General features: G+C 32.0%; 2 protein-coding genes across 4 annotated transcripts; one reads left to right on the top strand and one right to left on the bottom strand.

Annotated features, from left to right (window-relative positions):
- The first annotated feature begins 40,503 nt into the window (after positions 1 to 40,503).
- Positions 40,504 to 42,968, top strand: LOC139854964 (uncharacterized). Its single transcript, XM_071844233.1, has 4 exons — positions 40,504 to 40,760; positions 42,105 to 42,201; positions 42,496 to 42,550; positions 42,665 to 42,968. The coding sequence occupies exons 1-4, from the start codon at positions 40,611 to 40,613 to the stop codon at positions 42,861 to 42,863; spliced, it is 501 nt and encodes a 166-aa protein (XP_071700334.1). The 5' UTR covers positions 40,504 to 40,610; the 3' UTR covers positions 42,864 to 42,968.
- Positions 42,969 to 46,456: 3,488 nt separating this feature from the next.
- Positions 46,457 to 51,937, bottom strand: LOC139851870 (3-hydroxyisobutyryl-CoA hydrolase 1-like). 3 transcript variants are annotated; one of them, XM_071841052.1, is made up of 14 exons: positions 51,854 to 51,937; positions 51,477 to 51,557; positions 50,822 to 50,890; positions 50,628 to 50,691; positions 50,410 to 50,489; positions 50,196 to 50,279; positions 49,520 to 49,604; positions 48,654 to 48,739; positions 48,217 to 48,338; positions 48,037 to 48,097; positions 47,784 to 47,882; positions 47,433 to 47,534; positions 47,125 to 47,166; positions 46,457 to 46,720 (listed from the first exon to the last, which is right to left on the bottom strand). In XM_071841052.1, the coding sequence occupies exons 1-14, from the start codon at positions 51,869 to 51,871 to the stop codon at positions 46,583 to 46,585; spliced, it is 1,131 nt and encodes a 376-aa protein (XP_071697153.1). In that variant the 5' UTR covers positions 51,872 to 51,937; the 3' UTR covers positions 46,457 to 46,582. The 3 variants fall into 3 exon arrangements, with proteins under 3 accessions (XP_071697153.1, XP_071697151.1, XP_071697152.1); XM_071841051.1 differs by lacking the exon at positions 46,457 to 46,720 and adding an exon at positions 51,694 to 51,786 and having other exon boundaries at positions 46,850 to 47,166; positions 51,854 to 51,907; XM_071841050.1 differs by lacking the exon at positions 46,457 to 46,720 and having other exon boundaries at positions 46,847 to 47,166; positions 48,217 to 48,335.
- Positions 51,938 to 72,089: the final 20,152 nt, after the last annotated feature.

Genomic DNA, 72,089 nt, shown 5'->3' with positions numbered 1-72,089 from the left:
CACTGGAATGATTGGTGGTTCGAACGAGCGGATGAACGAGATCCAGAATTTGAGATAATATGTAGTCGTGATGAGATACTCTGGAAATGAGAGAGAAAATAGTGTCTCGAACAGGTTCGTCGGTAAGTGCTTCAGGTTCTTCGCCAAGAGGGCAATGTGGTGGTTGGAAAGGATCACCTTCTTCTTGTCTCCAACGATTGAGAAGGCTACGAACCCATCCCCAATCATGCAGAATAGATGATGGCTAATTGGTTGATTCATTCCGGTCACACTGCTTTCGGAGCTCGAGTGAAACTCCATATCGGAATCCGAGAGACTTGAACTAGTGGCGAATTCCATTTCGTACGATTGAATAAAGGGTTTTTCGATATGATATGATTTTCGGCTATCGGATGGTATTCTAATTACCTATAATATCTCTATATATATATATAGAACAAAAGATTTCGTAGATTACGGAGGAATTTATAGAATATGTCAGGTAAAGTTTACAGTAACATATACGCTAAGATATGAATTAGCAGATACGCTAAGATATGAGTTTTGTATATACACTATTTATGCAATCAATGCAGTAAGATATGTCTAGACTAAGAATGATAAGCAGTTAATTTTTGACAAGAAATGATAAGCAAAACTTTTTGACATGCAGCTAAGGTCGAAGTCGAGACTCACTAATGCATCCTAACAACTATCAGTTAGACACACTAATGCAAGACTCGATTCGCTAAGAACACCGCTCTGATATCACATGAGACGACCCGTCCTAATCCATAAGGACGAACACAATAACATATGGTTACATTGCGAGGTATTTGACCTCTATATGATACATTTTACAAACATTGCATTCGTTTTTAAAAGACAAACTTTCATTACATCGAAAGTTAACAGGTATGCATACCAACTCATAATATATCCAAACTATAATGACTTAATCTGTCATTTATTTAATAATAATCTTTATGACTTCAACGACTCGAATGCAACGTCTTTTGAAATATGCCATGAATGACTTCAAGTAATATTTTTAAAATGAGCAAATGCACAGCGAAAGATTTCTTTAATACCTGAGAATAAACATGCTTTAAAGTGTCAACCAAAAGGTTGGTGAGTTCATTAGTTTATCATCAATAATCTTTCCATCATTTTTAATAGACCACAAGATTCTCATTTTCCATAAACATCAATACACTCGCAACTGCATAAAAATCATTCATATGTTGGACACCTGGTAACCGAACTAACAAGGATGCATATAGAATATCCCCCGCATACTCGCAAGTATGCTATATAACGGCAATTGCAATCACCTTTTTAAAATTGAAGTACTAAAGCATTCCAAATTCCAGAATGGGGTTTGTTAGGCCCATAGATCTATCTTTAGGATTCGCGTCAATTAGGGGTCATTTTCCTAATTCTTAGGTTACCAGACTTTAAGGGGCGATATTCGATTTCGATAATCCAACCATATAATGTAGTTTCAAGTACTTGTGTCTATTTCGTCAAACATTTATAAAATAGTGCATGTATTCTCAGTCCCAAAAATATATATTGAAAAAGCATTTAAAAAGGGAGCAAATGAAACTCACAATACTTTATCTTGTAGTAAAAATACATATGACGTCATTGAACAAGTGTAGGGTTGGCCTCGGATTCACGAACCTATATTAAGTATATTTATATAATGGTCAACATCTGTCTAACAATTTAGGTCAAGTCATAGTGTATCACAATCCTAATGCTCGAGATTATCATGCAAACGTCAACAAAAGTCATATAATCCAAAAATGATTTTTAGAATCTATACATGTTTATAATATAACTTAAATATAGTCATTTATATATATTTAAATATATTTATCAGATTTTATTAGAGTAAATATTACAAGTCATTTATTAATAAATAAAAATTTATATTAAAATTTATATATGATTAAAATATATTTTTATATATCTTACGTAATAAAGTTTATAAAGTTCACTTAATATCATAAAAATATAGTGGTATGTATTATTATATTACGTGTGATAAAAAAATATCTTTGTATCACATATTTATTCGATAAAATAATATTGATAATAATAATAATGAGTAAAAGTTGTATTATTTTGTAATAATAATAATAATAACGATAAAAATAGTAAAATGATAGTTTTGATAAAAAATATTAATTATTTTAATAATAATAATAATAATAATAATAATAATAATAATAATAATAATAATAATATTGATTATTAGATAATAATAATAATGACGATAATAACGATGTTAACAATAACGATAACGATAACGACGATAGTAATAATAATAATCATTTTAACAATAATACATAAAATTATAGATAATTCAATTGACTATATCTTTTAATCCATTCAACGAAACCATACGCTTTCTAAATGAAAAGTTATTAATTTATCGCCAGCTTTCCAACGACATGCATATCATCTACCTTATCTCAGTAGCATATGTACCAAATTCATAATTCATCAAAACTATCTAATGACAAAAATTAAACATACAAGCATGCATGCTCATATATACTCGAGCACTAGTCAGGGATACACTATTAATATATAAAAGTTAAGTTATGAGTGCTCACGTATCAATATTGTGATTCAATATTGCAGGAAAGTACGTAGACGCAACGGAGATAATAAACACTAGATTGACCTCACGAGCATACCCCCGGACATTACCCATAACCTCCATAGCTATAATCCATAATTTCCTTAGCTCTATCCAACTCGCAAAAACCATTTTGAAATAATTTGGACATAACCTCGTCGTAGTATTTTATGTATAATAATACTAATAATAATATCGCTACTTGATAATACTAATATCAAAAGAAATGAGATTAATATTAATAATAATAATAACATTAATATTAATAATATATATATATATATATATATATATATATATATATATATATATATATATATATATATATATATGTATATATATATATATATGTTCTTACGGAGTAATATGAAGTAGTATGAAGAATGAATCACAAACTGAATTTCGTTCGAATATATAGGATGTTTTGCCCACCTACTCCTCATGCGATTGCATGAGGATTGTGTGTAGAGCTCATGCGATCGCATGAGCCACCATTCCAGCTCAAAATCGCACAAATTATCCTGCCGACACCTTTGGTACATGTAATTAATATATATATATATATATATATATATATATATATATATATATATATATATATATATATATATATATATATATTATTTAATATATAATTTATTTAATCTTTAGAATTAATTAAATATTATATTATATTCTCGTGTATAGTTGATTTGTAATTTTAGCACCGATGAATTTTACGTTGACGCTCGACTTACGTACCGGTTCCGGTTTTTCGAACGTCCTTTCGTACGCTTAGAAAACTTGTACTTTACATTTCGCGACACGTACCTTTATCAATAATTAGACTTAAATCAATGAAAAACTATCCCACTCAAAGTGTAACTTTTTTATTTGAGTGTTTTGGTTATTTTCTTCTTTAAATCAACTTTTTACTATATATATATATATATATATATATATATATATATATATATATATATATATATATATATATATATATATACGATAGTATTATTTTGAATCAAAACATTTTATATAGAAGTTATATTTTATTATTTGGAATATATATATATATATATATATATATATATATATATATATATATATATATATATATATATATATATATATATATATATATATATATATATATATATATATATATATATATATATATATATATATATATATATATATATATATATATATATATATATATATATATATATTCATTTAAAAATATAAGTTTATATATATTAGAAATATTTATTTAATAATATAATATTTAGTTATTCAAATACTAATTATATTTCAAAGTATAATTTAAGATCGTTTTCATAAAAGGAATTATTATATCATATAACGTTTTCATTTTAAAACTTAACTAAGTATAGTTCATTTATGTACTAGCGTTTATTTTAACTTCTAAACGTACTAATCCAAATATCAATAGAATCAATAAGCGAGTGCTATAATCGTTTACTTAATAAATTTGAAATCAAATATATCTAATATATATAAACACGTTTTAAATACACGTTGCAAGTTATTTATATATTTAACAACCAATATTCCAACTCACGTTAAATAATCAAAGACATTTTAAATAATCAAGTTCTATTATATCGAGAAACGTTTTTGTACATTTGAAACTAAATCAATTGATTATTATGTAATCTAGCCTTCCACTAACTTTTGTCTAATTCTCGATATTTGGCACTTTATTCCTTTTTGTAAACCACTTTACCAATTATTCGGAATACCGTTAAAAAGGAAAGGTTTTCTAAATCAAAGTTGACCTCTCAACAGAGACTCGTAATCATACAATATATCTGATAAATCAATCATTTGATATTATCTTCTAATTCCATCGATAAATATAATGAAACAAATACGTTCATGTAAAGTATTATACATTTAATACTTTGTTAATATTCTTAAGTTATAATATATATATATATATATATATATATATATATATATATATATATATATATATATATATATATATATATATATATAATCCTATCCATTTATATAGTGGTTCGTGAATCGTCGAAATTTGGTCGAGGTTAAATGAATTTATGAACACAGTTTAAAATTATTGAGATTTATCTTAACAAACTTTGCTTTTCATGTCGGAATAATATAAAGATAAAGTTTAAATTTGGTCGGAAATTTCCGGGTTGTCACAGCTTGTAAATTGGATCTCCAACGGATTTGGAGAAATATGCTTAGTGAAGCAAAACTCCTGATTAGTGAATCAGGGAGTGGATTAAGATTGATTTGTTTACATCCACCCGAACCACTATAAATCCTTGTGTTTATGTTCTTTATTTTACATTCCGGATTACTACAAACATAAAAACTACACACATTGGATTTGAGTTGATTAAGTTGATCAAGGATTGTTCAAATCTTTTTGATCATTGAAAAAGTTTTAAAAATCGTATTAAGTAACTATTCACCCCCTCTAGTTACTTACAATTGGCATCAAAGCGGTTGCTCGAAAATTTTCTCTATAAACATTTTTGATTGTGTAAAAAACCATTTTGTGCAAAAACCCGAGTCAAATGTTCTTGGGATCAACTCAAACAATGACATACCTTGAAGGATTGGCTAGAGAAGCACCAATCTTTGATAGAGAGGATGTCTATGTGTGGAAAATAAGATTCAAAATCTATGTCAAATCAAAGAATTATGACATGTGGAGGATCATCAAGGGAGGAAACCTTGTTCCTCAAGAATCTTTAAATATGGTGAACTCAACATTCCAAAATGTTGAAATAGTAAAAAAAAAGTGCTAAAGCAATTTGATGCTATATCACTACTTCATAGAGTTCTTCCAATTGAAGAAAGGATTAAAATACTTTCTAGTGAAAATGCAAAGGAATATTGTGATACACTATGTCCTCAAGTTGAAGAAACCTCAAGTTGCTTGAAGAAGAATGGGTTCAAGGAAGAGTTAACAAGACTTGAATGTCTTCGTGGGATTTAGTTAGACACTCAAGATGGAGATGAAGATGAAGACTTTTGTCTCATGACTTCAAGATACTCTCCAAGTCAAGATGCTCGTATTGAAAATGAGGTTGAATCTTGCTTCCAAGAAGAAGAAGCCGAGAACTCAAGCGTTTAAAGCAATGAGGTACATGTATTCTATCCTTCTAATTATGAAGAATTGCTAGATGAGTACAAAGTGGTAAAATTTTTGTATACTAGAAGTTGTGACATAGTAAAATTGTTGGAAAAAGAATTACAAAAGGTAAATCAACTCAACAAAGTTTTAATTGATGAAAACAATTATTTGAAAAGGTCTTTAAATGAAAAAAAATTGTTTTAAAGACATAATTGTTTTGAAATCTCGTCGCAACTCCAGTAGGCACAAACAAGGTACTCTAAGTCCAATGTCAATCATTAGGAAGGTTGAAAACTTAGCAAGGTTAAACAAATCTAGCAATTCAATTGGAGGGATAAGTCAAGGGTTGGGTAACCAAAGGATCAATGAGAATCAATGATCAAACAATAAGAAAAGAGGATTGTGCATTTAAAACTTAATGTCTCTTAAGAACATTAGTCAATATGTCATAATTTCAAATTGCACATTTTCATGGTGATTATAAAGGATAGTCAATGTGATTATGCTTAGCTTAAGAATGAATGCTTGCTTGAAAAGATTGCATGCTAGATGCAGGTCAAAGTGCCTTATGTGTATAGTATAGTATGTGTGTGTGTGTGTGTATATATATATATATAAACGTGCCTACATACGTGTCATTGATGATGAAGCATCGGTTGGATGTGATCATACAATGTTTAGGGAAAGAAAACGTGTCCTCAAGTATTCTATAGAACGAGAAAAAATTGCTAAAACACGCTCGACTTGAAGAAACCTCCATCAGAAGCTGCACGGTTGAACCACGACCGTCCGTATGCTCAATCGTAGAGCATCCCTCCTCCACGGTCGAACCCATGGTCGATCGCAGATCGACCGCACGGGTCCAGACGTCTTTTTATTCTAATTTCTAGCCCTCATTTCTCATTCTATTCAAAATCAATTTCACTCATTCTCTCCCGCGGCTCAAGATCTCAAACTGCACACTGAAGAATTTGCTCTCACTCACTCTTAATCTTCACTCTTTGTAAGATTAATCTATAAATCCTTTTCATTCAATTGTGTCGGTATGATGAAATCTTCAAACATTGTTTAACGAAATCCTAATTAGAAAAATTCGACTTTAAATTGATGCTAACAATCAAATGTTTTCATGAAAACTTCTAAAACCTTTGAAATCATGATTAACAATGCATCAATTCAAGTTATGAATTCTAGGGTTCATCAGACAACAAAATTAGGTTTTCATAAGTTAATTGTTCACATGGTTCAAGCACATTGTCACTAATGAAGAGTAATAATGTAGAAAATGGTAACATCAAAACACTTGTGTATTGATGAAAATCAAGCTTGCAAAACACTAACACATGTGAACATTATGAAAATCACTATTAATCTAAAGTGCAAATGAATTGTCACCAAAAGAGGGTGAGAATGTGAAGAACGTTAACATCAAAACACTATGTATTAATGTTAACCAAGTTTGCAAATCATTGTCATGTATGAACATTATGTAAATAAGCATTCATACAATTACAAGCGCATTTTCATCAAAAGAGGGTGAGAATATAAAGAAAGTTAACATCAAGACACTCTTGTGTCTTTGATCAACTAAGTTTGCAAAACATTGATTATACAATTGAGTCATTTATATGTTCACTTTGAATTGAATTAAAGTGTTAATGTATAGGAAATGACAAAGACCAAGGATGCGAAACCAAGAGGAAAGAAAGTGTACAATGAAAGGACCCGTTCATATACATTATAAACGATTCACAATAGTTGATTACATCGCGAGATATTTGACCTCTATATGATACATTTTACAAACATTGCATTTGTTTTTAAAAGACAAACTTTCTTTACATCGAAAATTGACAGGCATGCATACCATTTCATAATATCCACTATCCAACTATAAATTGACTTAATAATAATAATCTTTAATGAACTCAATGACTTGAATGCAACGTTCTTCGAAATATGCCATGAAAGACTCCAATTAATATCTTTAAAATGAGCAAATGTGCAGCGAAAGATTTCTTTAATACCTGAGAATAAACATGCTTTAAAGTGTCAACCAAAAGGTTGGTGAGTTCATTAGTTTATCATAATCATTCATTTTCATCATTTTAATAGACCACAAGAATTTCATTTCCAGTTCTCATAAATATACGTCCCATGCATAGAGACAAAAATCATTCATATGGATTGAACACCTGGTAACCGACATTAACAAGATGCATATAAGAATATCCCCATCATTTCGGGATCCTCCTTCGGACATGATATAAATTTTGAAGTACTAAAGCATCCGGTAATTTGGATGGGGTTCGTTAGGCCCAATAGATCTATCTTTAGGATTCGCGTCAATTAGGGTGTCTGTTCCCTAATTCTTAGATTACCAGACTTAATAAAAAGGGGCATATTCGATTTCGATAATTCAACCATAGAATATAGTTTCAATTACTTGTGTCTATTTCGTCAAACATTTATAAAAGCGCATGCATTCTCAGTCCCAAAATATATATTTCAAAAGCATTTAAAAGGGGATTAATGAAACTCACCATACTGTATTTCGTAGTGAAAATACATATAACGTCATTGAACAAGTGCAAGGTTGGCCTCGGATTCACGAACCTAAATTAATTATATATAATTATATGTTGGTCAATATTTGTCTAACAATTAGGTCAGGTCATAGTGTACCACAATCCTAATGCTCGAGACTAATATGCAAAAGTCAACAAAAGTCAATTTGACTCAAAATGATTTCCAAAATTTATACATGATTAATATATTTTAAATATCGTCGTTTTATTTTTTTTAAATATTTTTAAAAGATTTATTAGAGTAAATAATATAATTCATTTATTAATAAATAAAATTTTATATTAAAATTTATATAATAAAATATACTTTTATATATATTAAGTAATAAAATTTATAGGGTTCATTTAATATCATAAAGATAATATGATAGGTATTATTAAAGTAATTTATTACACGTAGTAAAATATGTTTGTATTACATATTTATTTGATAAAATAATATCTATAATGTTAGTAAGTAAAAGTTGTATTATTTTGTAATAATAATTATTATTATAAAAATATCAATATTTATAATTACTAAGATGATATTATGATAAAACGATAATTCTAATTATGATAACTTTAATATTTACGATAATTTTTAATATTATCTTTAAAATAATAATTCTATTTAAAATGATAATAAAAATGATATTTTATAGTAACAATGACATTTCTATTAAAATAATAATTTTTGTTAAAATGATAATTTTTGTTAAAATGATAGTTTTAATACTAACGATACTTTTAATAATAATAGTAATGATAAAAATAATAAGAAAGATAATTTTATCTAAATCAATATCTTATAATATTTTAATTTCATCATGATACTCTTACTCATTATTTCCTAATCGTTTCGTTTAATAGCTTTTAATCGTCTTTTATATCGTGTTCATAATAATGATAATAATAGTAATCAAAATAATTAGGTGTTACTAATATTAGTTTTAATTAAAATAATACTAATAATGATAATTACTATGACATTATTAACGATAATGATAATATAATAATAATAATAACAATAACCATTTTTAAATAATGATATATATATATTAATAGTGATAATAATAATAATGATAATAATAATAATAATAATAATAATAATAATAATAATAATAATAATAATAATAATAATAATTAGATAATAATAATAATAATAATACTAATTATAACTTTAATGATAATAACGATAGTAATAATAATAAAAATAACAATTTTTCATGAAAATCCTTTTATTGATAAAGATAATAATAATAATAATTATAATAATAATAATAATAATAATAATAATAATAATAATAATAATAATAATAATAATAATAATAATAATAATAATAATAATAATAATAATAAGATAAAACTAGAACGACGATAATAATAATCATTTTTAATAATAATACAAAAATTCGATGGACTATAACTTCAAATCCGTTCATCGAAATCATTCGATATCTAAATGAAAAGTTCTTAATTTTTCGCTAGCTTTCCAACGACATGCATATCTTATACCTTATCTCAGTCGCATATATAACTAATTCAGGATTCAACATAACCTAACTAAAGGCAATATCAAAAGTACAAACATGCATAATCCTATACACTCGAGCACTAGTCAGGGATACACTATTAGTATGTAAAAGTTAAATTATGAGTACTTACGTATCAATATTGAGATTCAATATTGCAGGAAAGGTACGTAGACGCAACGGAGATGATAAACACTATATTGACCTCACGAGCATACCCATGAACCATACCTAATCACCTCCATAGCTATAACTCATAATTTTCTTAATCCAATCCCACTCGAAAAACAATTTCAAAATCACTCGGACAGCACTCCGACGTAATATTTTATGTATACTAATAATATCTTGAAATAATATGGAGTAAATATATATATGTAAATCGATTGAGAGAGTTTAGAGAAAAATATTTTCAAGTTTCTATAAAATAATGAAACCTATTGAATTCTATTTATAATAGATTTTTGAATTATTAAAGTAAATTATTAAAGTATGAATTATTAAAGTGAATTATTAAACTATTAATTATTAAAGTGAATTATTAAAGTATGAATTATTAAAGTGAATTATTAAAGTATGAATTATTAAAGTTAAAGTAAAGTAAAAATAAAGTAAAGGTAAAGTTTAAGTATAGTAAAAGTATAAAACTATGTACGTATAATACGCGTATAAATATATATAATATTAATTTAAATCATTATATATATTTAATAAAATAAAATATAAATATCGTTATCTTTATCATACTGGTTAAGTAATGAGTTGTCAAAAGTGGTTCTCGATATTTATAAAAGTTATATACGTTTTAATAATAAAGTTCTTTTTAAACTGAAAACATTTTCGTACGTTTGAAACTAAATCAAATAAATATAATAATTTTGTTTTCCAAAACCAAATATATTTTTAATAATCATTTTGTTTAAAAGTTAAAATAATGGAAATCGTTATATCATAAAACGTTTTAGAAAAGTAGAATCATATATATTCATAATAGGTTTCAAGTTTTTAAATTACAGTCTATTGGTGAAGCATGGGATAAAGTTCAAAGGTTAAATAAACTTATGAAATCATCTTAATAAAAAAATGTCGAGTTACTTAACTTGTCGATATCCAACATCTAAGTTATTTACACTTAACGTTCTTACTTATAAATCACTTTACCATTTTCCGAATGTTGTCAAAAAGAATACATTTCTTAAATCACAGTGGACCTCATAACATAGACCCGTAATCATATCACAATGTATCTGATAAATCAATCATTTGATATTATCTTCTAATTCCATCGATAAACATATTGAAGCAAATACGTTCATGTAAAGTATTATACGTTTAATACTTTATTAATATTCTCAAGTTATAATATATATATATACACATATATATACATATTTATTTATATATAACGGTTCGTGAATCGTCGGAATTTGGTCGAGGTTATAATGAATGTATGAACACATTTTAAAATTCTTGAGATTTAACTTAACAAACTTTGGTTATCGTGTCGGAATAATATAAAGATAATGTTTAAATTTGGTTGGAAATTTCCGGGTTGTCACATACAATCCTCCAAAAACTCTAAATCCAAGAATCAACTACAACATACAATTCCTCAGCGATAGGAAGATTGCTGAAGGAAGAAGGGTTGCTTACACTCAGTTGCCCGATCTCATGGCTGCTTTACCGCACTCATGTGGGAGGCTTTTCTTACTCCAGATGGACCAATCTATCCAACCCTCATTCGGGAATTCTATGCTACTTTTACCTTTGAGAATGGGGAAATCTCCTTTGTTCTTCTTAACAAACACTACTCCCTCTCGCTCAAGGATTTCGGTGAAATAATGAAAGTTCCATCTGTGGGTCATGAATTCTACAGTAGACATCATGACAAAGTCAATCTACCAAGTTTTCTCTCGAATGTAAATGATGTGATTGATGCGTTATGTGAATTTGAAGCCCCACGTGAAGAAATACTTGAAAAGGGAGTGTTAGGAGGACATCTGCTTCTGAAGTACAATCTATGGAGTCGTGTGATCAGCTACAACGTCTATTGTAACTTTGGAAACAACGCCAACATTCATGCCACTCAGCTTGCATTACTATGGTGTTTGGAAAAGAAGCAACCCGTCAACATCACTTATCTCATGGCTTCGTGAATGAGGAATCTCCTCACCGAGATAACTTGAGCACTTCCATATGGAATGCACCTCAACAAGTTGTTCTGGAATTTTGAAATCACTCATCCTAATTCTCATCCGCCCACTCTCGATCTCATCAAGGTGCAGGGAATCTCGAGAGCACCATCTTCGAAAAAGAGGAAAACTGCCGAGGAAGCAGGGACAAGCGGATCAACTAAAAAGATGATTGAAATCTCGGATAGTGATGAAGAAGCAACAACTGATTCCATCAATACTTTGGATATCGACAAAAAGATTTATCACATTTACAAAAATCAGATCAAGAACACGAAGAAATAGTTCAAAATGAAGAAGTTGTTAAAGGGAGTGTTGAGGTCACTTTCATGTGGGTCAAGTGGAAATGTTGATGAAGAGGGTGATTGAGAGGGTTGAATTGTGTCAAAAACATATTATAGTTTGTTGGTAATTTGTATTGACTTAATTTGAATATTTCCTTGTATGCAAGTTATAACACTATCTTGAAAATTGCAACAGACCAAGCACGGTCGACCCACGGTCGATCGTGGAGTCAGCCACAGACTATCTGACAAATTTCTTGGTCTCATTAAATTTGGAACAACCACAAATTAATGTCATTTCTATGCATCCAATGACTATATACAATCATAATCAATTATGATTGGAAAATCTTGAATGCATCAATTACCCAAAGTGATGAAAAGTCATTCAAATCTCTATCTTACTAAACTCTTTTTAAAGGAAGGTTACTAAGGAACATATTGCACCCCAAATCAATGAGCTCCTCTAAATCATTCCTATTCTCTAACTCTAAGCATCATTCAAATCTGAAAGTATCTAGAGTTTTCAACAAAACATCAAATGACATGAAGAAAACATTTCATAATGACTCAAGACACATACACGAAGTATGTAAAGTATTCTTCTATGACTATCCTACTCTTCAAAAGGAATTTTATAATGTAGGGTGTGAGTCATTTCTCATGCATGAGACTCATTTCTTTCCCTCACCTGTCAAAGAATTCTACTCAAACTTTGAATTCACCTCTAATCGCAAAGTGAAATTCAAAATGGTTGACCAAGAATATCTCTTGACACTTCAACAATTCGAGAAAATGCTCAAAGTTCCATCTAAAGGAGCTAAATTCTATACTACTCAAAATCGTAATCAACTCCTACCTCGGTTCATTCCACGAAGGGCACTTACTTCTCTCCTTCTCAATCCAAATCTCAAACTAAGTACACTTTGTCAAGAGGGTCTTCTTGACAGTGATGTTCGGATTGAATATGAGACATGAAAGACAATCATTCGCTGCAACATCTTCTTCTGCAAAAAAGATGATGACCGTTTATCGGTGACTAAACTAGGACTAATGTGGTGCCTGAACCAGTCAATGTCGGTCAACAATGCCTTCCTAATGGCTTCCAGAATGGATGATGTAAATCAAGATCCAACATAACCACTTCCCTATGGTGCTCGTCTTACCTGCATCTTCAAGCATCTCAATCTTCTTGCCAACTATTCTTCCTCTCCATGTGTTGCTCCTAGTGACTCACACAAGGCGATGTTTCTGACAACCAGGAATCATGCAAATGAAGTACATGGTGTGTAAAAAGATCATGATTCCTTGTTATCATCTTGCTTTCCATATTATCTTCATACATATTTCATGAGAGATACTATGCATGTTCCTATCTTATGTTGTCTTGTTTTCTTAGGAATGAATACAACATATGTGCTTGGTGTTTTATGTGTTGTGGTTGTTATTTTCCACCATGTACGATTCAAAGGGGAGCATTTTTCTTAGGGCGAGCTTATTTCCAGGGGGAGCTAACCTTTTTGCTTCGACAAAAGAGGAAGAAAGTTGGGTGTAAGTGATGTTAAAACTTGTGCATATTTATAGATAAATGTCCACCATCACTTATGTTTTTGTCATCATCAAAAAGAGGGAAAATATTGGGGGAGAATGTGGGTTTATACTTCACGATTATATTAATAATAACCCATAACAATAAGTGTTTGATGATGACACATGCACATAACTAGAGGTGATGGTATACATATTGACATAAATATACAAGTTTACTAATCCACACTTACTCTAGCAAAAGACCAAAACCAAATAAAGCTTAAAATGAAAAACTAAGTTACACGATTTGGTCCACGATCAACTGCAGGTCACACCGTGGAACCTTGCACCCTGGTTTATGAAACCGGGAGTGCACGGTCGACTCCATGGTCAATCGTGGGTCGACCGTGAAAGGTTTTTTCCGAATTTTCTACAAATTTAGTTTGAACACTTCGGGGCATCTATAATTTATGAAACTTGTTTAAACATGCTCAGAATAGTTGCCTCATTCATATCCAAAAGAGTTTTGATCACTAGAACGCTAATCTTGGTTATTCACACCTAATGACACTTTAATAACGATTTAGCCTTGATTAAGCATAACACATAAGTGTTACAGGGAAAACATGTGCATCTAAATGTATTTAGACATACCTAGGATGGTCATCAAGTCCCAACCAAGAGTTGCTCCTTCCTTTTACATGTGTTGGACATTAATGTATACTTATACATTAATCTTGCAAATGCTACTTTGCAAGTAAAACTTACATAGCCTTGGTACAATGCTATGTCATCACTATATGTTTAATTCGAGATTAATTAGTGATCTCTTTCTAGTCATTACATAAATGTTACTTGACTACTTGCTATTAATACATGAGTATTATTTGACTATGTGCTAAAATCCAGCTTGCTAGTAGTTAACTAATATATATGTATGAACTTTGTCATGCAATGTGTTACAAGTTGGAAAACCATAAACTTGTATTTGGACTACTTCAATATATGCTACTTGGATAACAATTAAAGAGTCATAATCTAGTGATCTTAAAAGGATGAAAATCATTAAGAATGAAAAATCATTAACACACATAGGATTTGCTTAAGTCTAGAAACAAGTTTTAGAATGATTTAGACTTGATTAACTTGATGTCTTATAACATGCTTAATTGATATTACTTGTTTAAATTGTTAAGACATCATGAACACACTTAATTAATTCACAAATAAGCTTAAAGATGAATATTAATGTGCTTTGTTATTAAGTGGGTTATTATCATTAATGGGATGTTGACCAACCAATAGGACTTTAGCAAATGTGTTGATTACAAAGAAAAGATTATGACAAACCTGAGATTGCCCCAAATGATTATCATGAATTGTGTCAAAGAATGTTAGACTTACCACTTTGAACATGACAAGGCACTATCAAGGCAATACATCCAAGGTAAATGAAGACTTAATGCATATAGTACTTGTATAAGATGTTGGGTATCATTTACAGGTATTAAATGAATTAAGAGTCCAAAGATTTGAGTTCAAAACTGATTCAAACGGCTATACAACGGATAAGTGTTTTAGACTGTACCGCATGGGCTAAGCCGCATCAACGACTATTTTTTATCTCTCCATATAAATAGCAAGACTTGGAGAACTTTGAAGGCTTGATCCTCTTGCATGCATCAACTCAAAATCATCAGAGAATCACAAGATTATAACTCATATACATGTGTTTGTGATTAGCAAGAGAAGTTCTATAATCTCATAGATTGTAGAAGGGGGTTGTAAACTTACTATCAAATTACTATCTTTGTGAGTTTACTTAGTGTTGTATTAATCGTTTAAATTGTCTTAGGATTGTCATCACTAGAAAGGGTGAGTCTTGTACTTTGTAATTAGAAGCATAAAGTAGCTTAGTTGTCTTCTTCCTTAAAGGGAACTATGAAGTTGATTAATTCCATTGGAGATTAATACTTGTCCAAGGTGAAGACAAATTGATCTAAGTTAGAGGTAATCATTCGACGAGATAGAAGGATTAGGTTTGTTGTCTACAAAAGAGTATAAGGCTTGTAAATTAGATCTCCGCCGAATTTGGAGAAAGAGGCTTAGTGAAGCAAAATTCCCGATTAGTGAATCGGAGAGTGGATTAGTTAACATCCACCCGAACCACTATAAATCATTGTGTTTATGTTCTTTATTTTACATTCCGCATTACTACGAAAATTAACACTACACACATTGGGTTTGAGTTGATTATGTTGATCAAGGATTGTTTAAATCTTGTTGATCATCGAAAAAGTTTTAAAAATCGTATTAATTAAATATTCACCCCCTCTAGTTACTTACGAGGTTTAATTTAAAAAAAAATATTTTCTTATCCCTTATCTTCACTATCAAGAGGTAATGTATGGGTAGTATAGATAAATACAAGTATATATATAAACATGTACTTCAAGAGGTAAGGAAATTAACTAATATTCGTAAGAACAAAGCTTACATCTGTACGACGAAGCAGTTGGGGTGAAAAAAATTCACTTGGAGAAAAGATGTCTACATAAATCTAATGAATGACCTCCTACGTTCATTGAATATACACAATAGTGAATGTATGAACACATGAGTGTATTTGAGAAGTTACCGTGGGGTAATCAGGAGCATATGATTATAATGGTCGACGAAGTTATATTATATATTCCTCACTTTGTTGATTCCGATTTTTTAAGGGAATTAGGTTTTCACTTTTTTGATCCTGCTTCGTGAAAGGAATCTGAATTTGTTTTCGATTATTGATACATAATCACAAAATCCTGATATGTGATTATCGATGAGTCTGAATGCTTGTTGATTTGTTTGTAATTGTTAAATGTGGAGTGGAAGCCTCTATCTTTTTCCTAATATAGTTTTAAGTCATGAAGACAATATGAGTTACAACTTTATAGGATTGATATCGGGCAAAAAGTCATATTTTTACCCCTGATATTGATTTTACCCCTTATATTGATTTTACCCCTGATATTGAGCTCTAAAATCACTATGTTGGGGAAGGATGTTGTTTATGCTTAACGGTAATATTAATCTTAGCCAATGTCAATAAGTGTTTTGATGAGGACACATGCACATAACTAAAAGGTGATTGTAGACATCTTGACATAAATATACAATTTCATTAATCCACACTTACTCTAGCAAAAGACCAAAACCAAATAAATCTTAAAATGAAAACATAAGCCACACGATTTGGTCCATGGTCGACCGCAGGTCAGACCGTGGAAGCCCTGCATCCTGATTTATGAAACCGGGTATGCACGATCGACCTCACGGCTGACCGTGGGTCGACCGCAGAGGGTTCTGTCCAAACTTTTGATCAAATAAAGTTTGACCACCTCAGGGCATCTAAAATGTATGAAACTTGTTTAAACATGCTTAGAATAGTTGCCCCCTTCATATCCAAAAGAGTTTTGGTCACTAGAATGCTAATCTTGGTTAATCACACCTAATGACACCTTAATGATGATTTAGCTATTATTAAGGATAACACATAAGTGTTACAGGAAAACTTATGTTCCTAAAATGTATTTAGACATACTTAGGATGTCATCAAGTCCCAACCAAGAGTTGCTCCTTCCTTGTACATGTGATGGACATTAATGTATACTTATACATTAATCTTGCAAAATGCCACATTTGCAAGTAAACTTACATAGCCTTGATACAATGCTATGTCATCACTATATGTTTAATCCTAGATCAATTAGTGATCTCTTGCTAGTCATTACATAAGTATTACTTGACTACTTGCTATTAATATATTAGTATTACTTGACTATGTGTTATTTGTCAACTTGCTTATACTCATTCAAATACATATATGAATGATATTACTTGTCTTGACATGTGCTACAAGTTAGAAAACCATCAACTTGTATTTGGACTACTTCAATATACTTATGCAACTTGGATTACAATTGAATAGTCATAATCTAGTGGTCTTAAAAGGATAAAGAATTATTAACTTGAATAGAATTTGCTTAAGTCTAGAAACAAGTTTAAGAATGGTCTAGTCTTGATTAACTTAATGTCTTAAAACATACTTAATTGATATTACTTGTTTCACTTGTTAAGACATTATGAACACACTAAATTAATCAACAAACAAGCTTAAAGATGAATATTAATGTGATTTGTGATTAGGTGGGTTATTGTCATCAATGACATGTTCACCAACCAATAGGACTTTAACAAGTGTGTTAATTACAAAAAAAAAGATTATAACAAAACTGAGATGGCCTCAAATGACTATCATGACATGTACCCAAGAATGTTAGACTTAACACTTTGAACATGACAAGTCACTATCAAAGCAATACATCTAAGATAAATGAACACTTAATGCATATAGTACTTGTATAGGATGTTGGGTATCTTTTGCAGGTACTAAATTAAGTAAAGAGTCTAAAGATTTGAGTTCAAAACTGATTCAAACGGCTATACAATGAATATATGTTTTGGACTGGACCGCGTACGGTCGACCCACGGTCGACCGTGCTCAGCCACAGCAACCGCTAAAATTTTCTTCTCTCCCTATAAATAGCAAGACTTGGAGAGCTTTGAAGATTTGACCCTTTTGCATGCTTCAACTCAAAATTCATTAGAGAATCACAACATCATAAATTATATATAATTTTGTGATTAGCAAGAGAATTCTATGATCTCATAGATTGTAGAAGGATTGTAAACTTACTATCAAATGACTATCTTTGTAAGTTTACTTAGTGTTGTATTATCCTTTGAATTGTCTTAGGATTTTCATCACTTTGTACTTTGTAACTAGAAGCATAATCCAGCTTAGTTATCTTCTTCCTTAAAGGAATCTAGGAAGTTGATTAATTCCATTGGGGATTAATACTTGTCCAAGGTAAAGACAAGTTGATCTAAGTTAGAATTAATCTTTCAAAGGGATAGAAAGATTAGGTTTTTTGTCTACAAAGGAGTACAAGACTTGTAAATCGGATCTCCACCAGATTTGAAGAAAAGGCTTAGTGAAGCAAAACCCCATATTAGTGAATCGAAGAGTGGATTAGTTAACATCCACCTGAACCATTATAAATTCGTGTGTTTATGTTCTTTACTTTACTTTCCACATTTCTTCAAATATAAACACTACACACATTGAGTTTGAGTTGATTAAGTCTGTTGGTTGAATGTGGGTTAATGCACTAAACGATAAACTTAAGTATGATTAACCAAAGTGTGATTAACTAAAGAACATATTTTGATGATGACACATACATATGCATAAGTGATGACTGACATCTTAACATAAAACACGCAAGGTCACTAATCCATACTTTATCTTGCAAATGACCAAGTCAAACATAGGTTAAAGAATGAAATTAAAACTTCAGCTAAACACATGGTTGAGGTACGGTCGACTGCATAGTCAACCATGAAAACTCAAACTGAATTTCAACGCAGTTTTGTGAAAACAAGTTGCACGGTCGTCACCACGGTCAACCGCAGTGCGACCGCAGTTCTCTCTGTTACCATTTTCGACCAAATAAAGTTTGACTAGTTCCCAATATCTATAATTCATGAAACCTTTCTCAACATGCTTAGAATAGATGCCTTCTTCATACTCAACCGAGTTTTGGTCATAAAAACACTAATTGTGATTAATTACGCCTAATGACATCTTAATGACAAATTAACCAAGATTAGGCATAACACATAAGTGTTAATCAACAACTTGTGATCTTAATTCTTATCTAGATATCCTTAGTCTAATCATCAAGTACCAACACACTTAAGCCAATGTCACTAGAACAATTATTGCTATTAGAAATGACTTAGTGATTAATTAAGGCTAAATAAGGAACAATGCTCTCAAGGTTAACTACTAATGACTTGTAATCCTAAAACATACTTAGATACATTTAGGATGGTTACCAAGTCCCAACTAGAGATTGCTCTTCCCTTGTGCATGTGTTGGACATTAATGTGTGCTTACACATTAATCATGTAATGTGTTATATTGCACATTAAACTTATTAAGTGCTTGAATTATAAGTTGTGCAAGTATCTATATGATTGATCCTAGAATAACTATCTCTTGCTATGTGAGTACTACTTTCTACTTGCCAATATGCTTAATACTCATAAACTTGTCAACTTGATTAATATGTTTGTTATGTGCTCATTAGTTAGGATTCAAGTAACTAACCTACTCCAATAGATTAAGTGTAAAATGGTTCACAATGAAAGTATAGTTAATTGTCTATTTGATCTAGTCTAAGTAACTAAGGGTGATTGCTTATGACTTAACTTTGATGTCTCTACATGCTTTATGATTATCTTATAGAGACATCTATAGGTTCTATTATATTCCTAAAATGATGACATCATAATTAGCCTAATTCCTTTATTAAAAAAAATTAAAAAGAAAAAGAAAAAAATCTAAGCCTCAAGCTGATGTCATAAATCTATTTATTTTACAATTAGAATAAATAAATATTAATAATTGTATTATACGGAGTATCTTATAAATAAAATAGCAAACCCTAGGGAAAAAAACACGCCCCCCTCTTCCTCTTCACCTCTGCTTTCAATCCAGTCGATTGAAGCTTCATTCAATCTAAAAAATCATCATCTGCACGTCTGATTGTTTTATTTGCTTGATTTTTTTGGGTTTTGTTTGTTAGGTTGCAAAAGATTTTGACCGGGATATTTTGATTTAATCGACCATTACGGAAAAGAGCTTGACTGGGATATTGCGATTTCAATCGACTATTATGGGAAAGAGTTTGACGATATGTTGTAAGTTGAATTTTATCAAAATCTAAATTGAATTTGTTTCAAATTGTTTTCTATTTCAATCTGATAAATTTTATTAGTCTATGTCATTTTTCAATGTCGGTGAATTTGGCATCACTTATAAGAAAATGAGGTTTCTGTGTAATTGGTTTAACTTATAAGAATACGAGGTTACCTCTTAATATATTTCATTTTAACTGCAATTTCATCTGATAGTTTCAAATTTACTGAAATGCTTTTGGAGAATAACGATTTTGATTTAAACTTTGAAGCACAATTCACATGACATCTGTGAACTAATGCATATATAACGAATTAATAAAAAATTATCTTGATTTTAGTCTACCTTATATATACAAAATGTGGCATTGCAGATAATTGTATCAGTTTCAAGAAAGGTAATTCTCAAATACTAAAGAACTTCCCTCTTTGTGGGTTGAATTTTTATGAGCATTTGATTGATAGTGGAGGTGGCAAACTGTACAGGATGGTTATACTTAAAATGGGTTCCCTTCAAGGTGGGTATTATGGGGTAAATCGATTTTACATGCGTGAGAAACTCATTTTTAACACCAACAAGGTTTGTGAACCTAACTCTTTAAGGTAAGATTTCACATCAATACGTTATAGCTTCCAAATATACATTGAACAGGTTGTCAGTGCAGTTCACCGACTTTTAACTTTTAATGGTGAATGCCGCTAGGTTGAAAGGTTAGTAGAATGGTTATTGTTTAACATAGTTTTCTTATCCGTTTTTCTGGATTTACAAAATAATGTTTTGCATTTTTCTTATTAACATAGGTGGCTAAATGGGCTGACACAGCACCTTCAGTAACTGGGCTAATTAGGCGGTCATTAATATTAGACCAAACGTGTCAAATGAGCTTCTGTGGTTTGATTTTTAAGATAACCGAGTCAACTCAAAAAAATAGCTTATTTGAAAACGGCTACAAATGTAAGTATCTATATGTAAAGACATATAGTTTAGACACTCATACTTATGTATAATCTAACTCAAATGCTGAACACATCTTCTTATATATAGTATAGATTTGTTACCATTCAGCCTTATTTTGTAGAAAATGTGATTCAACTCATTTGCTTATAACTTGGTCAATTTGGGTCATACGTGCCAAATAAAATAAATTTTATAAAGGAAATTATACCAAAGGAAATTGAAACAAGTAAAAATGCGTTGACTGGGTGATATCAAATGAAAGTTGACCAATGTCAATTTCAATACATACAACCAAATACACCGCATTATCAAAAAGTAATGTCTTTAGTTGTCTTGATGTAGCATTTGTTATTAAGTGTGTAAGTCAATAATATTTTATAATACAACTACTATTCTGCAGGTCGGTACCCATGAGGCTAAGAAATAATGTAGCAGCATGGGTCATTGAAGTAACATCACTTGACAACCTTAAAGGTCGAGATGTGTGCATTTACGTGTATGTGTACTGTCTGTTTATTTTATTATTAGTTCTACAACTTATTTAAACTTTAGTTCGTTAGCGTCACAAAATGACCAGACCAAGTTTTTTGGTTTGCTCTTAAACTGTCAATTCATTATTAGATTTTTTGATAATCGAGCCTTATGTAATTCAAGTTGGTTTGTAAGTACTTGAATACACTTTAGAAAAATACAGGCTCATGACCGAGACCAAGAACATTAGAGATACTGATATATTATATATAAATTCAAGTTTATATGTTGAACCGTCCTTGAGGGCTTACGTGGTTGTGGATTGTTTGTTGTGTGAAACAGAATAAATTGCTAATAAACTCATAGTGCATCATATTTATTACTAGTATCTACTAATTTATTGTCAATGTTTATTCAGGATGCTCTAGAGCCATATATGAGGAAGGAACTTTTGAGGTTAATTGGGTAGAGCATTAACTTTTATATCCTTGGATCATTGAATCTCTTCAGTTAAAGGATTCCAAATTAAGAGAAGTTCTTAAAATCAGGTGAGCATGTATATAAGTTATATGTATATATAGAATTTAAAGACATGAGTTACATTTAAGATAAAATAAATTATTAGATCCAAAATTCGATCACAAGTTATAATCATAGTTTAGTAATAATTCTCTTTCTGGAGTATGATTACAGAATGCTAATTGTAATACTACATCATATTTCTAATTGAGAAAATAAATGTGATTAATGGATTAGTACTAATAATATATATGGTTATTGGATTTGTATCTCAAGTACGTATTCTAAGCCTGTATCCATGTTTATAGTACAAGTTCTCAATGAGTATTATATTATATTTGCATATATAACATACACTGTATTTAGAAATACGGATGGTGGTAACGTTCGTACTTGATCACATTTAAATCTATTATTTATATTAATAGTTGCAGTGATTCAATGATCTTTAGTTTTTATCTAGGATTACTTGATATGATTAAATAATTTGTTGAACGATAACTTGGTATGTTCATCTGGCAGAATGTGTTTGTTAATATGTGTTATGCCTTGACATGAGCATAAAGTTAGACTTACAAACTACAGCTATTGATGGCTTTCTCTTTTAAACCATATGTTGTATCACTAAACTCTAATGGTGTTTACTACTTTTTATGAACTCACCATGTTGTTGATTTTTTTTCATAATGTACCTGAAATTTCTTATTGTTGTGCAGATGTTTATGGCGTGGAAAACCTACATTGAGAGTCGTTCAAGTGCAAATATATTGCTATGAGGGAAGCAAAGTTCATGTTTAACCCAAAAGTGGTAAGATACTTATTATGGATCAAATGGCTAATCTTGAGTTACATATCTATAGTTTCTATTAAAATACTATAATGATGATGTCATTATTAGGCTAATTTTTTTGTTTAAATAAATTAAAAAATTAAAGAAAAAAATCTAAGCATGGTGGTTGATGTCATTAATTTAAATAATTTTGAATTAAAATGAAATCTTATTAATTAATTATTATTATTAAATCTTATTAATAATTATTTTAATTATTAAAATTAAATAATTTTGAATTATTTTAATTAATTATTTTGAATTGGGTACAACTAGATAAAAAGAAACCAATTCTAAATTTATATTTTAATTTATACTTTTAAAAATATAATGACAACCAATATTATCTCTTATGGTTGGACGTGGATTGTTTAATATGCATTTTAGGTGTGTGATGAAATGTTCAGCTGACGAGTTTCTTAGTTGGATTCTTTGGTTCCACGGGTCATTAAACTAAATGACTTTAGCATTTACGTTCACTTAATACCTAAAACATATCATTAAACTGTTTCGTTTAAACCAACCCGTGATTTCACGGGTCATTTCACTAATTGTTCAATTAATCTCTAACTAAACTTAAAAAAGATCATGACTTGTGATTAATTAAAACTAGGAAGTTAATGACATAGTGACTAGTCTTTAGAATTGAACCAAAGACATTAATGTGACTAACTAAGTCTTGACCAAACTGAAATTTCCCTAAATATCAATCAAGACACTTCTCCAAGAATGTTGGGTTTACCACTTTTAGAATGATTAGTCACTTTCATGTATTAAGACCAAATCTCACACACTTAATGCATATAGTATGATGTTTAGTTTCTTTTGCAGGTGCTAGAAGGAGTAAAGGTACCAAAATGTGGTGTTCAAATTTGAGTCAAACGGCTATACAACGGAGACCTAATTTGGACTGGAGCACGCACGGTCGCACCACGGTCGACCGTGCAGGCAACCGTGTGTCAACGGCTATTTTTTGAATCTCACTATAAAAGGCAAACATTTAAGAACATTTGAAGCTGACCCTCTTGCATATTTCAAAGGCTTATCTCCAGTGATCACAAGTGCATCAATTACTACTCAAATGTGATCAAGCAAGAGAAGATTCTATGATCTTATAGATATAGAATTGGGTTGTTGTAAACTTACTAATCAAAATCATTTATCTTGTGAGTTTACTTAATGTAATGTATGTCCTAGTATTGTGTTAGGATCATCATTGAAAAGTGTATAAGTCTTGTGACTTCAATTAGTAGAAGCATAGGCTAGCTTAGTGATCTACTTCCTTAAAGGGACTTAGGAAGTTGATTAATCTTATTTGGAGATTAATACTTGTCCAAGGTGAAGATAATTTGATCTAGGTTGAAGTTGATCGTTCAAAGGGAAAGAAAGATTAGGTTTGTTGTCTACCAAAGAAGTTGAAGACTTGTAAATCGGATCTTCACCGGATTGGGAGAAAAGTGCTTAGTGAAGCAACAAATCCCGATTAGTGTAATCGGGGAGTGGATTAAGGTGGATTAGTTAACATCCACCTGAACCACTATAAATTCTTATGTCTGTGTTCTTTACATTACTTCATTTATCATTTTGAACATATACACTATACACATCAAGTTTGAGTTGAGTTGGTTGATCAAAGTTAAATCGAATTTGGTGATCAATCGAAAAAGTGTTAAAAACGTATTAAGTAACTATTCACCCCCCCTCTCTAGTTACTTACAATTGGTATCAGAGCGGTTGCTCAAATCATTACGCTACAAACGATCGCGAAAGCGTCAAAATTCGTTTTGTGCAAAAACTTGAGTCAACAATTCTCGGATCAACTCAAACTATGGGATACTTGGAAGAATTGATGAAAGAAGCACCAATCTTTGATAAGATGAATATTGATGTGTGGAAATTAAGATTTGAGTCTTATCTCAAATCCAAGGATTACTACTTGTGGAGAATAATCAAAGTAGGAGACTTTGTACGCTAGTTCAAGGCTAGTGAAGTCAACATTTCAAAACAATGATGTTTTGAAACAATTTGATGCAATTTCACTACTTCATGGAATTCTTCCTAGTGAATAAAGGTTAAAGATAATTTCATGTGAAAGTGCTAAAGAATGTTTGGATTCACTATGTTCTCAAGAAGATTTAAACTCTAGAAGTTTAAAGGGTAAAAGAATTGGGAAGGATTTGGAAAAGGTTGGTGATTCTCAAGCAAAAGGGTTGGATGAAAATGAAGACTTTTGCCTCATGAGTTCTTTGAATGATTTGGATCAAGATGGTCAAAATGAAGAAGAGGTTGAATCTCCATTCAAAGAAGATGACATCTCAAGCAAGGATTGCAATGAGGTACATGTATTCTATCCTTCTAATTATGAAGAATTGTTAGATGATTACAAGACCATTAAATTTGTGTATGATAGTAGTCGTGACAAAGTAAAACTTTTGTAGAAAGAATTACACAAAGTTAGACAACTTAACAAGGTTTTAATTGATGAAAATAACACCTTGAAAAGAAAACTTGAAAGGATAACTATTTGTGATTCATCAAGAGATAAACATGAAATGAATATATGTCACGACTCTAGCAAACACAAATCTTGTAATCAAAGTCCATTGTCCATTATTAGGAAAATTGAGAATATTGGAAAAATGGACCAAGCTAGCAATTCCATGGTAGGGATAAGTCAAGGATTGGGTAATCTTAAAATCAATAAAAAAAAAATGATCAAAATGCTAATGAGAATAACCTTCTCAAAAAGACTTTGTATTAATGAAAGGTTTTTCTTACAAATGCAAAATTGTTTTTGAAAAATGATTTCAAAAGATTAGTGTAGGAAGCTTACTTGTCTTATGATTGTGTGTTTATGTGAAAATATGTATTGCATGACAAATACTAGATTAATGCGTTTTGTGTGTACTATATGAATGATTAAATATGAATGTATATATATATATATATATATATATATATATATATATATATATATATATATATATATATATATATATATATATATATGTATGATATAGTATATTACGTGTCATTGATGATTAAACATTGGGAGGATGTAATCATTCAATGTTAGGAAAAGAAAACTTGTCCTCAAGTATTTCTATAGAACCTAAGAATCGTTAAAACGCGTTCGAAGAAAGAAGAAGTGAAGAAACAAGTGATCAAAAGGATCCACGGCAGAACCACGGCTGACCGTATACACGACCGCAGACTCCTGTCCTGTACGTGTGAAAATATCTGCACGGCTAACAGCACGGTCGACCGTGCTTCGACCATGCTTGGTCTGATTCTGTTTTAAAATTAAACTAAACCCACACTTTTATTTCTTTTCAACCCACTTCAAAACACACACGGCTGAGGAGATCGACCGCACGGAGAAGAACGCTTATTCCTTCAATTTCAATTCCTACTTTCTGTATGATTCATCCTTGCTTTCCTAACATTCAATTGTGTTTGTATGATGAATTAGGGTTATGAAGAAACCCTAACTAGAATGAATCAAAACCTAAATTGATGCAAACAATTGAAATTGTTCTTGAAAAACAATTTAGAAACGATTGTAGTAATGATTATTGTGTATCTATGCATTGATTTAACTTTGGATAATTCTAGGGTTCATTATACATCTAGGTTAGATTTTCATAGAAGCATTGGTCATATGATATGAATGACATTGTTGCAAATTGAGTGTAATAATGTTGAATGTCAAAACATGTGTTGATGATTTCAAAAGTCTAGAACACATATGAACTTTGTGAAAATCTTAATCTAGTTGCAAACTCATTGACACTAATGAAGAGTAAAAATGTGAAGAACATTAACATCAAAATGTCTAAGTATTGATGATGATTAAAGTTTGCAAAACTTGTTGCCTACAATTGAATTATACACCTTGAATTAATTTGAAGTATCATCGTGTAGATAATGGCAAGAACAAGGTATGCTCAGTCAAGAGGCAGTGAGAAAAGGTATGATCCTCCAGCTGATGCAAGACAACGTACACTTTACAACAAGAAATGGCTCAAAACAAGAACAATAACAGAAGGAAGAATCATAAGTCTTGAAGCATTCCCAGAAGTAATTGACAAGCTGTTTCAGAGGGATCTAGGTTCGTTCGTTCTAATCAATGGACCTATATATCCTGAGTTAATAAGAGAATTCTACGCCAACTATAGCTTCAACACAGAAACTAAGATGGTAAGATTTCATCTTAACAAAAAGTGGTGGGAATTTCCTCTCAGCACTTTTGGTGAAATTCTGGGAGTTCCTACTAAAGGAATGGAGTTCTACAGTAGACGACACAAACTAGAGCATCTTCCTGGGTTTATTCAAGCTACCGATGTATTAACCCTGCTTTACAAACCTAACGCCAATCACTCAGAAATCCTATCCAAGGGAATAACCGGAAAGGATCTCCGATTAGATCTAGATATTCTGAACAAAATCATTGACCACAACATCTACTGTCGACTGGGAAACCACTCTCACATTCATGTCACCCAAAATTTTGTCATGTGGGCAATTGAATTAAATATGGGGATTAATGTGGCATTTTTGATGGCATCACGAATGAGCAATCTGATGACTGAATCAACTAGATCTCTTCCGTATGGAATGTATCTAAACAGTCTGTTCAGCTACCTCAAAGTAACACACGCTATTGTTCAACAACTTTCATTCGAGCCACTGGATAAGTCAGCTATCATTCAAAGCGGTCATCGAGCATAATCCTCTAGTGGAAGAAGATCGAATCTTCAAGAGGATCTCGATGAGATTGAGAACTATCAACCATAGGAAGAATCGAATGAAGAGGAAATAGAAGATGAAGAAGAAAACTTACGGGAACACCAAGAATTTGTGAATTCGAATTTCGAAACCAAGATCGACAGGATTCTGAAGCGAGAGGAAGAGATCAGTGAAAATCACTCTAGGTTCAAGAAAGCGTTGAAAGGATTTGTCAAAATAATTTCTTGTAATAGGTCATAACTTGTGTGTTTGGGATAATAATCTTTAGTTGTGTACTATGTGAAGTGCTTAAATGTTGGCACTAAAACAATTATGTGTAAGATAACTAGTATTGTGATGTTTATTATGTGCTTAAATTGGTTTTACTTGCAAATATATAAATCCGTCACTGTACGGCTTCTCCCACGGTCGACCGTGATTCGACCGCAGAACACCTGACAAAATTGACTTGTCCTAACACCTTACACAAATTCAAAGATCAATAGATTGCAAGAGGATAAATTGATATCTCTGTCAAAGTACTCTCAATCTAGCTACCTACCCCGTTAAAGTTTACTAGACAACATTCATCATTTGTCTATTAAAGCAAACACATTCAACAAATTCACTTCAACTACTCTAAACATCTCTTTGCAAAGCAAAAGTTTTCTTTACAATGAGATCTATTGTTGAAGGGAGAGAAGTTCTTACACATCATCTTACTACCTACTCTCTTGAAAGCTTCTCAAACATCAAGTGGGATGCCTTTCTTAATCTAAAAGGTTCACTCTATCCACTTCACATCAATGAATTCTATGAGAATTTTCAATTATCTCATTTTCTCTTTATGGAAGAAGTTATTCATTAACGCTTAAAGGATGGGTAAAGAAAGACAATGCACTAGATATTATGTGCAATGGAACTCTTAGACCCGAATTCATCAAAAAGGATGGATTCATTTGTCAACATCTTGCATCGACATATGATCTCTGGCAACAGATCATCACTGCAAATGTTTATGGAAAGGGGGAACTACTGGATCGACTGGATGCAAATGAAGTCACCTTCATATGGTGTCTTCTGAACTCCACGAAAGTGAATGTTACACACTTCATGGCATCAAGAATGCAACATGCAAGTCAACATTCCCACATGTCACTTCCGTATGGTCTCCATCTAACCAAGCTTTTTGCATATGTTGGAATGACATATCTGTTTCATCATTCCATTCAAGTCTCTTCATATCCAATATGTAAAGCTTCAACCAAGCATATCCAAGAACCTCCTCTTGAAAATCCACCCAACTTTTATTCTCTTTCGACACAGGGACAAAACAGTGTAATTCATGAAAACATTCTAAAACATGGTCGAAGATTATCACGACTTGAGGACAAGGACAAGGGTCACTCCTTTCATCATGAAAAGTGAGCTTCTTTTGATTATCATGTATTATCTATGTATGAACTATCTGTGCTTAGTACGTGCTTTGAATAAAATATGTGCTTGTTGTGTTTTAATATATATGCTTTTCCAATATGCACAATTTAAGAGGGAGTTTTGTTCTAAGGGCGAGCTTAGTTCTAGGGAGAGCTAACCTTTTTGCTTCGACAAAAGGGGGAGAAACATGGATACAAGTGATTATTAACACTTACGTATTTATAGCAAAATGTCCCTCATTACTTGTATGTTTGTCAACATCAAAAAAGGGGAGAATGTTGGTTGAATGTGGGTTAATGCACTAAACGATAAACTTAAGTATGATTAACCAAAGTGTGATTAACCAAAGAATATGTTTTGATGATGACACGTACATATGCATAAGTGATGACTGACATCTTAACATAAAACACACAGTCACTAATCCATACTTTATCTTGCAAATGACCAAGTCAAACATAGGTTAAAGAATGAAATTAAAACTTTAGCTAAACACACGGTTGAGGTACGATCGACCGCATAGTTAACCGTAAAAACCCAAACTGAATTGCAACGCAGTTTTGTGAAAACAAGTTGCACGGTCATCACCACGGTCAATCGCAGTGCGACCGCAATTCTCTCTATTACCATTTTCGACCAAATAAAGTTTGACTAGTTCCCGACATCTATAATTCATGAAACCTTTCTCAACATGCTTAGAATAGATGCCTTCTTCATACTCAATCGAGTTTTTGGTAATAAAAATACTAATTGTGATTAATTACGCCTAATGACATCTTAATGACAAATTAACCAAGATTAGGCAAAACACATAAGTGTTAATCAACAACTTGTGATCTTAATTCTTATCTAGATATCCTTAGTCTGATCATCAAGTACCAACACACTTAAGCCAATGTTACTAGAACAATGATTGCTATTAGAAATGACTTAGTGATTAATTAAGGCTAAATAAGGAATAATGCTCTTAAGGTTAACTAGTAATGACTTGTAATCCTAAAACATACTTAGATACATTTAGGATGGCCACCAAGTCCCAACTAGAGATTGCTCTTCCCTTGTGCATGTGTTAGACATTAATGTGTGCTTACACATTAATCATGTAATGTGTTATATGCACATTAAACTTATTAAGTGCTTGAATTATAAGTTGTGCAAGTATCTATATGATTGATCCTAGAATAACTATCTCTTGCTATGTGAGTACTACTTGCTACTTGCCAATATGCTTAATACTCATAAACTTGTCAACTTGATTAATATGTTTGCTATGTGCTCATTAGTTAGGATTCAAGTAACTAACCTACTCCAATAGATTAAGTGTAAAATGGTTCACAATAAAAGTATAGTCAATTGTCTATTTGATCTAGTCTAAGTAACTAAGGGTGATTGCTTATGACTTAACTTTGATGTCTCTACACGCTTCATGATTATCTTATAGAGACATTGTTCAATTAATCTCTAACTAAACTTAAAAAAGATCATGACTTGTGATTAATTGAAACTAGGAAGTTAATGACATAGTGACTAGTCTTTAGAATTGAACCAAAGACATTAATGTGACTAACTAAGTCTTGACCAAACTGAAATTTCCCTAAATATCAATCAAGACACTTCTCCAAGAATGTTGGATTTACCACTTTTGAAATGATTAGTCACTTTCATGTATTAAGACCAAATCTCACACACTTAATGCGTATAGTACTTGTATAGGATGTTTGGTTTCTTTTACTGGTGCTAGAAGGAGTAAAGGTGCCAAAATGTGGTGTTCATATTTGAGTCAAACGGCTATACAACGGATACCTAATTTGGACTGGAGCACGCACGGTCGCACCACGGTTGACCGTGCAGGCAACCGTGTGTCAACGGCTATTTTTTGAATCCACTATAAAAGGCAAATATTTAAGAGTATTTGAAGCTGACCCTCTTGCATATTTCAAAGGCTTATCTCCAGTGATCACAAGTGCATCAATTACTACTCAAATGTGATCAAGCAAGAGAATATTCTATGATCTTATAGATATAGAATTGGGTTGTTGTAAACTTACTAATCAAAATCATTTGTCTTGTGAGTTTACTTAATGTAATGTATGTCCTAGTATTGTGTTAGGATCATCATTGCAAAGTGTATAAGTCTTGTAACTTCAATTAGTAGAAGCATAGGCTAGCTTAGTGATCTACTTCCTTAAAGGGACTTAGGAAGTTGATTAATCTTATTTGGAGATTAATACTTGTCCAAGGTGAAGACAAGTTGATCTAGGTTGGAGTTGATCGTTTAAAGGGAAAGAAAGATTAGGTTTGTTGTCTACCAAAGAAGTTGAAGAATTGCAAATCGGATCTCCATCGGGTTTGGAGAAAAGTGCTTAGTGAAGCAACAAATCCCGATTAGTGTAATCGGGGAGTGGATTAAGGTGGATTAGTTAACATTCACCTGAACCACTATAAATCCTTGTGTCTATGTTCTTTACATTACTTCACTTATCATTTTGAACATATACACTATACACATCAAGTTTGAGTTGAGTTGGTTGATCAAAGTTAAATCGAATTTGGTGATCAATCGAAAAAGTGTTAAAAACGTATTAAGTAACTATTCACCCCCCTCTAGTTACTTACAAAGTTAATCAAAGATTGTTTTAATCTTGTTGATCATCAAAAAAGTTTTAAAAATCGTATTAAGTAACCATTCACCCCCTCTAGTTACTTACAATTGGTATCAGAGCAGTTGCTCGAACTTTTGCCCTAGAAACATTTTTAATTGTGTCAAAAATCATTTTGTGCAAAAACCCGAGTCAAAAGTTCTTAGGATCAACTCAAACAATGGCATACCTTGAAGGATTGGCTATAGAAGCACCAATATTTGATAGAGAGGATGCTTATGTGTGGAAAATAAGATTCGAGATCTATGTCAAATCTAAGGATTATGACATGTGGAGGATCATCAAGGGAAGAAACCTTGTTCCTCAAGAATCTTTAAGTAATGAACAAAGTACTAAAGCAATTTGATGCTATATCACAAAGAAAGGATTAAAATGCTCTCTTATGAAAGTGCAAAGGAATGTTGTGATACACTATGCCCTCAAATTGAAGAAACCTCAAGTTTCTTGAAGAAGAATGGATTTAAAGAAGAATTAACAAGACTTGAACGTCTTGGAGGGAAGTGGATAGATAGTCATGATGAAGATGAAGATGAAGACTTTTGTGTCATGGCTTCAAGATACTCTCCAAGACAAGATGATCATAGTGAAGATGAAGTTGAAACTTGCTTCCAAGGAAAAGAAGGTGAGAACTCAAGGATTCAAAACAATGAGGTATATGTATTCTATCCTTCTAATTATGAAGAATTGCTATACGAGTACAAAGCGGTAAAATTTGTGTATACTAGAAGTGGTGACAAAGTAAAATTGTTGGAAAAGATTTACAAAAGGTTAATCAATTCAACAAAGTTTTAATTGATGAAAACAATTATTTGAAAAGGTCTTTAAATGACAAAAATTGTTGTAAAGACAAAATTATTTCGAAACCTCGTCACAACTCTAGTATGCACAAACAAAGTACTCTAAGTCCAATGTCAATCATTAGGAAAGTTGAAAACTTGGGAAGGATACACCAATCTAGCAATTCAATGGAAGGGATAAGTCGAGGGTTGGGCAACCTAAAGATCAATTAAAATCAATGATCAAACAAGAAGGAAAGAGAATAGTGTATCTAAAACTTAATGTTTCTTAAGAACATTAGTCAACGTGTCACTAATTTGAATAGCACATCCTCAAAGTGATTATTAAGGATACTCAATGTGATTATGCCTAGTTTAGGAATGAATGCTTAACATGAAAAGATAATGAAATCTTATTGCATGCTAGATGTAGGTTAAAGTGCCTTATGTGTATAATATAATACATGTGTGTGTATATATATATATATATATATATATATATATATATATATATATACGTACCTACATACATGTCATTGATGATGAAATATTGGTTGGATATGATCATACAATGTTAAGCAAAGAACTTGTCCTCAAGTATTCTATAGAACGCGAAAATCGCCAAAACGCGCTCGACTTGAAGACACGAACGAAATCCTCCATCAGGAGCTGCACGGTCGAACCACGGTCGACCGCACACTCAATCGTAAAGTGATTACCCTCCACAGCCGAACCCACGATCGACCGCTGATCGACCGTGTGACGACCCGGAAATTTCCGACCAAATTTAAACTTTAATCTTTATATGAATTCGACACGATAAGCAAAGTATGTAATATTGAGTCTAGAAAATTTTGAAACGATGTTCATATATTCAATTGACCTTTGACTACTCCCGACGATTCACGAGCAATTGTGTGTAAATAAATATGCAAATATACATATCAAAATAAATATAAGGGTTTATAAATAACAATTTGAGATTAATAAAATGCACCTTAATCAATCGGAATTAAAAGTGTAAAATGATAAATAAAATAATTAAGTTACTATTAAATTGAATATATATATATATATATATATATATATATATATATATATATATATATATATATATAACATATATGAATTATATTAATAATTACTATATTGAAATATACATAAAATATATATAAATAATAAGTATTCAAATATGTTATTATGTAAAATAGGTATTACATAAGTAATGAAATGTAAAGCTAATATATTATATGTGATTACAAGTTAATGTATAAATGATGTATTATGATCATTACTTTCATTATTCTAACTAATAGTAACATTAATATTATATTATTAATAATATTATATAATATATATATATATATATATATATATATATATATATGCAATTTGATATGTATAAATTGCTATATTATTATTATTAATATTATTTGTATTATTATTATTAGTATTAATATAATTAGTATTATTATTATAATTATCATTAATAATATTATTATTATCATTACTTTTATTCTTATTATTATTATTAGCATGAATTTTGATAAAATTATTATTTATACAATTATTATTATTATTACTTCTATTAATACTAGTATTCTTATTTAAATTAATAATATTAATGGATGTTATTAATAAATCTATAATCTGTAATATATGTATGGAATTTAATATAACATAAATATATATATATATATATATATATATATATATATATATATATATATATATATATATATATATATATATATATATATATATATATATATATATATATATATATATATAGATATACTCCGTATATACATGAAAATACAAAAATACTCCGTATATAAATACATATGATTAGGTATTCTGTTTGATGTCCTAATCTTTCAGTTCAATTTGTCTAATTAGCTGATATAATGTCGATTTCAATTCACTATCAGGATCCAAAGAATTGTTACAGGTCCTTATCTCCTTTATTCTTCTTTTATTTGTTTTCTTCTTGAATCGATTCTGACGAACCATAAATCATAAAATAAGTCATACGGTTGCTGTGTGATATGAAGGAAATCATTCAAACTCTTCATCCTCTACATCAATTATAACATCCAGTGAGTGTTAGTGTTTGATAATATTAGCATTTTTTTTAGGGTACCTCTGTTTCCACCATGAAATTATCATAGCTCGATTTTTAATCCAATTCCAAAAACTAAAAACGCAGTTTTGTTAAGAATTATTCACCCAATCTTCTTGCAAAATCTAAGGTTTTAATTCGTTACATCAAGCTTGAATTTATGAGTCAAAGTTTCAAAAATTTAAAAGTCAACAATTGTTCTTCGAACGAATTCATGTTATCTGTTATGATTTAAATTCAATTAATGATTTCATAAGTTTCCTTAAACGATTTACAAACTATTTTATGTAGACATCGTGATCCAAAAACATCTAAATCTCAAAAATCGAATTTATGTTCTTCATTGAGTTCGTCTCCTGTCTCAGCTATTTTTTTAAACTTATTTCTGTTTTAATTAACTTACACAATTTCTAAATGTTGTTGTATCACTGATAAGTCCTAAAACAAATTATAATTTACAGTCATGAAGTGAGTTAGATTTAATTGAATCACGTATGTGGAAGAAGATGAAAGATGTTAATATACGGATTATATATACACGAGTTCTATTTTTAAATCAGAAAGCAGTGATAGATCGATTCGTTAGGAGTGGTGATAGTATCCAAGAGGTCATGGGTTCGAGCCCTGCAGGGGTCTATTTTTTTTTAGGATCCGTTTTTCTTAAGAGGTAGTTTCATTTTAAAATTTTATTGTTGTTATTATTACTATTATTATTAATATGATTGTTATTGTTACTAATAGTAATAATTAGTATTGTTAAAAATTGTTATTATTACCAATATTATTATTACTTAATATTATTGTTATTATTATTACTAATATTACATAAGTATTATTATTTTTATAATTATGATCATTATTATTATTATTATTATTATATTATTATTATTATTATTATTATTATTATTATTATTATTATTATTATTATTATTATTATTATCATCATTATTATGAACATAATAAAATTTATCATTATAAATATTATAATTAGTAACAAAATAATACAACTTATTATTATTTTCATAAATATTAGTAATTGTATCATTTTAGTACTATTATTACTATTGTTATTATTAACTCAAGTATTATTATCATTATTATTATTGTTATTATTAAAACTTATTATCACTTTTACAAAAATTGTTATTTTGTTATCATTACAACTATATAATTATTATTATTACTATTTTTACTGCTAATATCATTATTATTATTATTATTACTATGATTCTTATTATAATGATTATATGTAATGTTATTTTTGTTACATTATCATTACTATCAAATACAACTATTATTAATATTATTACATATATAAAAATATACTTATAGGTAATGTTACATAAAGGTAAGAAATTATTTATATTAACAATATTTATATAAATATTCACCCATAACAAATTAAGTACTTTTAGAATAAATAAATATATGTATATATAACTATATAAATGATAACCATTTTTAAACATATATACAAATTAAATATAAGATATAAGGTTATAATATATGAAAGTGCTCGATTACGAATATATGTATTAATACATATATGAATAATATAGGTTCGTGAATTCGAGGCCAACCCTGCATTGTTCAGTTTCATTATATGTATTTTTACTACAAAATACAGTATGGTGAGTTTCATTTGCTCCCTTTTACTCTTTACATTTTTGGGACTGAGAATACATGCGCTGTTTTTATAACTGTTTCCTAAATGCTTTTGAGATATATTTTTGAACTGAGAATACATGAACTGCTTCTATAAACGTTTGACGAAATAGACACAAATATTCAAAACTACATTCTATGATAGAATTATTTGAATTCAGAGGTTCGATTTCTATAAAGATTGTATTATCGACCATCGGTGAGATGATTTCGTCATTGCACTACGCGTTAGCTACCGATATGGTTCGATTTAGTAGTTAGTAACGGTGAGATGATTTCGTCATTGCACTACGCGTTAGCTACCATTTTAACTACCATCGGTGAGATGATTTCGTCATTGCACTACGTGTTAGCTACCGATGTATTGTATTGTATTGTATTATAGTCGACTTTGTAGTTGGTAACGGAGGGATGATTTTGCATTGCGTACACATTAGCCCCCGTTTCAGCTACCCTCGGAGGGATGATTTTGCATTGCGTACGCATTAGCCCCCGTTGTAAGAATTATATTGTATTAACTACCACGGTGAGATGATTTTGTCATTGCACTGCGCACTAGCTACCGTTGCTGAGTTGTTTGAAAGGTTCCGGTGTTCTTCATATGAATGATTTTACAGCAGGAATAGACTTGCACAGATTGTTTTCTAATTATGAGTATCTTGTGGTCTATTATATTATTGAAAATGATTGATTATGAAAAACTAATGAACTCACCAACCTTTTGGTTGACACTTGAAAGCATGTTTATTCTCAGGTATTAAAGAAATCTTCCGCTGTGCATTTGCTTATTTTAGAGATATTACTTGGAGTCATTCATGGCATATTTCAAAAGACGTTGCATTCGATTCGTTGAGTTCATCAAGATTATTATTAAGTCAACTATAGTGGGATGTATTATGAAATGGTATGCATGTCGTAAACTTTCGATCTAAAGAAAGTTTGTCTTTTAAAAACGAATGCAATGTTTGTAAAATGTATCATATAGAGGTCAAGTACCTCGCGATGTAACCAAATGTAATGTATTCGTCCAGATGGATTAGGACGGGTCATCTCAGACCACACGGGTCCAGACGGCTTTTTGTTCTTATTTCAAGCCTTCATCCTTCATTCCCTTCAAAATCGATTTCACTCATTCTCTCTCATGGCTCAAGACCTCAAACCGCGCACTAAAGAATTTGCTTTCGCTCATTCTTAATCTTCACTCTCGGTAAGATTAATCTATGAATTCCCTTCATTCAATTGTGTCGGTATGATGAAATCTTCAAACATTGTTTGAAGAAACTAACTAGAAGATTCTAAAATTTAAATTGATGAAAATAATCAATGTGGTCTTGAAAACATTCAAATTTTTGAAATCTTGATTAACAATGCATCATTTCAAGTTATGAATTTTAGGGTTCATCATAAAACTAGATTAGGTTTTCATAAATTCATTGTTCACATGATGCACATATGTTAATGTTAAAGCTTAACTAGGTAATAAGTGGAGACCTTGATTATAGTTAAATTGACTAAGGTTAAGAAAAGTCGAAACCATTCTTGAATATACCACTTTATTCATGAGCCTAGTGTTTCATCCATAAGGTCTTTTCAATAAAGTAAGATCAACGTTGGGAGTGGGTATATTAGTTTTGGCAAGAATCTTCAATGTCTAAAATCTTAGTGACAAGTTGGTTAGGTTAACTCTCAATTGATTAAGGTTTAGTGCTCACTCTAGGAAGTAAGACTCTATCGACGGTTCACATTCAACTCTAGATATTGCATCCACCTATTTTACCTTATCCGCCTATTGTATTATTTATAAACCTTACATATCACTTCACCCTACTTGTTATTAGGTTAACTTTATATGCACTTTGGTCCCACGTATCGGCAAACGTACAAAAATACGAACTCGTGATATACTTATCACTTGCTCGTTACAAGAAAAAATAAGTAGGTAATATATAGCTAGAAACCCCAGCTAAATATCAATATTAAAACTACACTACTCCCGTTGTGATACTCTGAACAACCGGCATGCAACTTAACGACACCGCATCAAAATAATCCATCTGTTTTAGTCATATCAAGGATGTTGCTAAGGGGGAAGTTCTACAGTTAGAAATTCTGAACGAATTGGTTTGTGTGAAGATTGAAACATCATAAATATGATCATGTAAAGACATGTAGAGTTTAGACACATCGGGAATCTTTCTTCTATGGTACTATGTATAACATGTTCAAGCAAAGTTTAAGAAACTACATAATGTCAATAGAGATTCGACTTCAAAGCCAAGAATCATTTATGTTCGAACTTTGATTTTTAACGTATTCTGGAAGACTTTTGATGGAGTTTGTAATTCAGAAACTATGGTACTATTGCAGTGATTGAATGAAGATTGTAAGAGGTGTTTACAGTAATTCGCCAACAATGTCTAAGGGGGAATTTATTGATGAATATTTTTGTGTTGTCGTCACCTATAATGTTGTACACCTAGATATTGTAAATGCTCGAAACTCGTCTTTCGCATGGGCATATTCAGATGAAGTTCATCCGTACGAATCAGTAGACTCATTCGTAGGGACCAAGGTCATGTCGGTTAGATAGTCTATATGTACGATGAGTGGGCTCATTCGTATGGACCAAAGCCCATCCAGCCCATCCGTAGGGATGGGCTTGCAGGCCTATAAATACGAGTTTGATGTGTCTTTTAGGGTAAAGATTTTATCCCAATTTGAGAGTGTTGTTTTTGGCGATTCCACAGCTTAGTGGAGATCATGTTCGATCTACCTTGGTCAACCACTGTTTATTTGTTTAAATTGATTGTAATATTTACAGTTATATATATTAACTTCTATTTATCATGTGTTTACTCTTTCATCTTTGATCATGCTCGTTGTTGTATAATGGCTTGCGTAATCAGAACATCAGTAATCTTCGGAGGTAGTTGAAAACGCTGAAACCTTGCGTATCTGAATAGAAGGCCAGTGATTCTTAACTCGGATATTTTGTAAAAGTATATTATTCTTGGCTTGTGAACCTTTCTTTGACGTTGTGTGTCAACAAAACTTAAGCAAGTTAAATGTATAAATATACATCAATGGGATGTGAAACTAATGTAGGAGTGTTTTATATTTAGTTTTAGACTATTATTAAATTTAAATTAAATTTGAAAACTGAACTAAATGAAAATTGAAAAAGAAAAAAAAAACGAATTTGATTTTGATTTTGTATTGATTTACAAATTTGAATTGATTTTTCAATTTTACTTTTTCAAATATAGTTCAATCAAATTGAAATTAAAAATCGAATTCACCTATTCTTTTGTGTTGTATTGAACAATTGTGCATATTTTGTTAAATTATATTACTTTTTATGTAATTTTATTTATCTTTTATCATTTTAGTAATTCAAATTCAAAATTCATTTTCCTCTTATACATTATGTAACTAAAATTAAATTATTACCCTATTACTCCTCACGTTATATATTAATAGCACTGTAAGTTTTTATTTTATCTTTGATTTTAAATATTTTTGCTTATATTTAATATTATCTGATAAACTTTATATCAATTGATTAATTTTTATAAATATAAATTTTTTTTTTAGCTATATAAGGGTTTTTCAGATATTATATAATAAAAAAATAATTATTATTATACTACTGTAGTATTTACATGTTCGGTTTTCCCTTTTGCTCTCGAAAACATATAAACAGATGGTCTCAAACTATAGTGTAACAAAACCCGTTAGTTATTTTTTTAGGTTGTGAAACATATAAAGTTGCTCAAAATGTTGTTCTTTACCGTCCGACTTCAGACTACAAATTCAATGAATGGTGCATCACCACCGGACCGTCACAACCTACCACCGCCCTCGCCGACGCCTCCGGCGACACCTCTGCTATCAATTCCGAAGCCATCGTGGATTGTTAAATCAGAGGTAAGGCTAAAACAGTTACACAGTAACTTGTGATATTGCTTTATTGTTTGATTTATAATTATAACTATAATTATAATCTTGGTTGATTTATTATTACTATACTACCGTATTTAATTAGGGCAAGTTTATTTCTTTGTTTTTTTTTTTTTTTTTTCCTTATCTTTTCTGGCTTTTAATATTCAAATTTGAGTGGGCAAAAATTGAGACTACTTTGCTAGGATTTACAATGGCAGTTAAGCTTGTATTTTGGTGATAAACTGATATGATAATATGATAGCGTACAATTAAGCTTTAAGTGTCAAAATGGGTGGGTGGCAATTTACCGAAATGGTTGGGCCTGATTTCCTCACAAGAAGGTTCAAACGGTCACTAGCATCATATGTTGGGGTGGAGACTGGAGAGTAAAAAGGGTGAGAAACAGTCACTAAATAGCCGGTTAAGTCACATACATACATCCGATTAAAATACTCTTTTTATACTTATATAAAGAATAAAGAATATAGAGGAAAAGTTCTTTTATACTATTACTTTATGCATGTAAAAGAAAATGGTAGGTAAATTGTAAAGGGTAAAACCGTAAAGTTTAAAACAAATACGACATATCTTAAACTGTGTGTTTTTTGGACGGAGAGAGTATATTAAAGTATAGGTCTACGTGTTAGACATGAATAATTTTTCTTACAATAATCATCGACAAATTTTAGGAAAGCGATTTTGGTAGTTGTATGCGGTATGCCTCAAAAGGTTGACCTTTAACGCCCTTTATTTTGTAGTAGTTGATATATGATATATTATCCGATTGACCCGTTGATAGAACATTTAGGAGTTCATCCAAGTCAACTAGTAAATCGATCAGAATTGCCAACTCTAGTTAGATTAAAGTTTTTACCTATTATAGAAATAGCACCAAAAAGCTTCACGAATAGTGGTATTGGAGATACTTTGATTCCAATAAGTTATGGCGACACATTTTTAATCTGAGATCCGAATTGAGATCCTAAGTTTTCACTATGTGTCACTATACATTTCACGTTTCTACTCATGTCAGAGCGTACATATTCTTACTTACCAAAAAAGGACAGTAGACACCATACAATTACAACACAAATCTTCTGATGCAAGTAAGAAATTAAGTTCTATATTTCACTCTATTTTGTTGGCGGTTTGTTTACGATCTGCTTGTTTGTGTGTTGTTGCAAACATGATTGTAAAAATTGTGATTAGTCTCCGATTTGGTCTGTTAAATCCTACAAGGTCCCGGATGATTAATCCTCGATTAGCGACTTTTACAACCTTGGTTGCTAATGAAGGATACTCAAGTCTTTAATATTATATTTCATGCAGTCTAATGTTAGATTAGAGAAAAGACGAAAACCAGAGCCTTCATGTGTCGTATGTAGAGGCAGTGGAAGAGTTGATTGTTATGATTGTTGCGGAAAAGGTCACTCTTTTCATCTCCCTTCCCTTAAAAACACACCACGAGAGATGGATTTACAACCTTATATATGTGAGCGGGTCAAATCAGGTTTTATTTGACGGGTCAAATATACAAAATAGCTAAAATATCAAATTGGTTGAATGGTGTTAGCCAGGTGATAAGTCGCCGACTTCCTAATCTGTCAAACATGATCATATAAAAGTCAACTATTTTGACCCAGACATATTACCTAACCTGACGCGAACATACCCATCTTGACCTACACACAAATGATGCATGCATATTTAGTTATTGCAGGTAGGACGAATGGTGTGGACTTAGCGATGCTCCCAAACGGGGAGTGGCCAAAATGGTGAAGTAGTTATGAACCTCAACCATTTATAAAGCATTTACAATCAAGGAGTAAAAAATTTGGAAGTGATATTTTTTTTTTTTTTTTTTTTTTTTTTTTTGCGGTTTTACACAGGTGCAAGACTTGTGGTGGTAGCGGGCTTGCATACTGTTCGCGTTGTCTCGGGACTGGAGAGTACAGGTATCTTATGGGCTTTCATTTCATGAAGAAAGATGAAAATGAAGCTAGAGATAGAGGAAGTTACAAGGTTCGTGATGCGTTACGTGCTCGTAAAAGTGCAGAAGATTTGCTCATAAATGATGAAAGAGATTAGAGGGAATGTTCTTTTAGATACTATAGAGTTATCAAATTGTGGTTTTAATAACCAGTTGTTCTATTTCTGTCTCTCTCTGTATAATCAAATTTTTTTTTTTTTTTTTTTTTTGGCGAAAAAGACGAAGACTTATATAAAAATGAAAAACGTTTTCGAAAAGAAAACGATTTCAACAAGAGATACAAAAGAGAACTCTGATGAGGCTCGTACCTAAAAAATGGCTAAACATATGAATTATTTATGTCGAGCCTCATCTTACCTAAACCGAAACAATGCTAACAAAAAACAAAACGATCCACTAAACCAATAGTACGCAACGAAACATGAAACCTAAATAAACGAATTCTAATATCCTTAATGAAGACGCCGAATTCATCCATCTTTGCGCCTTGAACCAATTTTTTCTTCCTTATTTGATGATGCTTATATTCAATTAGTTGATCATCAATTCGGTCTCAAATCAATTAGGTTATAATATCATCAGTAACTTGTATATCAGTAGACAAGTTGAAGGTGCCACAATATAATGAGCTTATGAAATATGTTGCTTTTGTAGTTTGATATTCAACCAACACCAAGTTATTCTAATATCAAAACATCAGTCTAATCAAGTAAACTAAGATTATGAATGTATAAAACATTGATCGAACCACTTATAGCAGATTACGCTATAGTAACTTATACAATAACTGGAAGTCGAAAGTAAACTAAGATTGATATTATGCCAACTACACAACCATAACACGTAAGAGGAGCGGTGCATAGCCAATTTCCAGCCTTCACTACTTTAAAGGTATCACATACCTCAATATTTTCCAAGCCAGTCGGAGTGGTGTAGAACCAATTGACCTATTAACATATAACAATAGTCACGTGAAAGCAGATAACGATTTAGTATCAGATATCAAAAATTAACACTTCAAGAAACACTAAACTAAAGGGATCACTGGACCTTCTGGCTATACAACACGAAATGAAATAAGTAAAAGAAAAATATGTCATTTTACGAGCACGTAACGCAAATGACCACTTCATTAGTCATTCAAGTTGTTCTGCAACTTCATCAGTTTCCTAAACTTAAACAAATTAACATTTGTCTCTTAAATCGAGGATGATCATCAACTTTATAATAAATAGTGTAAATAATGGTTCGTTGCTACTCGATCGTCTGGATGAAAATATTTTTTCTGGCTAACAGTTATGTTGATTATCTTTAATAAGTTCCTATGGGTCCTAATCACCACGGGAAATATCATACGCAATACAACTAATGTTTTGAACTAACCCTTGCGTAAACGATTTTATCAATAAAACGATAATTGTTCGTCAATGTTAATGAGTGATTATTTTCATAAGGGGTTTTAGGAGTATCAAAATGTTGAAGGATGAGGTTCTTTCACAGCGATTAAATTCACAAAATGAGGATTTATTGAATTAAAAAGAATGACTGTCATCTCTACACAATTTTATCAATAAATCGTCATTCTATTGAATTTAAACGCTGTGTACGCAAGGATAATTGATCAAAACATCATTTTGAGTACGATATTGCCCGTGGTGAGAAAGACACAAAAGAACTTTTTCAGGATAATCAACTTAACTTTTAGAAATTCATCAAGAAAAAATGTATCCATCCCGACGATCGGGGAACAAACCGTTTTCTACGTCATTTACTATAACGTTGATGACTATCCTCGTTTAAAGAGACAAGTGTTAATTAGTTCAAGTTTAAGAAGCTGATGGAGTTGCAAAAAAAACCTTAAGGACTAATGAAATGATCATTTGTAGGTAACTGTTGCTTTGGTTTAAGGTACCTGAATTAGTTGATGAATTCGAGGTTCTTCAAATGGTGGATTTACAAGTGTTCATTCAAATCCACTGGAGCTGATTATAATTTAATTGTTGAGTCACTCGCCGCTAATATACTGGAAATGGTTAATCCGACGCGTTTTTTTTCCACAAAAGTTATTGAATGAATACTTTACATATATATTCACCATCGTGTGTTTGATATCATGTATCAGAATGAAACTAGGTTTATTTTGCGTTACGATTTAAACATTCATAATTGACTTGATCAGTTGATATTTTCTGGGTTAGCTGATTTTAATAGGCATGATAATGCATTAATTACGAGATAATAAATCTAGCGGTCCAGCCCGTTAATTGCTTTCCCAAATGATATTTTTTCACTTTGGGGTATTATCTTAATTTATTCATGTTTTTTGAGATAATACAAGGCGAAGATATGATGCATATTAATATATTAATGGTGGTATGGTGGCTTTAGTGGAATAAAAGAATATGCAATGATATGGTACTAGCTAGGTTATCTTTTTAATTTAAAATTACTTTTTCAAGGGTTGTAAATCCTTGTCAAGAATAGGACTTGAACCTGCAACCATTTTAACAGAATAGTGGGGATTAAAGGTATTTAAAGGAATCGATGATTTACTTTTCTGCTAAAATTTATGTTGCATTGTAAAAACTCACTGTTGTCTCAAGTTTGATCCGCTTCACTGCTTTTTCAATTGTATCCGCTCGTGGTGGAAAATTGATCAGCTCAATATCTCCGATTTATCTGATCTATCGATTGCTAAAAATCAAAACCTCAAAACTTCAACGGGTGCTACCATTTGGCAAGCCATAATCTGGATCACAAGCTACCACATTTGGAAAAATCGAAACGAAATCGTGTTTGGAAAATCCAATTCGTGTGCCCCAAAAATTATTTCGGATATCCAATCAAAAAGTTTTGGATGGCTTAGTTGTCGAGGAAGACACTTCAACATTAGTTGGCAACAATGGGTTGCAAATCCATTAGTTGCTGATGTTGACCCGGCACCAAAAGAGGGGGTCGGCTAGCTGGTAGGTTTTTTTCATCCTCCTTCTTTTCGATTAGTCTTAGTTTGGGATCAAATGTGGCGTTGCGTTTTACTTTGTCGCTGCTTTTGACAGCACTGTAAAGCGTACCCTACCAGCTTGTTTTTTCAAGTGACATCTCACCTTCGACTATGAAAAAGGGATAAGGGTTTTTTCCTTCTAACTGTTTCGGGCCCCTATATTTTGGTAGTGTTAGATGCATAAGTATTCGAGTCTGTAATGTATAGCCTCGAGCTCCTTGTGATGTTAGTTGATTTAGGTTTGTATCTTGTACCATATTTTCTTTTATAATAAAGTTTGATCTTTCAAAAAAAAATAAGGGCACATGATAAGTACAATTAATAATCCATAATTTTCCAAAATCAACATCAACATAAATTGTAATTAATAGTTCATGTATAAATAGAAATCAATGAGTATAACAAATGACATTTGAGTTATAAATGGTAATTTTGAGTGTAATACATGATCCTTATGATAAGTGCCCTTAGGGTTTCTAGTTCTTTCATTCCATGTGACGGCTGATGATTTTAGGTTAACACCTTCAACTACTTATGTTACGAGTATTATATACTCCATATATAGTGCTGATTAGTTTTGGGCTTTCAAGTCATAGTGCTGGACTGCTGGGCTCCAAGGACTCCAGCTTGTGATCTGCGAGTAACAATTTATCTACTTGTTTGCTAGGCGATTTTCCACTTTGAATTGAACTCTATGACATATACAAGTATTAAAATTGGGTAATCATAAAATTATGTATTGTAATTTCACATAAGTAGTATATAAGATTATTATTTTAAAGCCATTAACTCCATAAGTGAGATCATTAGGTTACCTCAAAGCTTAGAAATGGCATACGCAGGTAAGTTTGACCTAGCCGGGAGCTTCAGATCTTCCCAATCCTTATCGTTTAATGCTTCAAAGTAATGGTCAACCATATTGTCACTGACCAACTCGAGTTTTGAAGGTTCCCACTAAAATATAAAGTATACAAAAGAAATAAAAGAATCAGTATATAATACGCAGAGGTAGAAACTTTGACAGTTTATTCAAGTTATGTTTTAACTAGCTTGATAAGGAAACGGGTCAAACCTCAAATGTATACAAACGTGTAATTATAATGCATAAAACCATAGTCATATTAATCGAACATTATTATCATTGTTGATATAAAATAATATATCAATATCAATCTGTAATCATATTTGCACATCAATAAGTACTTGTAAAATGCTCAAAATGGCCAGAAAGTGTTTAGGACCAACACGATCTTGCTTGTTTCAAAATGCTCCTTAAAATTACATGTTTTGACTCGTTACCCAACCCACCCATTTTGACACATGTAATACTAGTATACTAGGGGTAGTAGTTTTATTACCTTTGAATTTTTATCCTTGTCTAACAGCAACGCCCTACATCCCTGCATTAGAATGAGTTACGGCTTTGTAAAGTATAAAACTATTACATAAAGTACATGAATTATGCACACAAAAACATGTCCAAAAAATTGATAATTCTTTAAATTCCAGAGCACGCATAAGTATCTACGTTCCTGCTCCAGTTAACTATACTTATACTTATTTGGATTTACAAGGATCTATTATTGGAAGTCATATACTTTATTAACTTCATGGTCAGTCAAACTTCAAAATTTTCAAGGAACAAATAAAGTTAAAAAAATGGTACCTCAAAAAAATCCCTGCTAAATTCACCTTTCATGACGTTACAAACCATCCGGTATTCACGGATAAGGCATTGACCAACCCCTTGAAGTCTTCCTTCTCTAATCTGCACACCATACACAATTTAGCTTCAGAGATCAACTATTTCATTACTTCTTAACGTAAAAAGAAAACCATTTAATGCCGATGATCCTTAATTTGATAACTACATATGGTATGTAAAAATGGGATCTTTTACAGTGTTCTAACATCAAACGACTTGCTGAGACATAAGCGGATAAACTTTTAAAAATTATGTTGTAAATGAAATTATTATAAAACTAATCTAATATTGAATTGCATGGTGAATCCATACGGATCGAAGTGAAATTTTGAGACTTGTTGGTGATGCTTTCTTTATGGACTGGATGGTCCACGAGATCCAATCATCCATGCTTTTAGCATTCTCTTTCTCCTAGCAATATTACAAAAATACCATCTCGAATGAGTCTTAAGAATATACATAGCCAATTACATGAGTAAAACGATATTTCAAGGTAGTTTGCAGGCCATTAATCACATTATCAGACAGAAATGCATGAAATGCATTTTATGTCAATGGAACTTACAAGTGCATAGATAATATCTTCAACTGTTCTTCGAGAAAAACACCTTTCAATGGTTTTTAACCTCCATCGTAGGGAAGAAAATGTCAAGTCATAATAGTCAAGAATAAATACGAGTGGGTGAAAAGTGTAAGATAATAGTAAAAAGAGAAAAGAAAAAAAATGAATACAAGAAAAGCATACCGAAAATACTGACTCTTCTCTTTTAATTTAGGAGTGATCGAGTATTCATTTATAATATTGCTGATAACAATCGGATCGCACGTATTTGCTTTGCATAATGCATCTTCTAATGAGGATAACTTCTGTTCCAATATAGAATGCTCGTCAGTCAAGTATTAATTATGTACTTGAGCTATAGAGATAGAATATGGCACATAACTATTGATAGTTTTTTTATAGTGTACGGGCCTGGACTTGTACAAATGATGCTAAATTAACATAACAGTTGCTACAAATTTTCAAAGTTGAATACGTCATTCCTATTATATTCTAACTTTCGTGATTATGTTCAATACATTATTTATGAAAAACTGGATCAAAAGAACAGTTTGCAGGTGGGCCCAACAGACCTGGCCAGTTTTGAGTGGGAATAGATCTAGATATTAAACGGAATGTACCTCTAATGGGGCAAAATGGGTTGCAAGCCCACATGCAAGCATTTCCGCACCATCTAATCTAGCACCTGTAAGACCCACATATTCCCCTGCGCAGAATATAAATTCAAACATCAAAATATTACATGGACATTAACTGATTCATGATTAGCTAAGTACTTGTGATTTTAAACCAACAACAACATTTATCTAACTTATAACGTAAATTTGAAAAGAAAAAAAAATCATCCGAGACAAATCACATGTGAAAAGAGTAATGCTATACATGCCTATGACACATGCGGTGCCTAAATATCTGCCTAACAATATCATATGATCCAGATGTTAATAGGAGCTATAATATGTTCTATTACATAGGATTTTAATTAGTGGCTCATTATAATTAGGATAGTATAATTAGTGTCTAGTTTAACAAGGTAAGTCTTAGGGAACAAGTTAGTTGAACTTTTTATATAGAGTTTTATAATTGTAACTGAATTATGGTAAATATAATGAATGAACTGGTTTGAGATCCCTACTTCTCGAATTGTATAAACTATCTTGGTATTTAGTTCGTGTTATGTTTTAATCAAAAGTTAATCTATCTTGATTCGTATCACAATACATTATTTCCACTTTCTCTCTTTCCTTATATCCACTAATGATTTTGACAAGTGCACTAATCACATTCTTAGGCACATATTTAGGCATGTATGTTTAGGCATTATGTATCATTTATCATGTCACAAAAGACAAATAGAGATTAGGGGCTGAAAAACATACTACCCTATATTCATTCACATTATAAAAAATACTCCGTATTAAAACATGCTAAATCATCATAGATTGTTTAGTAAGACAGAACTAGAATAAGTTTATATCCAATTTACCAAAGAATCCAGGTAGTCTTGATAGATAATAAGAGGCACCTACATCTGGGAATAACCCTAATGCAGTTTCGGGCATTGCAAAAACCTGCAAAATGTTGATATAGAACATGTTAACCTTGACAGAAATGCGGTATTTAGAAAAATTACTACTCTCATCTGAACCAAGAATCGCACCAGAAACCATACTATAATTTATAGCAACTTTAATCGAAAAATACAAAATATAGCCAATTCCGGTTCAGATTTGGTCACATACCTCCGTAACTTACAATGGAGCACTTTTACAACAGTAATGCAGTAACATATATACAAACGAATATAAAGTGTAGAGTTTCAAGTCAACAAGAAAGAAAAAGAAAATTCTCGACGAAAGGAGGGAAATGAGAATGCTGAATTATGGCTTTATAAAAATATTCAGCATACTGCTACATATATAAGTGTTCAATCAATTTTAAAAATTATTAGCAGTGCCATAAATCATCTTATAAAACACAGAACAGATTAACTGTATTTCAAGGATCAAATTTGTGTAAGAAAATGCTCATTATCGAGTCGGGAGAAGAACAGAATAAAAGATAGCGCTCCAAATTTTGATGAAAATCGGTAGGTCCTATTGTAAATTTCATTTCACATCCTATATGAAAATGCTCACGTCTTATTGTAGCAAAAGATGTACCGAATTATCAGTAGCAACACGAAATCTACCGTGCATTGATGCCCCTGCACCACCTCCCATTACAATTCCTCTAAGGAGTGAGACCTTCAAATATTGATTTCAAGTTAGCATAAGGACCGTACATATAATAAGTAGCAATGCACAAAAAATGTAATACAAGTTTTTCTGAACAACCACGCTATTATAAGAAAAGTATCAACTGATAATTGTTTACCTGAGGTTTAGTGTATGTTGCCATTAAATAATTTAATGTGAATTCTTTTGAGAAAAAATCTGTACCTACTTTCCAGCCACCTGATACATAATTATCTCATAAATTAAAGTAACAATTTACAAAATTTGATAGAAAAATCTGCTAGTGACACAAAAACTGCTTATATTATAATGTGACAATGCATACAAATGTACATAAAAGCTTAAAGCTTGCTTAACCTTTATTGATATCATTAACAACTGCTGCAACATCACCACCAGCACAAAAAGCCCGTCCTTCAGCCTATTTCCATATTTCATTTCATAAGTATATAAAAGTAGTAAATTTTTATACATACTACGTAAGATCACAAAACATGAATCTCGTGCTATTTCATTGCATAGAAATTATCTGGTATGCACGTACAGAGTACCTTCAAAATTATCATCTTGACACTGGGATCCTTCTCGTATGCATGAAAAAGTTCCAACAGTCGAGATACCTTGGTGATAAGATACAAAGTATACATTCCAACAATTAGCTACACAAAATGGTTATAATAATAAGATTAAATGGCGCGAAAGGTACCCAACTATACCAACTCTCTCATTTCGGAAACTCAAATAATTTTATTTAATAATTTATTAATGGTTTCCAAGTTTTTTTTTTTTTTTTTTTTTTTCACCACGAAAAAATTCAAAATTTAGGAAATCTAAATTTTTTTATTTTTTATGTTTCAGAAGGGATTTTCAAAAACCGCTTTATGATGGTAGCGAAACATAAAAGTGCAGTCGAATGACCAGCGAAAAAGTTTTTTTTTTCACTGCCGTTATGCCACTAAAAGTTAATACGAAAAATAATATACTTTACCTCATAAAGGCATAAAACCTTAGATTAGTCATAAAAATAATGAGTACACAAAAAGAGAATTTGAACAAAGTTGAGTATCTTCTTCCACCATGTATCCTTTTAACGATAGGAGAAAACATAAAAATGTCAAAAATAAGAAGCCAACATAAATTAAGCAACATATAAACTTCAAATAAAACAAACAAAATATATACGGAGTAATAAATTTCATAAGTTACCATTTCAAGCGAAAGAGCGTTTAGTTGCTTAGGCCTGTTCAATATGATGGTTCTAACATTTGAGCTTTCTTTAACCAATACCTGACATACATTAAAAATAGGTACTAATTTATATTTATAGTACATCTTTAGAAGAAAATGTAAAATCTAAACAGAAGTAATTAAGTTGATTTTTATCGATAACTACTGAAGTATAAATTGAAGTTAGCTTCCTCACACATCTATGTAAATTCAGATGTCTGCATAACTACGGAAATTGGGGAATTGATTGAAGTAGATAAAGGTGAACTGTGTATGATCAAGTAACGAACTACAAAGATAACAGTGCAATTTTAGGATATAAAAGTATAATTAAATTAATTTAAAAATAATAAAACCTGATTTGTTGGCGCCATGAAAGATCAATACGGAGTTAGATACAGAAGAGGAAAGTGATCAAGCTAGAAAGATTGATTTATTGCGCGCAACTTGCAGCAGTAGAGCACCAAAACATTTTCGAGTCGGATGGTGTCAAGTTAGGTAGGGTCGGGTCGGGTCCTATCGGGTCAGAACAATATGCCAAACAGATCTGGTGGTTTCTCTGGGCAAAATAAATGGGCCTGGATCGCTCATTGTTGATTCAATAGGGGAAACTAGCCGAGATATATTTTTATTTTCATTTACATTTTTTTTTTAAATTGTCAAAATACATAATTCGTTCCACTCAAGGTTGGTTTGAACTTACATAACCATTCGGACTCAGTACACGACGTCGTGGCCAATAACACGTATCAAGTTTCCGTACCCTGAGTTCAAACAAGTTATGTTTATTCGAGCGAATTCTTGTTCGAACTTGAGTTCGAACTTGAGTTCGAACATAATTAATAAAGTGTTCGAACTCAAGTTCGAACAAAAATTTGATCGAACAACGGAACTTGTTCGAACTCAGGGTACAAAAACGTGACACATTTTATCGACCATGAACACGTGTGTTGAATTTGAACGGCTATGTCCGAGTTCGAACCAATCTTTGGTCAAATAAATGGGTATTTTGACGATTTTGAAGAAAAAAAATGAACTGTAAAAAAGGTGCATCTCAACTAATTTTCTTTCTAAAAGAGATTAAACAAATTACTATTTTTATTTTTTGTAAACATCACACACACTCATATCACGAACAGCCTACTCCATGACTTAAACTCTTAGTTTTAAGGACCTAGATATCGCTGAGACAATTACTCCTATTGTTAAAGATGGAGTATCAATTTATCTTAGCATAACATCAAGGATAGTCCATGTAGTTTGTAACAGAAATCACTGCCCTTATTTTTTTTTTTCATCATTTTGTGGTTTGCACTTGAATCAACGATTATCCCTCTCACTAATGGACACGGACGGAAATATGTGGGGACAGGGTGGGACGCCCGCCCCCAGTGGATTTGTATTTTTCAGTGCAAAATTTTTGGATTTTTGGATTTTTCCCTCGGTGGATTTTTTTTTGCCCAAAAGTCTTCATATTTTGCCCTCAAAGCATCCGTATTTTGCTCAAAAATCTCCGTATTTTGTCTAAAAACCTCCATATTTTGTCCAAAAAAATCCATATTTTACCCCAAAATTTGCTATGCTTTTAAAGAAAAATTTCACCCCGGGTGAAATAAATTTTTGCTTCCGCCACTGCTAATGGACATTAACTATTTTTATTAAATCCAGTCATGTGCTGAACATGTGAGAGTATTTTTGTATTTTTACATTTCCCTTATCTTCTCAACACTATCATCTTCATCTTTACTTAATAAACCCTAATTATTTTTCATCGATATTAAATCCAAAACATCCAATATACTTAATTGTTCCCATTCCCGTGTTCTACCTAGCAAACTCACATCATAAAAATTCGGTTATATCATTATAGGTTGTTGTGTTGAAGAAGGTTTTCAACTGCGTTGAAGTTTGTATGATTCTTACTTCTTATGCTACAGTGTTATTTCATTTACTGAGCTTTATAATATATATATATATATATATATATATATATATATATATATATAGGGGTAGGATCAAGATGGAAGTAACCAATCGGGGGGAAGTGAGGGGAAGCAAAAACTTTTTTTTTTTTTCGTTTTTTGAAAAAACTTTGTTCACGAACATTATAGATGGGATGAAAATATGAACATTTAGTAGAGACACTTTGTGATAAATGTTTTTATTTTGGCGGGAAAACGCTCGAAGAAGCAATATATAACAATTATCGTGTTTTTCGAGCGTATGTTGAGGTTTTAGCTATTGGGGTTTAGATATTAGGGTTTAGATATTAGGGTTTAGATATTAGGGTTTAGAAATTTAGGGTTTAGGGTTTAGATTTAGGGTTTAGATTTAGGATTTAGATTGAGTTTTTAACACGAACGGTTTAGAGTTTAGGGTTTAGGGTTTAGGGTTTAGGGTTTGGTGTTTTGGGTTTATGAAATAAACCCAAAACACCAAACCCTAAACCCTAAACTCTAAATCGGGCTAAATTTTACTTCACAAAACATGGAAAAAAAAAACATTCATATTCTTCACGAACAATATTATCTTGAATGTTATTTTTGTCGATCGTTTTTCCGCCTAAATAATAACATTCATCACGAAGTGTCTCTTCTAAATGTTCATATTTTCGTGTGATCTTGATGCCGGAAAAAAAATTCCAAAAAAAACGAAAAAAAAAATTAAATTTTGCTTCCCCCCGCTTCCCCCCGATTGGTTACTTCCCCATTGATCCTGCCCCTATATATATATATATATATATAGTTTCTATTATATTGCTAAAATGATGATGTCAAAAAGAAAAAGAAAAAAAAATTAAGCATGGTGGGTGATGTCATTAATTTAAATAATTTTGAATTAAAATTAAATCTTATTAATTAATTATTATTGTTATTAAATCTTATTAATAATTAATATAATTATTAAGATTAAATAATTTTAAATTATTGTAATTAATTATTTTGAATTGAGTACGAGAAGGTATAAAAGTTAGGCAGAAGGAAACTAATTTTATATTTATATTTTTAATTTACATTTTAAAATAAAATGACAACCAATATTATTGCTTATGATTGAATGAGGATTGTTTAATATGCATTTTAGGTGTTTGATGAAATGTTCAGCTGATGAGTTTCTTAGTCGGACTATGTGGTTTCACGGGTCATTAAACTAAATAACTTTAACATTTACGTTCACTTAATACCTAAAACATATCATTAAACTGTTTCGTTTAAACAAACTCGTGGTTCCACTGATCATTTCACTAGTGTATATATATATATATATATATATATATATATATATATATATATATATATATATATATATATATATATATATTCAACGTCAATAATTACGAATTTTTTGTCAAATAATATTAAATTTCATCAACTCTGAAGTAACAGTTTTTTTTTTTTTTTTTTTTTTTTTTTTTTTTTTTTTTGCAAAACCAATATAACCAATGTTCTTAGGGCCGGCTTGTCCACATGTCACATCAAGCCAACGTTGACAACACCAGTTTTTTCATGACCCGTCCTAATCCATCAGGAGGAGTACATTACACTTGGTTACATCGCGAGGTACTTGACCTCTATATGATACATTTTACAAACATTGCATTCGTTTTTAAAAGACAAACTTTCATTACATCGAAAGTTGACGACATGCATCCCATTTCATAATATATCCAACTATAATTGACTTAATAATAATCTTGATGAACTCGACGACTCGAATGCAACGTCTTTTGAAATATGTCATGAACGACTCCAAGTAATATCTCTAATATGAGCAAATGCACAGCGGAAGATTTCTTTCATACCTGAGAATAAACATGCTTTCAAGTGTCAACCAAAAGGTTGGTGAGTTCATTAGTTTATCATAATCATTCATTTTCATCATTTTAATAGACCACAAGATTTCATTTTTCATAAATAACATTACACTTGCAAGTGTATAAAAATCCATTCGTATGATGAACACCTGGTAACCGACATTAACATAATGCATATAGAATATCCCCGCATACTCGCAAGTATGCCATAAATATTGGCAATCGCAATCACCATTTAAATCGAAGTACTAAAGCATTCCAAATTCCAGAATGGGGTTTGTTAGGCCCATAGATCTATCTTTAGGATTCGCGTCAATTAGGGTGTCTGTTCCCTAATTCTTAGGCTACCAAGCTAAAAGGGGTGATATTCGATTCGATAATCCAACCATAGAATATAGTTTCGATTACTTGTGTCAATTTCGTAAAACATTTATAATAGCAGCGCATGTATTCTCAGTCCCAAAAATATATATTGCAAAAGCATTTAAAAAGGGAGCAAATGAAGCTCACCATACTATATTTTGTAGTAAAAATACATATGACGACATTGAACAAGTGTAGGGTTGGTCTCGGATTCACGAACATATACCATTTGTATATATATATATATATATATATATATATATATATATATATATATATATATATATATATATATATTAAAACATATAATCGTAACTGAACAAATTTATTTATTATATTTTAATTTATATATTATATATATTTAATTTGTGGATATATTCACAATAATTAATATTTATATAGTTATATTAATACACACACACACACACACACACACACACACACACATATATATATATATATATATATATATATATATATATATATATATATATATATATATTTGTTTAGTGTTATATTTAAAATCATTAGTTTGTTATATGCAATTATTTATATAAATAATATTAATAAGTTTGATATATATATATATATATATATATATATATATATATATATATATATATATATATATATATATTTAGTTATTTAAAATATTCATATAATTATAATATATATGTAGTAAGTATATTTTATGCACAAAATATTCATTTGTTTTAAAAGGATAGTTTTGTTAATAATAATGATTTACTAATAATAATAACTTTATTAATAATAATACTAATAATGATTTTGTTAATACTGATACTTATAATAATAGTAATAAAAATCTTATTAATAATGATAATCATATTACTTAATAATAATACTTATTTTGATAATAATATTAGTAATAACAATAATAATAATAATAATAATAATAATAATAATAATAATAATAATAATAATAATAATAATAATAATAATAATAATAATAATAATAATAATAATAATAATAATAATAATAATAATAATAATAATAATAATAATAAAAGGAATTGTGTATACCCTTAAAAGCTTTATTTAAAAAGAATTGCCCTGGACCGGGCTCGAACCCGTGACCTCCCGCTCACCCGCAACCACTCTTAACTATTGATCCATTCTTTTCTTTCTGGTTTGTAACATAAATAAAAATATATAACCCGTTTACCATCACATATATCACGAATCCATTATTCTAATCTATATCTCATCATCATCAAAACTTCGTGATTGTTTTAACACCATTATCAACATAGTTTCATTATCATCCTACATCGAATCATTATCATCAACATACACCATTTTAATCTAATCATCATCCTCCACATCGTATACCATCACCAATCATCATCAACACTATTCGTTATACATGTATCATCATAGAATCATCACGGTCATCCTCATCATCATTTCAATCATCACAGTCATGTTCATCATTCTTGTAATAGAAACGCAGCAGCTAGGTTGGTGATTTAATGGTGGTTTCAAACGAAAAACAGAGATAGAAACTAAACCTACGCAAAAAGCATGACCTTGTGACTAAGTACTGTTCATCGTCTTCTTCAATTTATCATCACCATTTTATTCTTTGTTATTCGACTGCAGAAGTAACAGCACTTTAACAATAGTAGCCATTGCAACAGGAACGTAATAGCAGTGGAAAATCGAAGGTAATAGATCATCGAAACCGTAGCAGTGAACTTCAACAATAGTCGGATTTAAATGATGGTAAAGGTGGCGGTGGTTGTTGAACATAAAACCAATGTATAGAAGCAATAGACATTGGTGATGTGTAACAACCCAACCCAATATGCAATCGAACACGTGTAATAATTTTTTTTTTTCCAGAAGAGTGCGCCACGCGCACCACCATAGGGTGCGCGGCGCGCACATGCCCCAATTCAGTTCTGTCCGAATTTGCAAATTTTCCAATAAAGATCTCCCGCTTCCCGACATAATTAGACGAAACGCTTTTCACAACATGTTCTAATATGGAAAACTCATATGATTCAAACATAAAATGAGTTTTACAAAACGGGACCCACATCGGCCGTTTTACGAGTTTCATACAAAAGTTTGAGTTTCGACCACACTAGTTTAAATTCCAAACGACACTATGAGCATGGTGTTTGGGGTTAAACTACCCAAATCTCGGTCAAACTCCAAAAGCTATCACATCTCAAAAGCGTCCTCTAAACAACAAGCGGGATCTCTAATCCAATCGAAGGCCCTTACCTTTGTCAACGCCGGAGCCTATAAAAAGATAAACAACGAGAGGGTAAGCAAAGCTTAGTGAATGTAATAATTATACCCATATATATATAATATACCTACTTGCAATCACTTACATATTTACCGCATACACGCTAGCAATACAATTAGCATACCATCACAAGTACAAAGCTAATATTCTCCAACAAACCCCATACTAGCGTAATCAATAACATATAATCAACTATAATATGCTACAAAACAATACACAACCATGGTTAACCATTCTCGCGTCATGGTGCTACCGGCTCTTTGGTTCACACCATACGCATTTGTCATGATGCTACCGGCTCTTTGGTTCACATCACAACTCGAGTCATACTCACGCTAGAGTGCTACCGGCTCTTTGGTTCACACTCTAACAACGCTAAGGTGCTACCGGATCTTTGGTTCACACCCTAACAAATCGTGCTATAGCGCTACCGGCTCTTTGGTTCACACTATAACACACGTACTATGACGCAACCGGCTCTTTGGTTCACATCATAGCATGCTCGCACATACTATGGCACTACCGGCTCTTTGGTTCATACCATAGCATACAAATAAATACATTACATACATATGCATATAATCATTCCACTCACCTTAACGATTTGGTGACGATTTATACCTCCACAAGCTTCAAAGTAAGGTACCTAATATAATAAGTACTCGATCAACAAACAAACTTGTTGGACTAAATACCAACACTTCACTCAAGTGCATTTAATGACTTAAATGCATTAAATGCCCTGTTTTCACCAAAACCGCCCTTAAGGGTCAAGACCATCATTAATCACTTAAAAGCTAGTGATCAAGGTCCAACAACACAAACTATTACACAATTAGGGGATTTCATACTCATATTTCCCAACTAGGTCAAACATTAGCTCTTTGACTAATTTAAAGTCAACACACCCATTTCGGGTCATCCACTAACCCATCTAACACCCATTTACTAATTAAATAGATGTGCTAGTGATTAACTAACCAATTAGGACTCATAAACATCAATTAACACTTCAAAACCCTAGGTTAGTTACCATTGAGTCTTCGTGACTCCGTCTTACCCAAAAACACCCAAAATCATTAAATATGGGTTTCATGTTCATCACTATCCCCAAACCCTAGCCCTTACAGAAAATTAAAACAAGGAAATCAAGGTTAGAGCTTACCACTACAAACACAACGTAGCTAGTGAGTAGATGAACTACTTTAATACCCGCACTTTGGCCCGAGAACAACTTCTTCCTCTTGGATTTAAGCTTTCTCACTCAAGAAATCCCACTCTCTCTCTAAAATTAAAGTGAAGAAGATAAGGTTGTTGAAAATGGAGTGAATGACACCCCAAGATCTGACCTACTGGCCTCCAACTCGTCCACAAGTGAAATTACCAAAATACCCATCAAAATATCTGAATAAAATAAGCAAAACCCGGCTACAGTGAGGAGTGCGCCAGGCGCACCCCTAAGTGTGCGCTGAGCGCACCCAGCCCAGATCGCTCTCTGACCTCTGTTTTAATATACAAAGTCACCCACACTTCATGTACCCTAATTACACTGCTGTACAATTATTATTAGGGTCTTACAACTGTCCCCCACTTGAATCGGAGCGCGTCCTCGCGATCCAAGCCGCATGACAAGAGGGAAGATACACTAACACAAACTCTTCGGGCTCCCAAGTAAACTCGGAACCTATACTACGACGCCATTGAACTTTATAAGTTCTCACCTCTTTATTTCTCAACCTTTTGACCTTCTCATCGAGTATAGCAATCGGCTCCTCAATATATTCTAACTTATTGTTTAGCTCAATCTCGTCTAACGGCACCCAAGATGAATCATCCGTAAGGCACTTACGGAGATGGGAAACATGAAATGTATTATGGATCCCCGCAAGCTCTTCGGGTAATTCCAAACGATACGCGACTTCACCAACACGAGCTAAAACCTTTTATGGCCCAATAAACCGAGGAGCTAATTTTCCCCACTTTCTAAACCGAATAATGTCTTTCCATGGCGAAACCTTAAGCATCACCATGTCACCTTCTTGAAATTCGATCATTCGTCTACGTTTGTCGGCATACGACTTTTGTCTATCTTGCGCCTTTTTCAAATGATCTCGAATCATATCAATCTTACTATTCGTTTGTAAGACCAAATCGGTACTCCCGATTTCTTTTTGACCAACTTCACCCCAACAAATCAGAGTTCGAAACCTCCGCCCATAAAGCATCTCGTAAGGTGGCATCCCAATACTAGTATAATGACTATTATTGTACAAGAATTCCACCAAAGGCAAGTGCTCATCCCAACTACCACCGAAATCAATAATACACGCCCGTAACATATCCTCTAAAGTTTGATTCGTACGTTTGGTTTGACCGTCCATTTGAGGATGATACGTCGTGCTCAATTTCAATAGTGTGCCCATATCTTCATGAAACTTTTCCCAAAACCGAGATGTGAAACGGGTATCTCGATCCGAAATAATAGATATAGGAACCCCATGTCGAGCGACTACTTCCTTGATAAACAATTTAGCCAAGGTCTCCGACGATATCGCTTCCCGAATGGGAAGAAACAAAGCACTTTTCGTCAATCGGCCAACTATCACCCAAATTGAATCAAATTGGGTTCTTGCCGTTTTAGGTAACTTTGTGATGAAATCCATGGTAATGTGCTCCCATTTCCACTTCGGGATTTCTAACGGTTGTAACTTACCATACGACTTTTGGTGTTCGGCTTTAACTTGCAAACACGTGACACATTGCTCAACATACTTAACAACATCACGTTTCATGCCCGGCCACCAATACTCTTTCCTCAAATCAAGATACATTTTCGTTGCGCCCGGATGGATGGAATACTTTGACTTATGTGCTTCATCAAGTAGCACTCGTCGATAATCCACCATCTTAGGCACCCACACTCTTCCTTAAAAAGACAACAAACCACACGAACCCATAGTAATGAATTCCTATTGCCCCACAATTTGTTCCGCATGCTTGTTGTGAACATAAGCTTCAATTTGAACCACACTAAGTTTTTCAAGAAAATCGTTAGTAATAATCATATGTAACAATCCTAATCGTAACGCCGGGTGGTGACTCTTTCGACTTAACGCATCCGCGACCACATTCGCCTTGTCCGGATGATAAAGTATTTCACAATCATAATCTTTCACCACATCCATCCATCTACGTTGACGATAATTCAAATATCTTTGATCAAAAAGATGTTTCAAACTCTTGTGATCTGAATAAATCGTAAACTTGACACCATACAAGTAATGGTGCCAAATTTTCAACGCATGAACAACCGCCGCCAACTCAAGATCATGAGTCAGATACCTCGTTTCGTGTTCCTTTAATTGTCGAGAGGCATAAGTGATGACTTTACCTCTTTACATTAGAACACACCCGAGCCCATTTAAAGAAGCATCACAATAAACCGTCATGTCTTCCACACCTTCCGGCAACACTAACACCGGAGCTTGACATAACTTCTCTTTTAACAATTGAAAAGCAATTTCTTGCTCGTTCTCCCAATTAAATCTTGCGTTCTTTCTTGTCAATTTCATCAATGGAGAAGCGATCTTAGAAAAGTCTTGGATAAACCGATGATAATAACCGGCCAATCCGAGAAAACTTCGGATTTCCGTAGGCGTAGTCGGTCGTCCCCAACCCTTGACCGTCTCTATCTTCCCCGGATATACTTGAATACCATTTTCGTTCACAATATGGCCAAGGAATTGAACTTCCCTTAGCCAAAATTCACATTTGGAGAATTTAGCATACAACTTCTCTTTTCGCAACGTCTTTAACACGCACCGCAAATGATGTTCATGTTCCTTCATACTCTTCGAATAGACAAGTATGTCGTCAGTGAACACAATTACCAACTTGTCCAACATAGGTTGGCACACTCGGTTCATAAGATCCATGAATGCCGCCGGTGCATTCGTAAGTCCAAAAGGCATAACTACGAATTCAAAATGCCCATAGCGTGTTCGAAAAGCCGTTTTCTCGATGTCTTCCTCACTGACCCGCATTTGGTGATAGCTGGACCGTAGGTCAATTTTTGAGAAATACGTTGCACCTTGGAGTTGGTCAAACAAATCGTCAATCCTAGGCAATGGATAACGATTCTTGATCGTCACTTTGTTCAACTCCCGATAATCGATGTACATCCGCATACTACCATCCTTCTTCTTCACGAATAAAACTGGAGCGCCCCATGGTTAAGCACTCGGTCGGATAAAACTCTTTTCAAGTAGCTCTTGAGTTTGATTTAACAACTCTTGCATTTTCGTCGGCGCTAAATGATAAGGAGTTTTAGCAATGGGAGTAGCTCCCGGAACCAACTCAATGCGAAATTCAACTTGTCTTTCCACCGAAACACCCGGTAACTCATTCGGAAAAATGTCTTCAAGCTCATTTACCACCGGAATTTCACAAATAGATGGTGGCTCATCTCGAGTATCAACAACATGGGCAAGAAAAGCCATGCCACCACCAACAAGAAAACGACGTGCTCGTGCAAAAGTGCATATCGGCACAAGTCTTCTTCGTTTATCGCCATGAATAATTAACTTTCCCCCACTAGGGGTCTTCACTCGAATAGATTTTTCATGGCATGCAATATCGACTCTATTATGATCGAGCCAATCCATACCAACAACGATATCAAAATCACCCAAATTCATCGGGATGAGATCGATTTTAAAGTTTTCGACACCAAACACAACATTACAATTTTTACACACATCAACCACTAGCACCGTCTTGCCATCCGCTATTTCAACTTCTACCAGACGACTTAACTTAGCTAACGGTTTATTAAGTTTAGGCACAAATTTTGGTGACACAAACGACAAGTTTGCACCACTATCAAAGAGTATCCTTGCCGGATTGGAATTAACCATGAAAGTACCTAAGACAACTTCGCTAGATTGCTTGGCCTCCTCATTGGTCATCAAATAATTTCGAACCCTAGCTGTACCCGCCGCTTTCTCTAGTCGCTTAACATTATCGTTGCGCAATTCGGGACACTCCTTCCTCTTGTGCCCCTCTTTGTTACAATTAAAACAAACGATTTTGTTGGAAGAAGAGTTTGTACAATCACGGGCCAAGTGCCCTTGTCGACCACAATTGTAGCATGTGGGCCCAAAACTTTTAGAAGCCCCCTTTTTCGCACTACCGACGCTCTCGGTCACACTCTTGTTCTTCTTGTTCGAGTGATAGTAGCTTCAAATTTTCGTTTTCCAAAGGTGAAGTCACTCTTTCTGGGAGCAAGCGACTCAAAACCCTTAGCGATATCAAATAGCTCATCAAAAGTCTTCGCCGAATTCCTACTAATCCTTTCTTGATAGTTATCATTCAAAGTTCGGTAGAAATCTTCTTTCAACATATGATCGTTCCCGTCATACTCCGGGCAAAATTGGGTCTTTGATAAGAAAGTGTACTTGAGAGTGTTCAAATCCATTGACCCTTGCCTTAGAGTACGTAACTCATCCTTAAGCTTTGAAAGATCGGCCGAAGTTCGGTACTCCTTGAAAAATTCTTCTTTAAACCCGTCCCACGTCAAACTCATACTTTGTTCTTCGCCATAAAGTCGGATTTTCGCGTCCCACCACAACTTGGCATCACCCCTCATCATGCTACTACCAAACCTCGTCTTTTTATCGAGAGGGAACTCACTAGTACGGAAAGCCCCCTCCATATTGGAGATCCATCGAGCACTCTTGAGTAGGTCTCGTTCACCTTCAAAGGTGGGAGGTTGAGCATCTTTGAAGTTTTTATAGTGGAAGTCTCGCCTTCCCGCGTTATCCTCTTTAAGAACAATCCTAACTTGTTCCTTGACTAGATTGACTACTTGTTCGTCAATCGAATCCAAAAACATCTCCTTAACATCCTCTAAGAAGGCCTCATGACGCCTTTGCATAATGGCCTCAACCTTGGCCGTAAACTCAACATCCTCGCTCGAACCCCCTTCATTGGTCTCGGGTCCGTTTCTCGTCTTCATACTATAAAACGGAAAAGGTTAAGCAACGAACGAGAAAACTTAACACATATGTATATACATATACACCACACTACCTCATCTTGCTCAACAATCGTTGTACATCGCTTGTTTGACACGATTTGAACCCGTAACAATGGTAGCTAATCATTGTTACGCGAGCACGTCGCATTAACTTGCTAGTACAACGTCTATCTCGCTTGATGATTGCTAACACAACATAAAACAATTAGCGCAAGGTTAGTTCACATAAACCTAAGCACTAATCAACTCCCAGTCCGACCCGTCTCCTACAAGTCCCGCATAAAGCGCATTGATGTTATGCGAGGTGTATATAAAATAGCTTATATTTTTACAGGAAAAACTATTAAATACGATACAATTTTACACAAGATATTTATTTATTTATAGAATGGATATACTTAAACCTTGCTACAACACTTATAGGCAGTGTACCTAATCGTACAGTAGTGTAGTTTTTAGTAAGTCAGGTTCGTTCTACAGGGAATCTTTAAACAAAGCTTAACACTATATTAGTTTTAAAAAATACAAATATATATATAAGTAATATTATTATTATAAAGGGGGGTTTTTACTGTTTAATGACCGGTTTGTCGATTTTAAAACTTAGTCGCAGTTAAAACCTAATGTAAAATATTAAATAAATAAAAGACTTAATTTAAAGCGTAAAGTAAATAACGATAATGAAATTGCGATAAATAAAAGTGCGATAAAATAAAATTGCAATAATTAAAAAGTACGATAATTAAAAGTGCAATTAAATACAATAACAATAAATAAAAGTGCGATAATTAAAAGTGCAATTAAATATAAAATAAAGGAAATTAAATATGAAATAAAAGAATTATGCTTATTTAAACTTCCATAATCATGATGTTTGACGTGTTGATTTTAGTTTTATGCCCATGGGTTAATTGTCCTTTGTCCTGGATTATTTAATATGTCCGTCTGGTTTTTGTCCATAACAGTCCATCAGTCATAAATATAAAGTGCGAGTGTCCTCGTCAAATTATCCTTATACCCGAAGTTAAATATTCCAACTAATTGGGGATTTAAACTGTAACAAGGTTTTAATACTTTGTTTAATAATTACACCAGGTTATCGACTGCGTGTAACCCAAGGTTTTAATACTTTGTTATCAATTATGCCAAGTGTCCTTGTACATAATTTTACCCATGTTTTAATAATTCCATAGACTATTAATCCATTCCCGTGTCCGGTTAAATGAACGATTATTCGTACATATAAATACCCCGCTCATCGTGTCCGATCGAGTGTATATGGTTATTTATAAGGACGTCCAATTGTAAATCTTTATATTAAAATTAACAAACTATCATTTAGTTAAACAAATATAAAGCCCATTAATAGCCCATAGTCTAATTTCCACAAGTGTCGTTCTTTTATCCAAACCCCAATTATGGTACAAAGCCCAATTACCCAATTTTAGTAATTAGCCCAACATCATGATTACTTCGGATTAAATAAGCATAATAACGGCTTAACTACGAGACATTAATGAAAATAATATAAACATAACTTACAATGATTAAAAATAGCGTAGCGTTACACGGACAGAATTTCGACTTACACCCTTACAACATTCGCTAACATACCCTTATTATTAGAAATTAAAATTAAAATTAAAATTAAAATTAAGATATATATATATATATATATATATATATATATATATATATATATATATATATATATATCGTATAATATAGATAGAGAGATTGATATTATGGATATTTTTACGATCAGAATGCACGAGCTTTTATAGGCAGTTTCATATTTTGGGGCTCCGCGACTCGCGGTATTTTTCTTCTTCAAAATCCGCAACTCGCGGAGTTTGTTTTTACAGCTCACACAGCCTTGGCTCCTAGCTTGCTGACGGTTTATAATATATTATATAATATATAAATAATTATAAGAATTATTTAAATATTATATTATATTTATGTGCATAGTTGACTTGTAATTTTTAGTCCGTTGCGTCGAGCGTTGAGAGTTGACTCTGGTCCCGGTTCCGGATTTTCGAACGTCCTTGCGTACAATTTAATATCTTGTACTTTGCATTTTGAATCTTGTACTCTTGTAATTTTGAGACGTTTCTCATCAATAATTGGAACCTCTTTTATTGTATTTTGTACTTTTGAGCTTTTTGGTCGTTTGCGTCTTCAATTCGTCGAATCTGTCTTTTGTCTTCACCTTTTATTATTTAAACGAATATCACTTGTAAATAGGACAATTGCAACTAAAAGCTTGTCTTTCTTGAGGAATAATGCTATGAAATATATGTTCGTTTTTAGCATTATCACGCATACACAATTAAATCTAAGTCTAGGCACCTATCTCAAGTCGCCTAAATCCCTTAGACCATGCTCTGATACCACTTGTAACAACCCAACCCAATATACAATCGAACACGTGTAATAATTTTTTTTTTATTTCAGAAGAGTGTGCCACGCGCACCACCAATCCTGTGCGCGGCGCGCACAGGCCCCAATTCAGTTCTGTCCGAATTTGCAAATTTTCAAATAAAGATCTCCCACTTCCCGACATAATTAGACGAAACGCTTTTCACAACATGTTCTAATATGGAAAACTCATACGATTCAAACATAAAATGAGTTTTACAAAACGGGGCCCACATCGGCCGTTTTACGAGTTTCATACAAAAGTTCGAGTTTCGACCACACTAGTTTAAATTCCAAACGACACTATGAGCATGGTGTTTGGGGTTAAACTACCCAAATCTCGGTCAAACTCCAAAAGTTATCACATCTCAAATGCGTCCTCTAAACAACAAGCGAGCTCTCTAATCCAATCGAAGGCCCTTACCCTTATCAACGCTGGAGCCTATAAAAAGATAAACAATGAGAGGGTAAGCAAAGCTGAATGCAATAATTATACCCATATATATATATATAATATACCTACTTACAATCACTTACACATTTACCGCATACACGCTAGCAATACAATTAGCATACCATCACAAGTACAAAGCTAATATTCTCCAACAAGCCCCTACTAGCGTAATCAATAACATATAATCGACATAATATAATATGCTACAAAACAATACACAACCATGGTTAACCATTCTCGCGTCATGGTGCTACCGGCTCTTTGGTTCACACCATACGCGTTTGTCATGATGCTACCGGCTCTTTGGTTCACATCACAACTCAAGTCATACTCATGCTAGAGTGCTACTGGCTCTTTGGTTCACACTCTAACAACGCTAAGGTGCTACCGGCTCTTTGGTTCACACCCTAACTAATCGTGCTATAGCACTACCGGCTCTTTGGTTCACACTGTAACACACGTACAATGACGCTACTGGCTCTTTGGTTCACATCATAGCACGCTCGCACATTCTATGGCACTACCGGCTCTTTGGTTCATACCATAGCATACAAATTAATACATTACATACATATGCATATAATCATTCCACTCACCTTAACGATTTGGTGACGATTTATACCTCCACAAGCTTCAAAGCAAGGTACCTAATATAATAAGTACTCGATCAACAAACAAACTTGTTGGACTAAATATCAACACTTCACTCAAGTGCATTTAATGACTTAAATGCATTAAATGCCCTGTTTTCACCAAAACCGCCCTTAAGGGTCAAGACCATCATTAATCACTCAAAAGCTAGTGATCATGGTCCAACAACACAAACTATTACACAATTAGGGGATTTCATACTCATATTTCCAAACTAGGTCAAACATTAGCTCTTTGACTAATTTAAAGTCAACACACACATTTCAGGTCATCCACTAACCCATCTAACACCCATTTACTAATTAACTAGATGTGCTAGTGATTAACTACCCAATTAGGACTCATAAACATCAATTAACACTTCAAAACCCTAGGTTAGTTACCATTGAGTCTTCATGACTCCGTCTTACCTAAAAACACCCAAAATCATTAAATATGGGTTTCATGTTCATCACTATCCCCAAACCCTAGCCCTTACACAAAATTAAAACAAGGAAATCAAGGTTAGAGCTTACCACTACAACCACAACGTAGCTAGTGAGTAGATGAACAACCTCAGTGAGGAGTGCGCCAGGCGCACCCTTAAGTGTGCGCTGAGCGCACCCGGCCCAGATCGCTCTCTGACCTCTGTTTTAATATACAAAGTCACCCACACTTCATGTGCCCTAATTACACTGCTGTACAATTATTATTAGGGTCTTACAACTGGTGACTCGGTGAAATAGAAAAACGAATTAGGAGAAAAGAAAGAAAAAAATGGTGGGTGGTGGTTATTGGTTGTTCCGGCGGTAGTAAGTGGTGTAGAGGTGGTTTAGGGTGGTGGTATTGTGCAGGAAGGTGGTCACGGTGGTGGCCAGTGTGGGTTGCCAAAGAATTCTCGGTTGATCTCCTTCTTCATCTAAATCCCTCTATGTATATATAGATATGTAGATATATTATGTAGTAAATATTAATTATAATATTAATAATAATAATTATTATATTAATATAATATTACTTGTTATAGTCATAAAGTGGAAGGATAATGCAGAGAAGCAGTCTAACAGCCAAATGATTTAATTATTATACCGACATTTGACATATTTTAATCTCAATCATAAACACAGTACTAATAATACATTCATTTACAATTCACGGACGCAATTAAAATGGACAAGTGGTATAGATTCTAACTTTAATAATAATCATATAATAATAATTGAAAATAAAGAATGTGTGAAATCATATATAGCAGCCTCAAATCTTGGGTCTTTCTTATCGATACGGATATTATATCGTAGTCCGTTGTAAGTCAATGGCGGATAAAAGTGTTCAGAAAAATCCCATATTTTTAAATTAACTATATTTATTTATTTTGATCATTATGGTATAAAATTCGATCATTAATTTATTAAATAAAAATTACATCAACTGTCCCTCTCATTTATGAGTGAAATATAAAAAATGTTAAAACTTAACAAATAGTTCCTAAATACATTTTTAGTAAGTCTAAAATTTGTAGAACTCATTTTTCAATCACTGTTTATTTTAAAATTACATAAGTTTGATTTTAACTTACTTATTATCGATCGAAAGACAATTGAGCGTTATTGTTGCTTACAAAATAAATTCAAAACTATATATATATTCATTATAAATTATTTACATACATAATTATTTTTTTTAAATAATAGTTATTATATATTATTTCATTTTACATTATTAATTCTAACAATTATGTCATATATTATTTCAATTTATATTTTAAATTCATATATTTTAAATATATATGTATCTATTTACAAATAGTGGTTCGTGAATCGTCGAGAGCAGTCGAAGGTCAATTGAATATATGAACATCGTTCCAAAATTTTTGAGACCCAACATTACAGACTTTGCTTATCGTGTCGGAAACATATAAAGATTAAGTTTACATTTGGTCAAAAATTCCCGGGTCGTCACAGTACCTACCCGTTAAAGAAATTTTGTCCCAAAATTTGAGTGAGGTGGTCATGGCTAACAATAAAAATGTTTTCATGACAGATATGAGTTGGTAAATAGAGTTTTATTATCATTGAGTAATATGGATAAAACAATTCGATTATTTAAAGAGCACGAATGAAGCTATCACTAAATAGTAAAATGAGAAAGACAAGTTTCATCATAACTTTTGACTAGTCATGGTTGAATTCTGGAATTCAAGGGATTAAAGAAAATCTTTGAAACCTATAAGATTTAATTCTCCGGGGAGTAAGGAAATTAAGATCTTTATAATTAAATACGGTGATCTGCCTCGATTACTCTGTCTGATATTCCCATTATAAATTAAACTCTTTCGTTCCATTATCCTCACCATTCCTATATTGTCTTTGTTAGTCCATACATCCAAAAGATTGTGAAAATGCTTAATCAAGTTCTAATCCTTGATATTTTCTTAATTATCATTTCTGTCATCCTTCTTTTGAATCTTCCACCAGAAAAATCTATTTACTTCTACTATTACCTTGGGGTGATACTATTCTTAATTCTACCGTATCTTTATATTGCTATTCATATTAATATCCATAGTTTGTAACCTCCGTGTTGTTATTGGGCGTTGTATTTTCTCTTATATTTTGAAACTCTTTACCTTTTTATTCTCTTCTCGACCTCTAGTAAAGCGAGTAATGGCCCAGCATTTGTAAGTATGGAGTTTCGAATGATTAGAATATTCTAAGCAGAGAGAAACGTAATAGCACGATTTGATTTGTTAAAATACCAGAATCACGAAGGTTAGAGGCATTAAGAATATATGTTCTCGATTTGTTTAGAGGTTAGATAGAATGTAAGAGTCATGTAACATGGCACATGATGACGTTATGAATCATCACGTCCCATTAGAAACTCAGCATGGCTTACTGTAATATAATCACGTTGATCAAGTGTCATTATATTATACTAACTCATGCTTCAGCTCCCAACACTACTTCAAAAACATTCATAGTTTAAACTAGAAAGTTTACAGAATATAGAAACTAAACAGTTTCTTATATGATGTAACACTGACAACACGAAGAGATAAATGACTTCAGATAAGATTGGTTATGAAAATATCTTCAGAAATATCGAGGATATTTATAATGAAAAATACGATGATATCTTAGAATTTCTAATATAGATGGATGATGATGAAAATTTGTCCGCAAGAGTTTAGAGTCAAAAGAAAGGTATTCGTTAATGACTTCAGCAGGTACTGAATCATTTGAATTCTTTGAGGGCAGGTTTAGTCTTTGTGATTTGTCCACAGCCTCCTTCATGGTTTGCTTAATCCGTTTTCCAGTTCTAACTTTTCTGAGCTTTGCCAACACACTTATTCTTTATTTTTATACCTTTGATTGTTAAGGTCGTGTACAGTTTTTACTGCTGTATTCAGCTTTTTCAGAATTTGAAGTATTGATTTGTAGACTGGGTGCTTTTCAAAAATTCAGAACTGAAGGTCATAATTCCAAGAGGTAAATGTTATATGTATACATATAACTGTTGATGTAGAAACGTTATGAGATTCAAAATACTGATTGCTAATTCTCGATAATTGGTATGGTAATTTTCTTGATAAGATATGGATGAGTATATGATAAGGTTTTAATGAACAAGTATAATGGTTCTTCAGAGAGACTTGAGTCAAGGGTAGTGAAGTTGTTGGTAAGTTGACTGCTAATGTGGTGGGATATAAACGATTCCCTGATAACGATGACGAAAGGCAAACTTAATAAATCAAGGTTATAATAAGACTAATCCGAATGAAAGTCGAAGTTGATTTGCTGAAGCTGTGACAAAATTGTCTAATTTGAAAAGAAATTGCAAAGTTATTTTTGGTAATAACAACGCTAAAGGAGCTAGCACAAATATGTGTTAAACGTTTACTCAGGTTCCGAGTGTTTTCAGGTGCATAACTATATGCATCAATCTTTTCTTCCGTAGATGAAGTGCGGTTGCTTCATCCTCTCGATTGAGGTGTTTTCAAAAATCATGAAAGGTTTGAACGCGGATTGTAATCATCAAGATACAAATGAGGTTTAAGATGAAATCAAGTGGCAAACTTGAAGAATTATTTAGTTTCATATGTTATAATCAGTACTTTAATTCATTTTAATTATCCAATGTTAGTAGTCCACAGTTGATAGTCCACAGTTAACAGTCCAATAATTCATATATAGCTTAATATATAATATTCGAATTAATTAATATGTATCGTGACCCGTGTACATGTCTCAGACTCGATCACAACTCAAAGTATATATATTATTAAAGAATCAATCTCAACCATGTATAGCTAACTTGATCATTACTGCATATAGAGTGTCTATGGTTATTCCAAATAATATATATAGATGCGTCGATATGATATGTCAAAACCTTGTATACGTGTCCCGATATTTAAAGTGCGTAAAATAAATAACAGAAATTAAATGACGATAAATAAAATTGCGAGAATTAAATTGCGATAAAATAAATTGCGATAATTAAATATACAATAAGGAATTAACAGTTAGCTAGGAACAGTTAGCTAGGATTTTGTTAGCGTAGATTCTTAACAAAATTCCTCATAGTTA

Source organism: Rutidosis leptorrhynchoides, chromosome 6 (genome assembly GCF_046630445.1).
Source record: "Rutidosis leptorrhynchoides isolate AG116_Rl617_1_P2 chromosome 6, CSIRO_AGI_Rlap_v1, whole genome shotgun sequence".
In the NCBI taxonomy this organism is placed as follows: domain Eukaryota; kingdom Viridiplantae; phylum Streptophyta; class Magnoliopsida; order Asterales; family Asteraceae; genus Rutidosis; species Rutidosis leptorrhynchoides.
Note: the sequence above shows the minus strand (reverse complement) of the source record. Positions and strands in the feature narration are given on the sequence as shown.

Excerpts from the sequence above, each read along its gene's own strand:
- LOC139854964 (XM_071844233.1), top strand. The coding sequence starts at position 40,611 with ATGTTGTTCTTTACCGTCCGACTTCAGACTACAAATTCAATGAATGGT. Across the intron at positions 42,202-42,495 it reads TTATGATTGTTGCGGAAAAG|GTAGGACGAATGGTGTGGAC; the intron begins GTCACTCTTTTC and ends TAGTTATTGCAG. Across the intron at positions 42,551-42,664 it reads AACGGGGAGTGGCCAAAATG|GTGCAAGACTTGTGGTGGTA; the intron begins GTGAAGTAGTTA and ends GGTTTTACACAG.
- LOC139851870 (XM_071841052.1), bottom strand. Across the intron at positions 50,490-50,627 it reads TGTTAATGATATCAATAAAG|GTGGCTGGAAAGTAGGTACA; the intron begins GTTAAGCAAGCT and ends ATTATGTATCAG. Across the intron at positions 47,883-48,036 it reads AAGATATTATCTATGCACTT|GAGAAAGAGAATGCTAAAAG; the intron begins GTAAGTTCCATT and ends TAATATTGCTAG.